Below are 72,089 nucleotides of genomic sequence, written 5' to 3'. Positions count from 1 at the left end.
AAGGGACCATTGTAATTATGTATTCTGACCTCCTGCATAACACAGGCCATAGGACTTCCCTGAATTAATTCCTGTTTCAAGACCAATAGCTCTGCTTGAACTAGAGCATATCTTTTAGAAAAACTTCCTTTCTTAATCTAAAAATGTCCAGTGATGGAGAATCCACCACAACCCTTGGTAAATTGTTCCAGTGGTTAATTACTCTCATTTTTAAAAAAATGCACCTTGTTTCTAGTCTAAATTTGCCTTGCTTCAACTTCCAGCCATTGGATCTTGTTATCTTTGTCTGCTAGATTGAAGTGCCCTCTATTATCAAATTTTTGTTCCTTATGTAGGCAGTGGTGAGCTGGAGCCGGTTCGCACCGGTTTGCTAGAACCGGTTGTTAAATTTAGAAGTCCTTTTAGAACCAGTTGTTCCGCGAGGTGGGGAGTCCCGGAGGTGCTTACCTGGGGCAGCTCTGTGGTTAAAAACTGCCACTTTAACTCCCCAATGCACATGCTAACCCCCCTCGCCCCCCCCCCCCCCCCGGCTTCTCCTAGTCCCACCTTCCAGGCCTGAGTGGAGTCCCTGTGCTTGAGGCTTGTGTGTATGAAAATTATGATAATGCCCCCTATCTAAGCCTAGGAAGGAGTGAAGATCCTGGTGCTCTCCACCCCTTCACTGCACCACTTGGTCTCTCTCCAGTAGAATTTTCTTTTGAAACATACAAGAAAAGGAAGCATTTTTCTGGTGAAAATGCCAGAAGATCAGCTGTTCACACTCTATTCTCAATCATATATTAAGGAAACATCTTGTTCCCACAATATTTTACATGCTGGCCAGCCAAGGGGATAAATTAATGTAGGAACAAGCAAGGAGTGAAGAGAACAAAGCTGGAAGGAAAATGAGGAGCTAGAGGAGCAAAGGAAGGGGAGATAGGACACATAAAATGGCAGGTGAGAAAAAGGACATTGAACAGAAACCCACCATTCCAACTAGCGAAAAAATAATGCCTGGGGAAAATATAAAATAAGCAAAGTGAATGCACAACACACAGTCCTCGGTCCCCATACAGGGGGCAGTTTGGACACACTCTTTCCAGCTTTGAGATGCAAAGCATAAATGTGATTATTAGTACTTATCTTAGGTGTGTTATATTTTCTACCTTATCATGAACACTCCCATCTCCTCATCCTGAAACTGTATTAGAGTCAATGGAATGCTGTACAATCAGCAGACGGGAATACTTGTTGAAATTCCAACTAGCTGTTCAGTCTCCAGTGCGAATCTAGAAACCCTTAGCCTTTTTCATATTCTAAGCACTTTACAAAGCAGCCAATTAATCTTCACAACATCCTTATCACGTAAGCATTCATTCCCCATTTTACAGCTGGGAAATGAAAGGAGATTAAATTTCTTGCTGAAAGCCATATAGGAAGTCACTGGAAGAGCTGGATTAGATACCAGGTCTCCAATCTGCCTAGTCTTTTGGTTTATCCATCAGACTATCCTGCCTGTTTATTTTTAGCAATTTTCCAATTGCTGGTTTAATGCCAGTGCTGCTCCACATGTCCAAGCAGTGATGGGAGCACTAGTGTACATGAGGCATAGACATGTTTACCCGTCATCTGACACTGCTCATGACCAGATGACACAGATAAAAAACATCCATGCCCAAACTGCACTAGCCATTCCATCATTGCTAGCACAAGTGCAGCTGCATTGACTTCAGGCCAACAGTAGGAGAATTGCTTAAACTTCAAGACCTAAAAGAAAGGCACATATCCAGTGCATCTGCTACATACTCAGTCCAAGGTACAGTAAAGTCTGAATCAGATTTAAGAATGTCTTCATAACTATCTGGTTAAGCTTTAAAAAAAGCTTTAAAGCAACATTACTAAAACTTCCCTCCCCACTCGTCAGACGCACACACGCTTGCAAGGAGAAAGTTTGAAAGTATGTCTGCTGGCCAAACAGAGCCTTCAGATGGAATGTGGGTGGTAAGCAGAAGCAACCAAAATAGAGGTAGATAAATGATCTGCCAAACTTGTGTCTAACAGAGCTTCTGGAATCTGTGCTGTTTATTTGGCTTGGCTGTGCTGCTTTACGATGGACCCAAATACAATTCTAGGTAACTAAACATGAAAGAGACATTGCACTGCACTGCATGCTCATAAATGATAAATTCCTTGCAGGTACAAGAATGGGAAAGATAATATGCAGATGTGAACAAAGTGTGTGGGGTGAACTTTCTTTTGGGTGACATTTTGTGAAAATTTCAGGTTTTTTTTTTCATTTTTCCTTGTTTTGCTGTTTTTGTTTATCCAAATTTTACTTGCCCAGTTTCAGGTATCTCCAGATTGTAGAGTATATCTAAACTATGGGTCTCTACAGTACAGTTCCATTATACAAATGGATTTTGTAAAAACTTTATTGATGGTTCCCATTTGGTTTCATGGGCTTGTACATCTATATACAGAGTAAAATTCAGGGGAGAGGAGATTCAGATCCTGTGTTCAATTTTGTCACATGTCTAGTTATTTAAGGTGCATTTAATTACAGTACCTTAAGAATAGCAACAAATATGATTAAATATGAAGAATAAACAGATGTATTGATCCTGGCTGAAGGTAGCATACATTTTTCAAAATCTGATTCCACTGGTATAACATGGAAGTGTGACAATCTTGCTGTTCTGACATAATGAATCTGCAATGAATCTTTATTGTCCTCTCACTGTATCCGCTGAAACCTGGAAGGCAAAGAAGGTTCATTCAAGTCCTTTAATAACATATTTAGGTTGAGAAAATTAAACCAATAGTTCTTACCTGGAATTTAGCTGAACTTGAAGAAGTGTTCAATAAATATTTCTGTTCTGTATTTTGGAAGAAGCCAGATGCAGTCATATGATGATGAAGAAACACTTCCCATTCTAACAGAAGCTACTGAAGCTAGATAATTTGTACATCTGTGGATCTGGATAATGTGCACCCAACAGTTTTAAAAGAGCTGTCTGAGGAACTCTCTGTACTGGTAATGTTGATTTTCAGTCTCTCAGAACACTGGGAAAATTTCTGAAGACTGGAAGAAAGTTGTGCCAATATTTTAAAAGGGCAAACAATGTGAACAGGGAAATTATAGGCCTGTCAGCCTGACATAGATCCTGGACAAAATAATAGAATGGATGATACGGGACTTGATTAATACAAAAATAAAGGAGGGTAAAGTGACACTGCGCTCCATATTGTTCATGATGGTATGAGTATGACATCATTATGATGCAATTTGTACCAGATAGGACATGTAAGGTGTCATTGGAAAAGTTATGATTTGCTGAATATGATTATCCTATTTGCATGCATGTATCATTTTTGTATCTGAAGGTATGAATATTGACTACATATCTGTATTTCAATTGTGCTTATTCTGGAAAACACCCAGAGTTAGCCTTTCAGGTACAACAATGAAGAATCTAGACAGTGCTGATGGCCTATCAGCAAAGACAATGGACTATGGAAGACCTTAGTCTTCCTGTAAATGTTTCAGCCAACCTGTAAGTAATGGCTGCTATTACTCAACAAGGGCATGTGACCAGACCACATGATACTGAACTCCATTTTGGGTACCTGTATTTTTGCACAAACTGGGACTGGGAGCTGAGTTTGGAACAAAGGGTTCCTGCCATATGGGAAAGGTATATAAGGCAGGGAGTGACATCACCTAGGGGCCTCACTCTTCACAAAAGGACACTCCTGGAAACACCTGAGGAACAAAGACTGAACTGATGGAAGTGCTGGTCCCAGGTTAAAGGCATTTCTAGCCTGTTATGGAAACTTGGTATATGAGGGTAGTTTGTGGTTTTGTTTATCTACCAGGCAATCTGTTTTGATCTGTTTGCTATCACTTACAATCACTTAAAATCTATCTTTTGTAGTTAATAAATTTATTTTTCCTCTATCTAAGCCAGTGTGCCTTTGAGTGAAGTGCCTGGGGAAAAATCTTTAGCTTGGTTAACACAGGCTTGTTGCATATCCTTCCTACATAGAGGGGAAGGTGAACTTTATTAATGTGCTTACCTTGTACAGATCTCTGTGCAGTGTAAGACTGCATAATATGGGGTTTATAGCCCCAGAGGGGTGCAAGATGGGGGGAACTGGGAAGTCGTCTGTATGTCCTTGAGTGGCTTAGCTACAACACTCAGGTAGCTCAGTTTGGGTGTGTGGCACCATGGGCTGCCGTGTTGGGTCATATCAGGGCCTGGTAAGGCTGTCTGTGTCTCCAACCAAGCAGTCTGAGAAAAGGGCCAGCCCAGTTGTGTGTCTTAGAGGTAAGCAGCGGTTCCCACAAGTCCAGACTGCGCCCCAGCGGTGACAGCCCATCACAGGTAATATAGTTAATGAAAATCAACATGGTCTTATGGAAAATAAATCCCATCAGACTAACTTGATTATCTTATTTTTTTGAGATTACAGATTTAGTGGATAAAGGTAATAGTGTTGATGTAATTGGATTTGGTATCGCGCAATATTTTGATTAAGAAACTAGAACAGTCCAAAATTAGCATGGTGCACATTAAACAGATTAAAAACTGGCTAATAGGCCTCAAAATATAACTGTAAACAGGGAATCTTATTCTAGAGAGTGTGTTTCTAGTGGGGTTTCTTCAGGCACCGGTTTTTGGGATTTTTTAAACACTTTTATCAAGGATCTAGAACAAAAATAAAATCATCACTGATAAAGTTTGCAGACCATACAAAGATTGAGTGAGTGGTTAATGAGGAGGGCAGATAACTGATACTGGGTGACCTGGATCTCTTGGTAATCTGAATGTAAGCAAATAATGTGCTTTAATAGGGCCAAATATAAAGTCATACATTCAGGAACAAAGAATGTAAGGAGTACTTGTGGCACCTTAGAGACTAACCAATTTATTTGAGCATAAGCTTTCGTGAGCTACAGCTCACTTCATCGGATGAAGCATGAAAAAATACCTCCCCACACCCCACTCTCCTGCTTTGTGTGTATAAAAAGATCTTCTACACTTTCCACAGAATGCATCCAATGAAGTGAGCTGTAGCTCACGAAAGCTTATGCTCAAATAAATTGGTTAGTCTCTAAGGTGCCACAAGTACTCCTTTTCTTTTTGCGAATACAGACTAACACGGCTGTTACTCTGAAAGAATGTATGATATACTTATAGGATGAGGGCCTCTGTCGTGGGAAGCAATAACTCTGAAAAGGACTTGGGACTCATAGATGTGTGGATTATAAAACCAAAAAGAGCCATTGTGATCAACCAGTCTGACCTCCTATATTACACAGGCCATAGGACTTCCCTGAATTAATTCCTGTTTGAACTAAAGTAGATCTTTTAGATACAGTGGCTAATCAGCTGTAGATCAGCTCCTAGTGTGAAACTGTGCCCAAAAGGGCTAATGTGATCCTTGAACGAATAAACGGGAATCTTGAGTAGGAGTAGAGATGTCATTTTACCTCTGTATTTGGTACTGGTGCAACCACCGCTGAAACACTGTGTCCAGTTCTGGTGTCCACAATTCAAAAAGGATGTTGCTAAATTGGAGGGGGCTCAGAGAAGAGCCAGGAGAATGATTAAAGAATTAGAAAACATGCCTTATAGTGATAGACACAAGGAGCTCAATGTGTTTAGTTTATCAAAGAGAAGGTTAAGAGTTGACTATAAATACCTACGTGGAGAGCAACTATTTGATAATGGGATCTTTGATCCAGAAGATAAAAGGTATAACAAGACCTTATAGCTAGAAGTTGAAGCTAGACAAAGTTAGATTAGAAACAAGGTTCAAATTTTTAACATTAAGAGTAATTAACCATTGGACCAATTTACCAAGGAGTTGTGGTGGATTCTCCATCACTGGAAATTTTAAAATGAAGATTGGATGTTTTTCTAAAAGATATGTTCTAGTTAAAGCAGAGTTACTGGACTGGAAACAGGAATTAATTCAGAGAAGTCCTGTGGCCTGTATTATGCAGAAGATTAGACTAGATGGTTACAGTGATCTCTTCTGGCATTATAATCTATGAATCTATAAAAACATACGATACCTTTGAAAATACAGGTAAAGTTATCTGTCTACTTAGATCTATGCACCAACCTTATCACCATAATACATAAGTGCTTATTTCTGGACAATAGGAGTGAGTTTTTCAGAGTAGGACAGAAATTCTGATAGCTTCAGTGCATTCAAAGTGTTGTTAAAAATAAACAGTAACATAGGTGGTGCTTAATGGAGGCTAAGGGAGGCTAAGCGTCCCCAAACCTCACACCATGGGGGGGCGGGGCAGTGGTAGATTTGGGGCCCCTGGAAAAATCTTCCCCCTGCCACAGCGGCCCTGGGGCCACGGCAAGGGCACAGAGCTTTTCTGGTCTTGAGGCCGCCGCGGGGGGAGGGGGCAGTGAAGAAATGAGCAGGCGGAGAGGCTGCAGGGGAAGGGGTGGGACAGGGCCATGGGTGAAATGGGGGTGGGGCCTTGGGAAAAATGTGGGCAGGGCCGTGGGGGAAGGGGTGGAATGGGGGAGGGGCTCCAGGGTCGGTGCTCTAGCCAGGACCGAGAGCTCTGCCTTGGTCCTGGCTGAGGCTGAGAGCTTGACCCTGGCCAAGGATGAGCTCTCAGACTCCCCACCCCAGTGGTCCCATCTGAGCTCTCAGGCACTCCCGCCCCCCCACCCCACCTGGGGCCATAGGGGGAGAGACCAAGATCTCGGCCCCACCCTATCTCAGCCGGGGCCATGGGGGGGCTGTTAGCAGTGAGTGGGGGTGTGGCCTCAGCCAAAAGAGGTAGGGCTTTGACCAAAAAAGGCGGGGCAGGGGGCTAGACTCCCCCAAAGGGGAGCTTCACCCACTGCCCATGGACACTAATTACTTAAGGGTCATAAAACTTCTTTAATCCCAGAGCAATCTGCAATAAGGGCACGGTTTAATTTGAAAAAAAAAAATCCCTCCCCCACTACCCTGAGCATAATATGCAGCCTTGTGCTCTAACTTGTTTTATACTGATAAAAAGGCACTCCAAAAGAGAACTAAAAACTCTTCAGACAGTTGAATAGTCAAGAAATTATCAGCCTAAATATTCTATCGCATTACTACACTTTCCCAATAGCATGATCTAGGTAAAGGGCCATGGTTCAGTGATTATAGTATTACCTTGTACTTACATAGCGCTTTACTTGTTCAACACATGGGTGGTGGATGAACCACAGGCTTGGGGAGGCTAGCCCCTGGCCCAGCCCTCCTCTTCCACCTGAGCCCCACCTCTCTCACCCCCCTTCCCTTGTGAAAGCCCAGAACTGCCAGCACCCCGCAGAGCACCTCTAGCCCCAGAGCGCCTGGCAGGCAGCACGTGGCCCCTCCCCCCAGCCCTGGAGTGCTGGATGGTGTGGCCCTAGCTACCCCAAGTCCCAGTCCCAGCCCCAGAAGGCTTCCTGGAAGAGGAGCAGCCTCCCTAGGCTGGAGCCAGCTAGCAGAGGGGTCCTTGGGGCGGAGCGTGGGCAGGGCCATATGGGGGTGTTTGGGGAGGCACAGCCTTCCCCCGCCTATGATACCTGCCACCCGTGGTTCAAAGCATTTCTAAAAATGTTAATTAAGTAATCCTCATCACAACCCTGTGAGTTAATATTATCACCATTTTATACATGGGGAAACTGAGTTTGAGAAATGAAGTAACTGAAAATTAGGGCTGGGATAAGAATTTAGAATTTTCCTGCCTCCTGCCCCTCATGGTCATTCCTCCAGATCATGCTAAAATTATTGACGAATTGGGAGGAATTAATTGCCTGAGGAACAGCCAAGACCAAGTCACCAACCCTCACAAGTGCTTTGTCCCATGGACTTTACTGCTATTAGATGAATATGAAAGACAGCATTACTGAGGTATCTACATGACCTATCACTCCTAGTCTGAAAGAAAACAAGTAAAAATGAGGTTTTGCTAGCTCAAAAGAACTGAAGGATCTGAGGTAAAGAAAAACAGTGCTTTATTTTGTATAGTAGTTTCTGAAAAATATATACAGTAATGTCTGCTGAGTTCTCTATTTTATTTCTATATCTAGTCTATATCTATGGAAGGAGGTAAAGGAAATTGTTGCCATGACTAATATAATATCTAGTTTACCTTTTCTTACTAAATATCCTTTGTCCAGTGACAGCGTGTTGGAATTTATGATGAATAATACAGAACAATTCCATTGTATAAAAGGCTGTATTTTGTTGTCAAGGAGACTAGCTTTAACCTCAGCAGAGGCATTCAAAGCAAAGGATATAATATCAGAAAAAACTACATATTTTTGATGTTCAAAATATCCCTCCTTGAATCCTTTAGGAAAATTGTATTTCCACCCCTGCTCACTTGTATTCAATCAGTCATGTTAGGATTTTAGTAATTTTCAATAAATCTGCACCAGGCCTACATTCTAACTACAGTCAAAAGGGAAATTCTATCAGGTGGGTCCTTTGCTGGTGTAGATAATTAAACATTCATTAGAACAGAGGGACTGGAGCCTGGGTCTCTTACTTCACAGGTGAGCATTATAATGCTGCCTGCAGAGACTTAAGAGCGTGAGTACCAACCTCAGGGCAGATTGTCAGGAAATAAAGCACAAACCCCAAATTGGTTGTAAGTTCTATATTTAGATTTCACCAACCAATTATCAAGTGTAAACTCCTCAGGCACTGTGGTCTCACAGACATCCCCTTGGGTACGTGGATCTATCTTGCCACGCAGGTGAGCATACCTTTGTAATAGATTGTCCCTTACAGCAAGACACAGCAATATTAAGGCTATTCCCACTCCAAAAGGACCAGTCACTTACTCCAGGTCAATTGCACCTCAGATCTCACACCAAGGATAATGCTTCTAGCCAATCCTATAATAAACTATATAAAGATTTATTAAACAGGAAAAGGAAATTATAGAATTATTACAAGGTTAAATCAGGTAAGCATATACACAAATGAGTTATAATCTTAAATTTCAAAAGGTTAATAGAAGCTTCTACACTAAAAAAAGCTCTGTATGTCCTTTGGGGCTGACCCAGGCTAAGCAGCTGGGGATCTCTTGCTGATGCCTAGAAACCTTGCCATCTAGAGTCCAAGCAGCATAGAGATAATATGTTCCTTTTGTATGGGGTTTTTATCCTCCTCCTGCCACTTGCTCTGAGCTGTAAACTCATCTGAAGAGAGTAATTCACTTGCATGACTCATCTGCCCGAGATGATGGGAGCAGATCAATGGCTTTTGTCTTCATTAGCATCTCACAATCGTCCGACCGGTGTCGATGTACTTTTCCTGTTGGGTAGGATGTAACACCTTCTGTTGTAGATCAGCACTTCCCATGAATTAGTGTATCTCTCCGTATAATTATGTGTGTCTCTCTGTGGTCGTAAAGCACGTTGTTGGGGCTTGGAATAAATAATGCCAGCACTACTGAAGTCTGCAAAAAGCTGGCGCAGCCTTTGCTTGTACTGCAGTCCAGCACCCCCTTTTTTTCGGTATTAACTAATTGGAATGTTTACACGGGATAGTCCAGGAACATGGTATGCTTGGCTCATGTGTATTGAATATTTTGTATCAGCTGCCGTCTTTTGTCACGTCAGGGAGGATAGAAGTGCATCACTGCCTGCTTTTTTGGCCTCTGATTCAACTAGATTGTGGTACAACATGGCTAAATGTGGCACAGCACAGTATAAATGTCATGCTGACTCCAAAAAGCAACAGTGCAAAATGCTTTTCACTTAATGATGCCCGCATCAACCATTCGGGCTGTGTTACAAATGTGTGACAACAGTGCTGCCCTCCAAAGGTTTCTTGGGTCATTTTAATGTTCTATAAACTTAGCTTGTGTAACCACACTGCCAGAATCAGGCTGGACTGCTTCCTCACTGTTGTCTAAGCAATTGCCATTCCATCCCATTAGTTGGGGATGGGTCCTGCTTTGAGCAGGGGGTTGGACTAGATGACCTCCTGAGGTCCCTTCCAACCCTGATATTCTATGATTCTAGGATTCTATGTCCAGGCTGATAGAATCATTCCTACATGGTGTTCTACAGTGGTATATGACAGCTGTGCTCATCTTGCTCATTCCAAAAATCTGAAATTCCTAAATAAAGATGTCTGACCTTTTCATGTTGAAAGGAACTTTGAATTTTTTTGAAATGTGGAAAACACATACCATTTTCATTTAAACATGAAATATATTGGAATCAGATTTTCCATTTCAGATAACAATACTTATATTCATCTCTCACTTTCAATCCATTCATTGGTTTTTAAAGACCCAAAATCTTCTGGCAAGTGTCAAAATCCTCATACCCTGAGTGCTGCATTTACTACTTTGCATTTAGATCTCTGAGTTAGGTGAAAGATGTCTAAAAGCTAGACAGCTTCCTAATGACTAAAGAGTGTTGAGTGAATCCCATTGAATGCAACTGACAGCTTTCCACATCTGAAGAGGCTCAAGACTCATGTTATTCTAGCTAAAGCTGTCAGTAACTTAAGCTCAACATTTCCTTCTAGACCTTGCTTTTTCTGATGTTATATTATGTCTTAGGGAAAGATTACTCCTGGCCCTGCATGGGCACCCAAGAAGAGCTGGGCACAATGGCAGCTATACCACTCCCTTGGGCTTAATGGTTGTGCAGTGTGGGGAAATGGTGAGACCATGACCTGGTACCCCTCACCCTGGCTAAGAGCCTGCATTGGAAGGTGGGTGAATGGAAGTTTCCTGACAGGGTCCAGATCCTACCTCTCAGTCTGAATCCAGAGGGTGACAATGGGAAAACGTTCCTTCACCTCCAATGCACTCCCCTCTGGAGTCGCATGAGGCTCACTCCCTTCCCCTGTCTTATTCAACAGCTATATAAAGCCTTTAGCAGAACTGCTGAGACAAATGGGCTGAAGTACCGGCAGTGCACATGTGACTGTAGCTCTGCCTAGCTGGATATGACATTGCCGAATAATTACCTTCAGAATGGCTTTGTCAAAGTAACATTAAGTACAGTGTTGAAAAATGTACTAGATGACCCATTCTTCTTTTCATAGGGCCCAACACGTGCTAGGCATTTCGCAGGAAGACACAAAGACTGCCATCCGAGTTCAGACATAACATAATAACAAATGGGTTAGGACAAGCAATGTACAAGAGAAAAGGTGCCAAAAGGGAAGGAAGAGAGAAGAGCAGGGTGGTTGTTAGGAGCCAGAAGAATGGTAAAGGAAACATGGTGAGGACTGGGTGATGGTGAGGAAGAAGCTGAAGTGAGTGAGAATTCTGTATGTGGAGAACATATAGGACAGGGCCCATAGTGGCCCACTATTTCTATCTGCCACCTCAGTGTATCCCAAAGGAGAATAGTTTAACAGCCCAAGTATCAGGTTAGGAAAAGGGAGACTCCTGAACACCCACGTTTGAATTGCAGTAGGGTCAAACTCAGCCCTTTGCCCTTCCAAGGGATGTAAACAGAGTCCCATGCAGTTTACTTTGTACTGCAGGTCTTTACATGACATCCTGTCAACTCTCAGCGCACACCGACATTTCCACAGCACTTTTTGCAAGAGCAAGAATTTGCACCAGTATCCTTGGCCAAATGTCTTCTTTTCCCCAATGTTGTATGGTGTGAGGTGTGTGCCAGTTGGTTGTCACCTTCCACCCCAAAGAGGGCTACATTTCAGTGGTGATTTAGGTGTATAACTTGTGAAGCAGTTTAGAATCCCGTGGCTTGAAGTTGCTGCATGAATGTTACAGTAGCATCAGAAGAATGTTTCTGTATCATTTTAACTAATTCTGATCATCCGCAAATTCTGAAATTTGCGGATGATACTAAACTGGGAGGAGTGGTAGATACACTGGAGGGGAGGGATAGGATACAGAAGGACCTAGACAAATTGGAGGATTGGGCCAAAAGAAATCTGATGAGGTTCAATAAGGATAAGTGCAGGGTCCTACACTTAGGATGGAAGAATCCAATGCACCGCTACAGACTAGGGACCGAATGGCTAGGCAGCAGTTCTGCGGAAAAGGACCTAGGGGTTACAGTGGACGAGAAGCTGGATATGAGTCAGCAGTGTGCCCTTGTTGCCAAGAAGGCCAATGGCATTTTGGGATGTATAAGTAGGGGCATAGCGAGCAGATCAAGGGACGTGATCATTCCCCTCTATTCGACATTGGTGAGGCCTCATCTGGAGTACTGTGTCCAGTTTTGGGCCCCACACTACAAGAAGGATGTGGATAAACTGGAGAGAGTCCAGCGAAGGGCAACAAAAATGATTAGGGGTCTAGAGCACATGACTTATGCGGAGAGGCTGAGGGAGCTGGGATTGTTTAGTCTGCAGAAGAGAAGAATGAGGGGGGATTTGATAGCTGCTTTCAACTACCTGAAAGGGGGTTCCAAAGAGGATGGCTCTAGACTGTCCTCAATGGTAGCAGATGACAGAACGAGGAGTAATGGTCTCAAGTTGCAATGGGGGAGGTTTAGATTGGATATTAGGAAAAACTTTTTCACTAAGAGGGTGGTGAAACACTGGAATGCGTTACCTAGGGAGGTGGTAGAATCTCCTTCCTTAGAGGTTTTTAAGGTCAGGCTTGACAAAGCCCTGGCTGGGATGATTTAACTGGGAATTGGTCCTGCTTCGAGCAGGGGGTTGGACTAGATGACCTTCTGGGGTCCCTTCCAACCCTGATATTCTATGATTCTATGATTCTATGATCATTTCTAGTTATAACTACTATGCACTTAATATGATGCTCCTCCCTTTGATAAAAGCAGGCTCTGAAATGCACCTTACACTCAAGATGGAACTTACAGCATGAATAGCCTAATAAATATACTGTAGATATATGAAAATTGAATTGGCATCTGTTTTTAAACCCAAAACTCCGAGGATAAAAACAAGGAGACACTTTTCTGTTAGCTTTATTACAGCACAATGTATGATCAAAATTCTTTCCACTTATATAGTGCCTTCTACCTGAGGATTTCAAAGCACTCATGAATATTAATTAAAGTAACTCAAGCCAATCTTGTGATGCAGGTAGATGTTATCCCCACTCTTTGAGCTGGTCAAATGATTTTTTACAATAATTATATGACAAACATAACCCTTTTTTTCAGTTCTCAGATTGTTCATGACCCTATCCTGATTTTTGTGACTGATCTATGACTTGTTCACATAGATACAATGAATAGTTAGGATAAATAATTCTCAGCCTGTGGGCTGTCTGCAAACTGCTCACCCAAGATTTACTTTGAGTATTCACCATTTGTTTGTTGTGTAGGAAGAGTCAACAAAGTCATGTGGTGTTTTCTGTATCCCTGTCTGGATAACTGAAATTTTATAAACATGAAAACAACAAGTAACAAATAGTGAATAACACATATAAAATACCTTTGTTTGTACACAAACATCTTTGTTTGCCTGAGAGTACAGCCGTTTCCTATGCACTAGTACAGACTAAAACCTGTTGGAAGGAATAGTGAATAAAAAGAAGTACGAGCTTGGGTGAACTGAAAACAGCTCACGACTTGACTGCCTGTTCACAAACACTCTTTTCTGTACTGTTCAAACAGCTCTTCCCATTACACAAGTGGAAAAACTGAGGCCCAGCAGTCAAGCGACTTACCCAAAGTCAGACACTGCAAGGTAACAGCAAGACCAGGCTTTCCCCCCTTTAGTTAATCTAAAATACCAAAGGGCTTGCAGCGTGAAAGCATTTTGCTGCAGATACTGGGGCAAGTTTGTGTTCGTGCCCTGGTATGCCTTTCACTTTACTACCACGGAAGCTGCAGATGCTACTACTTTCTTTTGTAATTTAGCAGTTGGTGACATTAAACAGAATCTGAGAGATGGCTCTCGCCGTAACAGCCATAGTAGATTTAATCCATTTGGGACAGGACATTTTTGGTAACAACTGTATAGGATAATCCATCAGCGAATAATCATTTAGAGATGGACTCTGATTTTTCAGCAGAAATACAGATGTATTCAATTTATGTCATTCCCAGCTAAGAAGGTGATATTATCGTTTCAAGTAACACTTTGACTAAAATACCTTACTTGGACTCAGTTGCCTCCTTTGTTTCTGTGCGTGGAGTGCACAGATAGCATGGTGACGAGAGTGGTATAAGAACCTATACAGAAGAGAAGAGAACCAAAGTTGGCCTGAGAGGTGCTGAGGGGAGGGGGACTCTCTATTTCCAAAGCATTGTCCCCTCTGGGCCCCAATCCTGTGGAGATACTTAGGTGTGCCTTAGAGATTATGCTTCCTGGATCAGATGTGTCTGGGGATGACCACTGTCAATCCCATGGGGTTTATGGGCCAGATTTTTAATGGTATTTCATGTCTAAACATGCATTTAGGCTTTGAAAACCCCATTAGGCACCTAACTCCCTTTGTAAACATTTTGTCAGAATATTTTCAACCAGCTCTAGCACCAATCTACATCTTTAGGTGACTGCTATAGACCACCGGGCCAGGGGGATGAGGTGGACGAGGCTTTCTTCCGGCAACTCACAGAAGTTACTAGATCACAGGCCCTGGTTCTCATGGGAGACTTCAATCACCCTGATATCTGCTGGGAGAGCAATACAGCGGTGCACAGACAATCCAGGAAGTTTTTGGAAAGTGTAGGGGACAATTTCCTGGTGCAAGTGCTGGAGGAACCAACTAGGGGCAGAGCTCTTCTTGACCTGCTGCTCACAAACCGGGAAGAATTAGTAGGGGAAGCAAAAGTGGATGGGAACCTGGGAGGCAGTGACCATGAGATGGTCGAGTTCAGGATCCTGACACAGGGAAGAAAGGAGAGCAGCAGAATACAGACCCTGGACTTCAGAAAAGCAGACTTTGTCTCCCTCAGGGAACTGTTGGGCAGGATCCCCTGGGAGAATAACATGAGGGGGAAAGGAGTCTAGGAGAGCTGGCTGTATTTTAAAGAATCCTTATTGAGGTTACAGGGACAAACCATCCCGATGTGTAGAAAGAATTGTAAATATGGCAGGCGACCAGCTTGGCTTAACAGTGAAATCCTTGCTGATCTTAAACACAAAAAAGAAGCTTACAAGAAGTGGAAGACTGGACAAATGATCAGAGAACAGTATAAAAATATTGCTTGGGCATGCAGGAGTGAAATCAGGAAGGCCAAATCACACCTGGAGTTGCAGCTAGCAAGAGATGTTAAGAGTAACCTGAAGGATTTCTTCAGGTATGTTAGCAACAAGAAGTAAGTCAAGGAAAGTGTGGGCCCCTTACTGAATGAGGGAGGCAACCTAGTGACAGAGGATGTGGAAAAAGCTAATGTACTCAATGCTTTTTTTGCCTCTGTCTTCACGAACAAGGTCAGCTCCCAGACTACTGCACTGGGCAGCACAGCATGGGGAGTAGATGGCCAGCCTTCTGTGGAGAAAGAAGTGGTTCGGGACTATTTAGAAAAGCTGGACGAGCACAAGTCCATGGGGCCGGATGCGCTGCATCCGAGAGTGCTAAAGGAGTTGGCGGATGTGATTGCAGAGCCATTGGCCATTATCTTTGAAAACTCATGGTGATCGGGGGAAGTCCCGGACGACTGGAAAAAGGCTAATGTAGTGCCCATCTTTAAAAAGGGAAGAAGGAGGATCCTGGGAACTATAGGCCAGTCAGCCTCACCTCAGTCCCTGGAAAAATCATGGAGCAGGTCCTCAAGGAATCAATTCTGAAGCACTTAGAGGAGAGGAAAGTGATCAGGAACAGTCAGCATGGATTCACCAAGGGCAAGTCATGCCTGACTAATCTAATTGCCTTCTATGATGAGATAACTGGCTCTGTGGATGAGGGGAAAGCGGTGGATGTGTTGTTCCTTGACTTTAGCAAAACTTTTGACACGGTCTCCCACAGTATTCTTGCTAGCAAGTTAAAGAAGTATGGGCTGGATGAATGGACTATAAGGTGGATAGAAAGTTGGCTAGATTGTCAGGCTCAATGGGTAGTGATCAATGGCTCCATGTCTCTTTGGTAGCCGGTATAAGTGGAGTGCCCCAAGGGTCGGTCCTGGGGCCGGTTTTGTTCAATATCTTCATAAATGATCTGGAGGATGGTGTGGATTGCACCCTCAGCAAGTTTGCAGATGACACTAAACTGGGAGGAGTGGTAGATACGCTGGAGAGTAGGGATAGGATACAGAGGGCCCTAGACAAATTAAAGGATTGGGCCAAAAGAAATCTGATGAGGGTCAACAAGGACAAGTGCAGAGTCCTGCACTTAGGACGGAAGAATCCCATGCACCGCTACAGACTAGGGACTGAATGGCTCAGCAGCAGTTCTGCAGAAAAGGACCTAGGGGTTACAGTGGACGAGAAGCTGGATATGAGTCAACAGTGTGCCCCTGTTGCCAAGGCCAATGGCATTTTGGGATGTATAGGTAAGGGCATTGCCAGCAGATCGAGGGACGTGATCGTTCCCCTCTATTCGACATTGGTGAGGCCTCATCTGGAGTACTGTGTCCAGTTTTGGGCCCCACACTACAAGAAGGATGTGGAAAAATTGGAAAGAGTCCAGCGGAGGGCAACAAAAATGATTAGGGGACTGGAACACATGACTTATGAGGAGAGGCTGAGGGAACTGGGATTGTTTAGTCTGCGGAAGAGAAGAATGAGGTGGGATTTGATAGCTGCTTTCAACTACCTGAAAGGGGGTTCCAAAGAGGATGGAGCTAGACTGTTCTCAGTGGTAGCTGATGACAGAATGAGGAGTAATGGTCTCAAGTTGCAGTGGGGGAGGTTTAGGTTGGATATTAGGAAAAACTTTTTCACTAGGAGGGTGGTGAAACACTGGAATGCGTTACCTAGGGAGGTGGTGGAATCTCCTTCCTTAAATATTTTTAAGGTCAGGCTTGACAAAGCCCTGGCTGGGATGATTTAGTTGGGGATTGGTCCTGCTTTGAGCAGGGGGTTGGACTAGATGACCTCCTGAGGTCCCTTCCAACCCTGATATTCTATGATTCTGTGATTCTATGACTGAATAGCTTTAAAAATCTGTCCCTTGGTGCCTGCTCAAGTGGGCCCAATCTTTAAAGTAGATTGAAACAGGAGGAGGAGCTTTGACTGCATTAGCCACAAAGGGGGAGCTCTCTCTCTCTCTCTTTCTGTTTTTAGCGGGGGAGGGGAAGCTGCACTCCTTCCAGCCCCTTTGCTCTAGCCTCTGATTAGCCCCCATCAGTATTTTCTCAGCGTCCTTTTCCATTGCATTAAACTCCCTGAGAGATAGTGGCCAAAAAGGAGGCCATGGTAACATGGATGCTGCAGGAGCTGTGCTGTCATGAGTGCCAGCAAAGCAGGGAAGTATTGTAGTGCCCTGAACTATAGGTGTCACAAGAGCTGGGAGCATCTCATCAGGACAGCTGTGAATTTAGGTTGCTGATCTTGCAAAAAGAGAGAGTTGGAAATTCACAGTATTTCATGTCCCTTATGCAAGTTTGTCCTATGTACAGTGCCTAGCGCAGTGTGACACAAACTTGGCTGGGGCCTCTAGGTGCTACTGTAATACAGGTAATAATTATTCATAATTAATGGAGAAAATATCACTCTATGTCTGGAAGCTAAAGTTTCATAAAGAATTTAAAATGCTCAGGTGTGTCTCTAGCTGGAAGCTACTTACCATATATTTATTTTGTGCGAGTCCGAAAGCCCTGTATGCAACCAGAGATGCCCCTTGGAAATACTTGTTTGTCAGAGAGCAGATGTTTGTCAGAGAGCAGATGTTTGACAAGATTAGGCCGCTCTGAGTATGTGCAGAGAGCTACTAAAAATCTAGATTTATGTAAAATAGTCTTTCACAGTACAAATTTTCACTATTTTCAGAGAGCACTGTTATCTTCTGTATTCATATACACTGAATTAATCCCCTTGCTGCGGTTTTGACCAGTAATCTGAACACTGCATCCATTTCTGAGATAGTTGTACATGTTTTTTTTTTAAAAAAATTAACAATTATTTAATTAATTCATTTGTTCTCCCTTCTTTCTCTACACTAAGGCCTTTGAATTAAAGAATGTATTGAATGAGAACATAAGGTCAACTGACAATTCTACGGCACACAATTACAGCTTCTTTAATTCCCTCTGGAGTCAGAAGAGGTTCTGGTTGACCTGTTGATCTTTCAGATTATACTAGCTGGCTATAGACTTCATCAGTGGCAGGGTTTTGCTAATATTCTTTCCTCATGAAAGTTTATCTGATGTAGGCAGTATTTTTAATACAGATTTTCACAAATGGTTGAAGTCTGGTTGTGCTCCTAACATGACATGGATTACTACTGAGCATGAAAAAATGCCATTAGTAAAATTGAGTTCAGAGAAAGATGATATAGTTTCATATAATCAGGCAGAGATGAGTAAAAAAATAATATCAGTACAATTTTACAGATATACAGTTTCAAATGTTTATACTAACATTTGAATATCATTAAAGTTATGAGATACAATTATGGCAAGGAAAGGCAGAAATGTAACATGCTTACAATACCCTGGTGTAATGAATTGCATAAGCATAACTTTCAGGGAACATTGTCAAGATAAAAGGCAGATTTTTTTTTAATCTCTCCCCACACAGTACATAACATCTTAGGGTCTGTCTACACTAGAAACGCTATAGCAGCACTGCTGCAGCTGCGACTCTGTGGCATAGACACTGACTACAGCCACAGAAGGAGTTCTTCTGTCCTTGTAGAAAATCCACCTCTCTGAGAGGCAGTGCCTAGGTTGACAGAAAAATTCTCTCCTCAACCTGGCAGTGTCAATACTGGGATTTAGGCAGGTTTAATTACATTGCACTGGGTGTGAAAATTTTCACAGCCCTCAGGGATGTAGTTAAAGCTATCAAACTTGTAGTGTAGACCAGTCCTTAGATTATTAAAGCAGACAGAATTTTAGAATCTGGGCCCAGTTGGATCCATATGGGTGGCACCCTGTCTCTCGGCAGCCAATTATGGCACCAGGGTCTCATTTTAGTGAGGACCCCAGCTGTCTGGAATCTGAGAAACTTCCCTTTGTTACATTGCTCTATATAGCTACAGCACTACTTGGTTGTTAGTATTTTGGTGACCATCAGAGCTCTTCCTGACAGTAGTCCTCACTTTCTCTCTCTCTTAGACCCAGTCATCCGCCATCTCACAGTAAAAACAAGAGCTCCTACAGGAAAGGCGCTATGGTAATAAAAAAAATAATAATAGAAGGTGGTGGCAGTAGAATTGGAGTGGCGCATAGGCACTGCAGTGACTGTGCAATGGGCTTTATTTCTTCTAGCTTAATCACTGGATTAACATTTTGTTTTTAAGTGAGTTTAAGGCTTGTGAAAGGTGCTAGTTTGACAGCTCTGGAGACCGGAATCCTCTCTTTTTCCAAACAGCGGTGCTGGGTGGTCAGCAGTACAAACTTCTGTTCCACACGCCTGCATGAGTGTACTTCAGGCCTGACCTTGAGAAACCACCTTTAAACATGAGAGGGTTTCCAGTCCAGTGATTTGTTGGCCTCAACAATCTATATCTACAAGGTGTCATGTAAGGTACCGTTAGAAAACAAATAACACTCTGATCATTAATATTGTTGCATGTTGTATGTACAGTAAATGCCCAACGGAGTGTAAAAATGTGAAGGAAATATGCACTAAAATGTGTTTGAACCAGACAAGTCTGGGGAGTGGGAAAACAGGCTTTTCCAGACAAAGGAAAGACTGACGCCTCCATCCAGGTACAATTACAATCAATTGGCAATCACAGTAAAGTGGCCATTCATTGGCATATCAGAGGCTGTAGGGATAGAACAATTTGCATTGTAGAAAGCACCAGAGGGGAGAAACCAGCATAGAACCTTCTCCATCAGACTCCCTGGCACCTTTCCCCACAACAGGAGCACTAAACTTAGAGAAGGATACATTTAAAGTTCACTGGACTATAAAAGAGAGGGACAAAGAACCCAAAGTTATCTTTCACCCAAGAAGACAAAGGAACAGAGCACATTGTACTTTGTGGGAAATCCTGACCACAAGGGCGGACAGCCATCTTGCTGGAAGGAGGAGTGGTAAGAATCGTAACAAAAGGACAGCACTGGTTCAAGGAAAGTCTTAGTCACTAGAAAGCATTCTTCATCTTTCTTTGTAACCATTTCTGACTTTATCTCTTATAATTGAACTCACTGAAAACCTCTCCCTTTTTGATTAAATAAACTTGAAATCAACCCAGTGCTGTGTTTGATCATGAGTGATTATTAACTCCAGTTAAAGCTGTGCTTTTGTCTCTTTCAAGGAGCAATGGACCGTATTACTCCTCTGAATGTTCCAGGAAAGCATTGGACATCTCAGGGCAGACACTTTGGGGAAATTCGGGAGTGGGGCTGTGTTGGGGTCACTTGGCTAGCAGTAACCAAGGCTGTTGGAGAGCAGAGTGTGACTATGGTGTGACAAGCAGGCTGGTAGAGTCAGAGTTGCTGAACCAGGGCTGTTCAATACACAGACACTCTGTGCATGTTTGTATGCTGTCTCAGAGTCTCCACATGGAGCTGCAGCAACACAGCATTTCAAGACACTCAAGGTTTCAGGACAAACAGTGACACAAACTCTCACTGGTCTGGTTTGAATCCCAAAACGTGTTGTTACTAACTACCCACTAGGAACTGGACTGAGATCACCAACCAACAGACCTCCAAGAAATGGCAACTTTAGTTATTAAATGTTGTGTGTGAATCAAATAGTAAACTTGTCCTCGTTAGTAAGCAGTAGTGCTGTTTGGTCATCTGAGACTCCCAGGTTTCAGTGAGGTAAAAGTAGAAGGGTTATCAGGAACCTTTCTTGAACTGTTGCTGTGGTAGGAAGGTTGGGGTTCCACAGGCCTGAAGACATTTTATGTGTTGAGGAGAAAGCAGTGGGCTTCTTTGCCAGATACCTTAAGACTGAAAACATGGGAAGAGGCCCAGATGTCTGTCTTCTGCAACTAAGAGAACAAGGGCCTCCTCATCCCCGCTCTCCCGGAGAAGGCTCAAAGTGGTAGGGGCAGGGAGTTCATGACATGTGGGAAGATACTGAGAAGGTCCCAGGGAAGTCCCTGATGGATATTTGGGTTTGACATTTGGATGAAGGAATCCAAATATAATCAGAATATTTAGACCTTGGAATCTGATTATCAGTTTATTTGCCCTTCTCTAATCACTACCAGTCTGAGTTGGAATGGACTGCTTACCTATGAGTTGAAAAGTATTACCAGTCCGTTGGACCATCCAGTCTCCCAAAACCATTTTCTTAATCAAGAAATTGATCTGAACTTAAAAGAATTTGAGAAAATTTGTAGCAATCATTAAGTAACTTCATAGCAAGAAATATTAGCAAATTATGGGCTACATCCTGAGGCCTCTAGCAGTTCGTACTCCATTTTTATTCAGTACTTACTTTGGTAAGCTACCTAAATGTATACTTCTTCCTATGCTTTACTTGCACAAGTAGGTGCTGGTGAAGTAATTCATAGTCTACTAGAGATTAATAATTAATGTCACAAATGATTTTTCCAGCAGATGGATTCTTGTAAGTCTTTTTCACGACATGGTATGTGTTCAGTTAAGTCAGATGCTTCCAGTATTCTGAGAATCTCTTTAAATAATGGATATGATGTTGACATGGCTATAAAGCTTCAATCAATTACTAGTAATGCACTATTTAGAAAATGATAATGGAAGTACGTAATAGCAGTTAAATAAGTATTGATGTTTTTCTTAATGAGAGAAAGAGGCGGTAAGGAGTACAATGTACCGCAGGAGGGCTATACAATATGTGATATAAGACAGATTTTATAAGTGTTGTACTCTCAAGAAATACTTTCTGAAACACAATGTAATGGATGAATAATTGTTAGGTAACCCAAGAGAAAAACAGTAAGTACTGAGCACTGCATTCCCAAGAGAACTCCAATTATTGTATTCCAGCGTTTACTATTTGTTTGTGATAATACCCATGACATGTTAGACACTTTCTGATCATTAAAGAAGAGATGGTCCCTGCCCCAAGATGCTCACAGTGTAAGAATGGACAGATAGAGGTTAGGAGAACAGGAACAATAAGTAAGCATATAGGTAATACAAGTCAACTAGAACAAGTCCTCTGTAGGCAGCCCTGTAGAAGTGGGATTTTAAGGGTGGACAGGGTAGATGTCTTGTGGATGAACTGTGTTTTGTTTTCTTTCTAGTGAGTACATTACTGACACCAAAGATAATGTTTACATATGCATGTATTACAGATATGACCTATGAGGAAAGATTTTAAAAATTGGGTTTGTTTAGTTTGGAGAAGAGAAGACTGAGAGAGGACATAACAGTTTTCAAGTATATAAAAGGTTGTTACAATGTGGAGGGAGAAAAATTGTTCTCCTTAACCTCTGAGGAGAGGACAAGAAGCAATGGGCTTAAATTGCAGTAAGGGTGGCTTAGGATGGACATTAGGAAACACTTCCTATCAGGGTAGTTAAGCACTGGAATGAATTGCCTAGGGAGTTGGTGGAATCTCCATAATTGGAGATTTTTAAGGGCAGGTTAGACAAACACATTTCAGGGATGGTCTAGATAATACTTAGTCCTGCCACGAGTGCAGGGGACTGGACTAGATGAACTTTCAAGGTCCCTTCCAGTCCTACGATTCTATGATTTGATGTTACACACTAATATTTTGCACATGTGATAAACTCAACTGTATATTCCCTTTAGGGGTATTAACTTTTGAATAATAATTTTGGACCCAACTCTACCCTGCTTAGTTATGTGAGTAGTCTCATGGACTTCTGTGGGAGTATTTACGAGTGAAGTTAAATTCACATAAATATGGATGGCAGAATCAGGGCCTGCATAAACACAAAGAAATTCTGATCAGCTAAATATCCCCTGTTGAATTATTATTTATTATTTATTTGTATTATCAAATAATTTCTTGACTCTTCCTTGCTAAGTTTTCAGACTTTGCAGTGAGCTTTTGTCTGGGAAATCCTTTATATTTATAGTGTCAGAAATTTCTATGGCACTTAATTGACACAAAACAGGCTGAAATCCTGTCCCTCTTGAAGTCAATGATTGTGCTGACTTCCATTTCACACACAGTTCCTGCCCTGAACTGCTTACAATTAAGCCATGGCTTATGTGAGTGTGCAAAGTGTGTAGGAGGGACAAAGGAGCCTCTCCCTGATGCAGGATCCACCCAAAATTGTTATTTACTGAAGTATCATTACTGAGTGTGTGACTGTATACATACAAAATATAGACAGTAGGCATTTTACACTCTAATAAGGTACAAAGGTCCCACTGGTGAGTCCTGAGATGGGAATGACCAGAATGATTGCAGGTTTTTTGTTGTTAATAGAATTATGAATAACACACTTGAAGGTATCAGACCAGAAATGAGTGTACAGGGGGATTTGAATGAAGAGAGATGGCAAATCAGAACAGAGAAGGAAATCCACATAAATTATGTTTATAATGGGAGCGAAAAGCCTGGGTAGAAGAGATCAATGAAGCATTGAGGATGGATCATTATTTATCCTCCTTTACATCTTATAACACAAAGCAGTGTGACAAAGTCCAAAATCATCATCATTGTGATGTCTCTTTGAATGGGTTTTTGTAGGTAACTAGAAATGGATAAAAGAAAAGGCATACCTGTGGCACCTTAGAGACTAACCAATTTATTTGAGCATAAGCTTTAGTGAGCTACAGCTCACTTCATCGGAATGCATCCGATGAAGTGAGCTGTAGCTCACTAAAGCTTATGCTCAAATAAATTGGTTAGTCTCTAAGGTGCCACAAGTACTCCTTTTCTTTTTGCGAATACAGACTAACACGGCTGCTACTCTGAAACTAGAAATGGATAAGACATGCAAATGTAGAGGAAATGTAGTGATGCTTGTTCCTGTGCACAGCACCTTTAAATATGAGACGCCATGCCTGTTTCAATGGAGGGCAGTGCTGTGAGTCAGTCCAAGACGGTTACCAGACTAACATGCGGTTCCCTCCCAGGAAGGCCTTGTTTTGTTTGTTTCATTTACCTCCAATTTGAGCAATTTATTATAGGTTATATGGTTCCTTTTTGGGTATGGAAAATATTAATGGCTTAACAAAATAAACACAAATAAAAAGGGAGCAAGGAACTCTTCTTTATGCAAAGCAACCACTACACATTTATTTATTGCACTTCCTGTAACTGCAGTTTCACCGGCTCAGCTTCGCCATACCTGACAGTAATACAGTCTCCAACGATGAACCCAAATTTGTGGCCCCTGAATGTCACTATTTAAAAAACAAACAACCCTCCAGGAGTTCAGGGGATAGTTAGACCCCTGCAAAATCTTGGATTGAGAGTTTAAAAAAAGTAAAATTTGGCTACTGTCAGTATTTTGCGGTGATTTAAAATGTATTTAAAGGATGAAGACTCTCCCTCCTGATGCTGTTCTACTGCTTAACATTTGAAAACTTTGTACATATTTTGGCCTGACAATAATTTGGGCCCCTGTAATTTTGTTTGCAGGGAAGGACAAATGTCTGCTATTGTTATTTGACCTTTCTAGGTCAAAGGTAACTCAGGTATGTCTACATATGCTGCATTCACACCTTTGTTGACAGTGCTTTGATGACAGTGTAGACAGACCCTTTGACAAGAGCGGGTGCTGAGAGACATCAGAAATACTTTCTATCTCAAGTGCATTGTTCATATCAATGTTACATAACTCATGCACACCTCCTTAATCAACAGTTTAGAATAACAGTCTTGGATTCAATTATCTTTTAAAAACCTTTTAAATTATTTGGGATCATCAATTCATCCACAAATGCTGTGGTAACAGGGTTGTTGTTTATAGTGCTCCCTCATGGCAAAAGGTGCCTCTGCCATACCCTATCTCTCTCTCTCCCCCTCTTTGGGGCCCCATAGGAACTCCCCACAGTGTTTCTTGGGATCATCACCAACCACTGCCAATCATGGGTTTAGTAGCTGAAAGCAGTTCAAATTAGTCCTCAACGTCCCAAACACAAAGTCCATCATAGCAACACAATAGTTCATACTCATCTCCAGTTCTTCTGTCACAGTGGAGTTCTTATTCTGCACCAGACTGGTCTTCCCAGTGTCGTCAATCCTGTCCTTCCCAGCAGATGCTCACCATCTAACTCTGGCTTCCTTCTCTCTGTTTTGAGTGAGAAGACAGCACATATACTGCCCTCCTTTGGAGAGCTCCCCCCAGTTGATTGGGAGAGAGGGGGGAACTCTGCCTCACCTTATATGACAAAGATCCTGGGCCAGTGTCCTTAAAGAGACAGTATTCTGGTTTTCCTGTCCAACTAATTCCCCAAGATGGCTTCCCCTCTTCCTGCTACGAGGCCATTTCTGGGTCTTTATTTATTTCAACATCCCTGGAACAGGGTCTTCTGAACCCCTTTAATGTTAAAGGGCCGGTATACTCCATTATTTTCTCTGTAACTAAGTGTTCTTATTACTGTTAACTTTGACCTCCCTGCTTTCCTCCCCCATATAGTTTGTTACACTGACTTGTTGCATCTTGTCTTAAATTAGGTTGTTAGCTCTTCAGGACAGGAACTGGGTCTTCCTGTGATTTGGAAACGTTTATGGTGGAAGCTTGGTCAGTAGTTACTGAGATTACGAAGATCATGACTTCTTATGAGAAACCCCAGAAATCCTTTTTTTGTGATGAAAATAATAATGAAGCATAACTCTTCAAATCAGGTTGCTGATGTGAATCTTCGCCATTATAGATTCAGAATTTGCTTTCTGCATCTATTCTGTACCTTTTAGTTAGAACTCCCTGTTGTGGCAACCGTTCCTGCCAGTACTCAAATGCCCTAGACTTTTCCCAAAATGGCATGAGAGCACTACTGAAGTGAAGAAAGAAAAAACTCACACAGCTAGTTAGGACAAGCTATTTGCTTCCAGATCTAGTCATGCAGACTGTGAGAATCCTCTCTGAATACATCCTAGAGAGTGTCAAGTGACATAAGGGAAAGCACACCCTTAGGTGCCTGGACTTGGCTGGTGCTGAAGTGGCAACAGGCAATAAACTGAATCACAACAGCGTGAATCAGAGCTAAGGACATAAACTGGGTGGCGTCTCCTGCATGGGCATGTCAGGAGGCGTGATATTGCCAGAAGGCTGTCTGAATTCTATGGGAACCGTGCCAGCAAGTTTTGGCTCTGCAATCCCAATCAGGCTTTTCGGGAGTAAGTGTGGAAATCTTTAGCAAGACTTCAGTGCCAAAACTGCAGAAATGGTGCATCCAAGAATTAGAAGGAACAGCTGGCAAATGGATATTCCAAAGCCACGGTCATGAGATTTGAACAGAACATGAAACAACATTTTAGTTGCTGGCAAATAAACGGTAGCAGGTTGTGTGTGGACAGTGGTTCTGCCTCTCTGAATGACACGGCTGTCACTACAGCATCTGTAGCGGGAGCCCAAGGTTATTAGTTACACTGAAAAAGTAAAGCTGAGGGACAAAAATTCCAGTTTAATGCCACAGCAAAGGGCACAGCTGTAACAGGCTGATCAGGATGAACCCTGCTGCAGCACAGGCTGGCTATGCTGGCTACTCATGGGAGCATGTGCGCACACACACAGACAGGCAAGCAGGCTAGCCACTCTCCTTTAGCGGCTTGTGTTATATAGGCTAATGGGATGCTGTGCCCAACCCTGTGGTACACACCAGCATTTGGGGTTGAATTCTCAACTGCTAACAGTAAGCACTGGGTGCAGCTGGGGGCAGCCACAAAGGAGCTGTTTACAGCTCTCTGATCCTGAGCCTGAATTTCTGCTGGTCCTATTGCCTGTGTAGTTTAGAGCAGTCTTAGAGCTGCTGCCTTGTAATGGTTCCCAACAGGCCATGCTCTATCTGATGCTAGGGTGGGTATGCCCCAGCTGCACACTAGCTGTGTATGGTAACACCCATTGTTTCATGTTCTCTGTGTATATAAACCTCCCCACTGTATTTTCCACAGCATGCATCCGATGAAGTGAGCTGTAGCTCACGAAAGCTTCTGCTCAAATAAATTGGTTAGTCTCTAAGGTGCCACAAGTCCTCCTTTCCTTTTTATGGATACAGACTAGTACGGCTGCTACTCTGAAACAATAAGTAAATACCTGCCCGATAGTATCTTGGGCAGTGTCCCTTGCCTCACTTTCCACTTTGCGATGTGAAAGTCCAGTGGATGAATGTCCTTTTAACACACCACTCCCCCTTTCCCTCCACTGCAGCCCAGTCACGGTGGGTTGTCCCAGCAATGTCCCAGAGTCCAGGGGTGCATTTAGGCGCGGTCACTTCCAGCCGGGAGGGTGGGGGGGGGGAGGGAAGGGAGGCAATTGATGCATCTGGGGCTGCTGTTGGTACTATGTTGTCACTGCCATTGCTACCTCGACTTGCTGCTCGCCTCTGCCTGTTGCTGATGCCTCTGCTGCTCAGATGTGTCACTGGTCTGATCCGGCCCTACAACACCATGACCACCTTAAGTAATCACAGCTATAGGATTTGCTGATTGTTTTTTAAACCACAGAGTAAATTAGTTTGTGTTCTATCTTGTGAAGCATATTGGTTTCTGTTTCAATTACAGTAATTGTAGTACTTCACAGTATCAAATGAGAACATACACACAAAAGGCATTTGGAGGCTTATCTTATACACTTCGTAAGAGCTGCGTGGAAGTTTATGGAAACTGCAGAACGACTATAGAACTGAACAAGAGACATAGACAATATGTTTCCTGTTATTGGTTGTTTCTAATACCGTGCTGCAATCTGGTACTTCAGAAGAAAATTCAAGCAGCAATCGCTCTTTCAAATGCTGGGTTTTGCAGCTAGCTAGGCAATGGAAGAAAATATTCAGCCAAATTTCTCTTATAATATCTCATCCCTCAAAAGAGAAAAACAAAACCAAGCTGGCCCGGTAATTCTAATGCAGTCTCATGTTTTTTCTCAAGCCGGATCGAAACGAAATTTTTCTTCTCACATCACTTTCTGAATGTAAATAGTTTTAAAAGAGGATGAATGAATCGTGAGCAATATTAACCCCATACTCTGACAATCTTTCATTGTCCAACCCGAACAATGCAAATGCTGCGCTGGGCATCACATCATGGGGAGTAGATGGCCAGCCCTCTGTGGAGAAAGAGATGGTTAGGGACTATTTAGAAAAGCTGGACGTGCACAAGTCCATGGGGCCGGACGAGTTGCATCCGAGAGTGCTAAAGGAATTGGCGGATGTGATTGCAGAGCCATTGGCCATTATCTTTGAAAACTCGTGGCGAACGGGGGAAGTCCCAGATGACTGGAAAAAGGCTAATGTAGTGCCAATCTTTAAAAAAGGGAAGAAGGAGGATCCTGGGAACTACAGGCCAGTCAGCCTCACCTCAGTTCCCGGAAAAATCATGGAGCAGGTCCTCAAGGAATCAATCCTGAAGCACTTACATGAGAGGAAAGTGATCAGGAACAGTCAGCATGGATTCACCAAGGGTAGGTCATGCCTGACTAATCTAATCGCCTTCTATGATGAGATTACTGGTTCTGTGGATGAAGGGAAAGCAGTGGATGTATTGTTTCTTGACTTTAGCAAAGCTTTTGACACGGTCTCCCACAGTATTCTTGTCAGCAAGTTAAAGAAGTATGGGCTGGATGAATGCACTATAAGGTGGGTAGAAAGTTGGCTAGATTGTCGGGCTCAACGGGTAGTGATCAATGGCTCCATGTCTAGTTGGCAGCCGGTGTCAAGTGGAGTGCCCCAGGGGTCGGTCCTGGGGCTGGTTTTGTTCAATATCTTCATAAATGATCTGGAGGATGGTGTGGATTGCACCCTCAGCAAATTTGCGGATGATACTAAACTGGGAGGAGTGGTAGATACGCTGGAGGGAGGGATAGGATACAGAGGGACCTAGACAAATTGGAGGATTGGGCCAAAAGAAATCTGATGAGATTCAATAAGGATAAGTGCAGGGTCCTGCACTTAGGACGGAAGAACCCAATGCACAGCTACAGACTAGGGATCGAATGGCTAGGCAGCAGTTCTGCGGAAAAGGACCTAGGGGTTACAGTGGACGAGAAGCTGGATATGAGTCAGCAGTGTGCCCTTGTTGCCAAGAAGGCCAATGGCATTTTGGGATGTATAAGTAGGGGCATAGCGAGCAGATCGAGGGACGTGATCATTCCCCTCTATTCGACATTGGTGAGGCCTCATCTGGAGTACTGTGTCCAGTTTTGGGCCCCACACTACAAGAAGGATGTGGATAAATTGGAGAGAGTCCAGCGAAGGGCAATAAAAATGATTAGGGGTCTGGAACACATGACTTATGAGGAGAGGCTGAGGGAATTGGGATTGTTTAGTCTGCAGAAGAGAAGAATGAGGGGGGATTTGATAGCTGCTTTCAACTACCTGAGAGGTGGTTCCAGAGAGGATGGTTCTAGACTATTCTCAGTGGTAGAGGAGGACAGGACAAGGAGTAATGGTCTCAAGTTGCAGTGGGGGAGGTTTAGATTGGATATTAAGAAAAACATTTCACTAGGAGGGTGGTGAAACACTGGAATGCGTTACCTAGGGAGGTGGTGGAATCTCCTTCCTTAGAAGTTTTTAAGGTCAGGCTTGACAAAGCCCTGGCTCGGATGATTTGATGGGGATAGGTCCTGCTTTGAGGAGGGGATTGGACTAGATGACCTCCTGAGGTCCCTTCCAACCCTGATATTCTATGATTCTATGAAATTTTGCCTGATTTCATGTTTGCCAACCATGCTTCACTTTAGCCTTATTTCATATCTGCAAATTTTTAAGGTGAAACATTTTGCTCTACCTAGAGAGTCATTAAGCTTTAAGAGACTGGGTTTTGATAGCTCTTTTCTGCCTTGATTTTAGGTTTATTGAGTATCATTTAAATTTTGGTTTATTGGTGTAGGTCACATGATAGGTCTTCGGGGTGGCTTATTGGCTAAGCCTATCCCTTCTGATTGGGCAGGCCAGTGATACTCCATTAACAGTTGCATATTGCTGGAGAGAAGAAGTGTTCACCTGAGCTCTGTAATTCCAGTTTCCAAGCATACCCTAAGGAATTTCAGATACAAATTGTGTCTGAGGATGGGTATATATTGTTTATAATATCTGTTTCATAAAATCCCCCTCACCTCCAAAACAAGAAATTCAGCATGAGAAATAGACCCTTCATGCACAAAAGCACCCAAAACAAACACATTACACATGTGAGTAATTTTACTTGTTTAGGACTGAAATTCAGGAATACTTTAATTAGAACCAGGAAACTTTCTGCAAGGGACTAGAGCCTAATCCTAAGGAATAGGTGCAGCAAAATAGTGGCAAACAGAAGGTTGTAATTTTCTTTTGCCCACTGAGAAAGAGGCAGTGTGTAGCCATGAGATAACAGGTGGAGACCAAGGAAGGAATTGCCACCGTCAGGCCATGTGTCCTCTACAAACTTTGACCGATGCAAGTTATGTTGGCATAAAACCACTGCAGTTAGTATATCACTTATGCAAGTGCACACTTGGATCCTTGTGTTGGCGCTGCGTGTACTCACCAGGAGTGCTTGTGTCAATGCATGTTGCGGTAGGTATCTCAGTGTGCAACTCCCTACTGTCCAGAGACCTGTCTTCTGGGGAGTTTTGGCAATGCATCATGAGGCAGAAACAAGTTGCAAAGGGTCAAGTTCCCAGCAAGAAATTTTCTCTCTCCCATAATGTTAGCCATCGTTCATAAATTTTGTGCCTTTTTGAAAAATCCCATGGACCTGTGCAGCCCTCCTGGCTGTCCACCATCTTTGACAGAACCATGGATCCTGCACAGCTCTGCACTATTGTCATGAGCATTGCACAGTCCTCTGGTATTTGCAGAGCCACAAGAAGACCCACATCGGGGGGAACATGACAGTTTTGTGGAAGACAGATTGTTGTGGAATGTAGTGAAAACCAAATGAAAGTTGTTCTTGGCATTCATGGTGCAGCTGCAGACGTTGGAGCGCTGCTTCTAGGCCCAAGAAATGAGCACTGACTGATGGGATTGCATCGTAATGCAGGTTTGCAACAACGAGCAGTGGCTGCAGAACATTTGCACGTGAAAGCCTATATTCCTGGACCTCTAGGCTGAGCTTGCCCAGCCCTCCACTGCATGGACACTTGAGTGAGAGCTGCGCTGACAGTGGAGAAGCGAGTGGCGATTGCACTGTGGAAACTTGCAATGCCGGATTGCTATCAGTCAGTGGGAAATCATTTTGGAGATGGAAAATCCACTGTGGGAACTGTTGTCTTGCAAGTGTGCAGGGCCATTAATTGTCTGCTGCTATGCAGGACAGTGACTCTGGGGAATGTGCAGGACATAGATGGATTTGCAGCAATGGGGTTCCTGAACTCTGGTGGAACAATAGATGGAATACCTATCCCTATTTTAACACTAGCTCTTCTTGCTCCAAGTATATCAACAGAGAGGGCTACTTTTCTATGGTTATGCAAGTGTTGATGGATCATCAGGGATGCTTCACCAACATCAATGTGGGTTGGACAGAGAAGGTGCATGATGCCCACATCTTTAACACAGCAGGACTGCTCAGAAAGCTGCAAGTGAGGACTTTCATTCCTGACCAGCGGATTACCACTGGAGATCTTGAAATGCCAGTAGTGATCCTGGGGGACCCTTCCCCTTGCTCCCCTGGCTCATGAAGCCAAACATCAGCCACCTCGACAGCACCAAGGAAAGATACAACTGCCATTCTGCTTTTGGTAGATTGAAGGGACAATGGCATTGTTCACTCACAAGAGTGGATCTCTGTGAGAAAAATATCCCAACGTTTATAGCTTCCTGCCGTGTCCTGCATAATATCTGTGAGCCAAAGGAGGAACAGCTGTCACTGGGGTGGATGGCATAGGTGGAGCAGCTGTCTGCTGATTTTGAACAGCCAGACACTAGGGCTATAAGAAGAGTCAAAGCAGAGCTATACAGCTGAGGGAGGCTCTGAAAGAGCACTTTAACAGCAAGTTGCAGTAATGTGTTGTGGCATACTGTGCCCTACCTGGCTCTGCAGTTTAGGGCCTGTTAGGAATTGTGCGGTACTTGGTTTGCATCTATTAATTTTGTGGTGTGCACTGTGCATTTATTATTATTAGACTGTGTTTGTCACTGACACTATGAGTTGCGTCACACTGTACAATAACAAGTAAGTGGGTGCTTTCAGTACCACTAGGCACTCTGCAGCAAATGTTATGAACTAATAAAGATGAATTATTGTCCAAAGAATAGACTTTTTTTGAGTAAAAAAAACTAGCGCAAAGAAAAACCTGTGCAATTTAAAAGCAAATACATTGAAAACTTAATAAATTAATGGAACAGAATTTAACAAGGGGAAGGAATATTCATGTCCATTTTGGCTACACATAGAACAACTCTGACTCTCACAGGTCAGTGTATATGAAGCTGTAGTTGTTCAGACTGTGTCTTGGTATGGAGTAGTAGGGGTTGGGATGTGACCCTGTGATGGGGTGTACAAACCCCACACTGAGGAACAAAGGCTTAAAGGCTCATTTTGGGCTCAAGCAGCCCCACCCCACCACTCCTGCAGCAAATGCTCCATCTCCTGGAGGAATTAAAAGGCACGAAATTAGCTCAGGGAGCAGTGCTGAAGGTGAGCAGACCAGCAATCCACAGCTCAAGCTGAGCAGAGCAGAGCAAAACCAAACCAAACCAAACCAAACCAAACCAAACCTAAAGGCTCTGATGCAGCTGCCCAAAAGGGGCCTTCTGTGAGGAAAGGGAGGACCCTCTGCAGAGACAAGTGGAGAGGGAAGTATCCTGTGGCCCTGGACAGTGGCGACTTCCTCTTGCTTCTGTGTGATTTGAATTTTCCCACCAGATGAAGGCCTTGGACTGAGGTGACCCCGGGGGGAGAGATCAGAGGAAGAGGCCCAGGGATGGCAGCCTTAAGTAGTCTCGGTTGCCAGGTTACTGGTAGCCCAAAAGGCCTTGGGTCAGAGCCTGATGGAGTGGGAGGGCCCGGGCTCCCCTCCCCGCAACCCCCTTGGCAGGCTGGGGTTGTGGCCGTGACCACTAGGCCACACTTCCCAACCAGACCCTGAGTGGAGACTATTACAGACCCTTAATGCCAGGTGGAATGTTGAGAGGATAGGGTGTAGGGAGATGCTAAAATTAAGTTCTCCATGGGATGCAAAGGGAGGCGAGCTTGTGATTGTTGAACTTGTAGGTCCACAAGAGTCAGCAGCATCTGTGTTTGCTGCTGGAGAAGCCCCATTGTGTCCTGGTGCATCTCCCTCTCCTTTTCTTGTACCTTTTTCCTGTCTGTTCTTTCCTTCTCCAGATGGTCTGCAATATACACCCCCAGGCCCTTGCTCACGGTCTGATGCAGCACTGGCTTGCAGGATCTCATTGAACATGTCACTCTGAGTTGTGTTCTTTCTCCTCCTTATCTGGCTCAGGTGCACTGTGGGTGTGGAGAGGGAACCCCTCAAGACCAAAATGGCAGCAGCTACAGATAAAACACATGGGGTAACACTGTCAGTGTAGTCACAATGGAAAGGGAAGGTTAAGCTTCAGAACTCCCTTCCTTTGCTCCCCTGAAGTTTTAAACAAGACATGCTTATTGACACTTCTGCTTCAGAGTGCTTCCGCATGGCACCACTCACAGCACCCACCCTGGTGAGTGTGGCTGCCTGGGGCAAGGGAAATGAGGAGGGAATTGCTCCATTGCATGAAACTATGAGTATAGGGCAAAGGCACTGGATACTGGCACCATTTTCTACAGTTGCTGGTGATTTTAGCTGATATCTCAACTCCTAAGGATAAGAGAGGAACAGAAAGCACAACGGCTGCTGGTGTCCCAAAGCCTCTCTGCATGGGTGGCACGTATAAAAAGGCTGGCCATGCAGGGAACAAATGCCAGATGTGGGTCACCTCCCTTTGGAGGCGTGCTGGCCCACTGCCTTTGCACACTGGGCGCAGGAGTGTCAGAAGCTCCCTACAAGCTTCCCCCCACTCCACTTCTCCCCCCTGTCCCCGAGGCCCTGCCCATGCTGTGCCCTGAAGCCCTGCCCCTGCCCCTGCCCCTGCTTGGCCTATTCCCCTGGGACCTCCACCCTCACTCCACCTCTTCCTGCCCCCGCTCCACCTCTTCCCCCAAGGCCCCGCCCACCGCTCACTCCTCTCAGTCTCCTTCCCCCATCGCTCAGCCTTCAGGCAGGAAAAAAGTGGGAGGCATGGTAGCACACTTTCCCACACCAGACAGCAATAACTTTGGTAGTCATCACTGCAATAAGCAGGTTAGCAATATACAGGCCTGGGAAGCATAGGCAGTGTGTGAGGTTTTTTTGTTTGGGGAGGCTACTTCTAGGAGCGCACTGTCTATGCTTCCCAGGCCTGTATATTGCAATGTGGTAAGGGGCAGCAGGTGGGGCCTCGGGGGAAGAGGCAGAGCATGTGCAGGGCTATGGGGGGAGGGGCAGAGCACTGGCAGGGCTTTGGAGAGCGGGGGTGGGGCCCTGGTCTGTTCCTTATGCTCCCCCCTGCCTAACTCTACAGGGGAATGAAAAGCAGATAACAACGTTGCCTGTCTTTGTTGTACCGCTACCTCTTCTAGTACGAGTAAATCAATGAAAGTCAATAGCTGTGTGCATCATTGTAATGGGAAATACATTTACATATGTACCTGGGGTTCCTTCCCCAGCATCATGCTTGTCCGGGCTTGATTGCTGGGACTGACTGGACTATGGTGGACTCTCAAACAAGTCCTGGCTTGCAGCATGGCTAGACCTCCTGATTGGATGTCCCCCAGCCTCCTCCTCTTCCTCCTCCTTGTCCTCACTATTTACACCAAGGGCCTGCAACTCAGACTCCTCTGAGGTGTTCACAGTGGTGTGTAGGGTGGTATCTCCACAAAGTTTGGCATGCAGCTCTTTGTAAAAGCAGCAGGTCTGCAGCTCGGCACCAGATTGACTGTTGGCCTCCCTGACCTTCTGGTATGCCTTCTGCTGTTAGTTTGCTTCCACGTGACACTGCTGCTGATCCTTCGTGTACCCCTTCTCCTACATCCCCCATGCAATCTGCTCGTAGACGTCCACATTTCTTCAGCTGGTCCGTAGCTATGCTTGCACAGCCCCTTCTCCCCACAGGCTCAGGAGATCCAATATCTCGTGTCTGCTCCAGGCTGGAGCATGTCTGGAACATGTAGCTGACATGGTTGGCTGGGCAGTTACACATAACAGCTGCTAGGTGTGCTCACCAAGCTGGACAATCAGAAAAAGGCATTTCAAAAATTTGTGGAGTTTTAAAGAGTTTTAAAGAGGGTTCTGGTCTCTGTGATCCCTGGGCAGTGGAGTTCACAAATGTGACCAGAGCAGTCAGTGCTGGCCATTGTGAGAGAGGTCCTGGAGGATTGTTAGTGTTGACGTAGGTAATACTGTGTCTACAGTTGCACTGCGTCCACCTTAGTACATCAACCATGGCTCAGTGCTGTTTCAGAAGATGGTGTTACAGCATCCCCATAATGGAGCACTTACAGTGGTGGCAGACAAAGTGTAGACACATGCACGACTTACGTCAACCTAACTTTGCAGTGTAGACCAGATCGTAAAGCACCAGTTCCCACCCTGGTTCCCTCTTGCTCCATGGAAGGGATATAATTTATACTGGATGGGGCTTGGCGGTGGAGGGAAAGGTAAAATGACTAGAGAAGAGGCCAAATAGAAGCAGTGATTACCTATGCTTCATAGATGTGCCTATGATGTGCTTACCTTAGATTAAAGTCTGAACAATGATTTTCTTTAAATGGGGAGAAGATAGAACAATTGTTTCGTCACTGTAAATAATAATGCTTTAACAGAGACTTTATTAGCATAGGTAGGCAGCTAAACTGAAATATAAATGGGAACAAAAGACTAAATAAAAAAACCTCTTGGGCTACAAAGTAATTGATAAACCATTCTATAATTCACTGTTGTCATGTGTAGTGGCACTATTGTTTGTGGAGAAACCCTGCCTGCTACTACTGTACAATGAAAAGAAAAAGCGCATTTACTTAAAAATGCATTGCAAAAGAATGCATGGGACAAATTCATCTTGGGAGAAAGCTTCTTTGAAGTCATTGGAGTTGCACCTGGAATTCATTTGTCCTGAGGGGCCTGAATCTTACAGACTGTAAAAGTCTGGTTTTCTTGGCTGCCATTCTGAAGATTAAAAAGCTGATTACAAAGTCAGTGTTGACAGCAGTGGACATTTAGTTCTCATTTGTGAATGTCAGTTAATCACGTCTCACCAGAATTTGACTTTACGGAAAGTGTGAATTGATGAAGGGTTTCAAATAGAAATTGAGCCTACAGTTCTGATTGAAACTGCCCAAGAATTTCTCACGCAGATGTGATGATGGAAAATTTTTTCCCCTGTAATTAGAATGAAAATAGGTTAACACAAGAAATGAAAGAGGAACACTTTGTTAGAAGAACACACAGGGAGTATTTCAAATATCCTCGCAGCCTTTCTTCAATAATATTGCAATGTTTAAATAACTACCTTAAGAGATTGATTGTACATCAAAGGATAGCCATTAAATAAGAATGTTAACTGCTGCATATTGGCAAATTCTGTTTTTCCTGGTAAACAGTCCTCCCAAAAGAGCTCATGAAAAATATGTTCTTCTATTCTGTCCAGCAATAGACTTCCACATAGATTTCCACTCTTTTTTAGAAGTTTACTTGTCTTTGGTTCAAAGTGCAGATAATGTTAGCAACATCTGGTTGGACTAAAATTTGACATTGCAGTCAAAATATCCCTTGTAGTTTCTCCATTTCAGTGTGTTTGTTTTTACTGTCATTTATTTGATACCAACATTGTTGATTGTCCTGCTTTACTTATTTTTATTTAACTAAATCACAAAGGTGTCATTCTCTGATAAACTTCCAGACAGCTACTGACTGATGATCCATCACTTGTTGGGATGGGAAGGAAACTAGCAGTTTTTATTTTCTTACACCACCAAGGTTTAGGGTAAGTGTCACCAGGTGGGGGCATGAGTCCTTTTATGCAGGTAGAAAGTATCCTTTGGGTGTGACCAAGGGAATATTGTTTTCACTTGACCCCATCTTTTTCTACTGTTCAAAACACCTAACAGAAGATTTATCTGAAGAAAGGAGATTATCCAATGGCTTCAGGAGTACAATGCTTTCCTCACAGCCCCCAGGATTAGAACTCATGAACTCCAAGCTTGTGGTGAAACCACTTCACTACAGCTATGTCTACACTGCCCCACAGTTTGGGTTATAGGGGTGTGAATAGCAATGAGCACCAAAGTGCTGAACTGCAACTCACATGTGTGGATGCTGCAGATGTGAACTAAAAGGTTCCTAGTTCTCATTAATGTAGCCCTCTCAGAAGAGGACAATGTTAAAGTGAACTAGGAACTTTTTAGTTCACAGCCGACAGCATCCACACAAGGGAGTTACCGCACCACACTTTGGAGTGCACTGCTATTCACGCCCTGTAGTCTGGACTGTGGGGCAGTGGAGACAAGCCTTAAGCCTCCCTATCCTTTGTAATATTTTAAAACTATTTTTATTTTTCCATGTGTAGTTTCACATGGTCAGAACAAAACTCGTTACGTGACCAGAGCTCATTCTCAGATGCAAAGGTGTGTTCCTGAAAAAGACCAATAGTACACACATGCATGCATTTACAGTAGCTGATTGAACAAGTTGAATCATGAAAGTCACTGTTCACCTCTATCAAGAACAGAATCTCACCATCAAACACTATCCTGTTCCCACTGAGTTCAGTGGAAGAAGACGTGTAAACTACTTTTGCTTTAAGGCATCCAAAAATAGCCTGCTTTAGAAATCAACATAACCAGTGTATGTAACATATAAGAAACAATGGATATATTGGGGAGTTTGTTACACAGTGTGTTTTTCCTATCAGAAGAAAATAAGAAACCACCTCCACTCTCCTAGAGAAATGTTAACTATGGAATCTGAGGGAGATCCCTCCACATTTTAAAATTCCCCACTCATTTGCACTGCTTTTTAGTTGCTTCTCACCTTCTTCCTTTTTCCTTTGTTTTTTAAATTCTATTTATGTTATATTGATTGGAAGGTCTTTGGGCACAGGCTTTCTCTTTGTACCTGTTGGCACTAGTCAAAGGAATGCTAATAATGCTAATAATTTGCCCACGCAGAAGGATTCTTCCTCTAGAAATGTGTGTGCCCGTGCAAGTTTAATAGATACAGACAACTACAACTGACTGTGCTGTCAGACATCTAGAGGATTGGTGGGTTGTGTGTGTGTGCGTGTGTGGCAAATGTATCTGGAAATGAAGGAATTCAGGGAACCTATTAGGGGACAATTGCACTAGAAAAATCTCCAGGGCTTTGAGGATGATATTGGTTTTTAAAACAAGGTTGGGTGATACAAAACATCATTTTCATTAAGGGTACAAATAGAGGGACAAATAATGGCCCCACTAGTGCGATGCATCATAGAGAGCAGAGTAGGAGAAGAAATGGGCTGGCCAGAGCCACACCCCCTCCTTGTGCAGGTGGTCAGAAGAACAGTGGGTGGAGTCTTGGCTCCACCTCCCCCACCACCACGATGCTCAGAGGCGCAGCTACACCAGTGTTGTGCTGTGTTGCGTGTACAGGCTCATCATGGTTTACTTCCTCCTTGGACCATGGGGAGACCCTGAGTCACAACCTTGTTCTTGGGCTGCTCCTGGGGCAGTGCATCAACACCCTGCCCCTTACACTGCGCAGACTGTAATGTCACCATCTAGCCCAGAGTTTTCTTATGTATTTTCAGTGCATTTGATTATGTTCCCTGCAGATTTACCAACAATTTCTATGGAATCAGAGTAAGGAGCCAAGATGCTTTTGAAAATCCCATGAGGCACCTACCAGTATCTTTAGGTGCCTGAATACCTTTAAAAAATTGGCCCTTAGCTACTGCACATACAACATGACTCTTGATTCTGTCAATGAATATTAGTGATTCTGCAGCTGTTCAGAAGTTGCTTGTGCTATTTCCCTACCACTTTATGATTTACAGAACCTCTCTTATGAATTATACAATTGGGAGCCATATAATGCTATAAATAATGAACCATCACCATCATTAATTTTAATGAAATTTATATTGCTTATTAAGTTAGCCTTCAAACCTTATGATCCCATTAAAAGGTAGGAAGGTTTATCTTGTGTGCACAGAATAAAACGGAACACTTTTTGGATTGTGTGTGTGTGTCTCTGTTTCAAAAAATGTCAGTTGCCTTTCAGGCAGATTCCTTAGCTAGTTAAGGATGTTGTCCACCGAAAAGAGTTAAACATTTACCATTTCAACATTTTCTTCTGCTGACATGAGAACTTGCTACAATTTCTTGTGGGGTATAGTGGTATCTTAATAGATGCACTGGCAGAAGGTGGAGTGACTCCTTTAACGGAGTTAAATGTAGCCCTACCTACCTCTCTCACCACTTGGGAAACAGATAATTAGTCAAAGGTGGGGCTATGCACAACTTCCTTCCCATCCTGTGACTTGCACTCTTTAAGGAGCAATTATCCCTCTAATATGCAAAAATCTAGAGAAAATATAGTTTTCAACACATAAAATACTTAACCACCCTCCCTCCCCAAAATGTTTATAGCTATTGCAGTATTCTGTTGACAGCCATTTATTAAGTGTTTACTCATTGCTTGCATTAGCTAGTTTAAAACACTGACTTAATTTAATTCCTAATCTGTATTTTTTAAAATAGATTTTGGAAGGATCTTCAGTCGCGCTGGTTGAAAATTTTCTGATGAAACATTATGTGGTTGGAAAATGCCATTTTGTCAAAATTGAAACTTTCTGTGGGAATGTGTCAATTTCAACAAAATTTCATTTGGGAAAGAAATCAGAACAAAGCATTTGGATAAGGGGGAATCATTGCATTTTGAACTTCTCTGAATAGAAAATTTAATTTTTTTTCTTTCAAAATGTATTTTATTTTATATTATAAATCATAACAAGATTTTAAAATGTCAGAATTAGAATGAAACATGTTGATTGACCCAAAATGATTTTTTCCCTAAAATTCCATTTCATTGGAAATTTTGAAATTCTTTTTTTGGTTCAGATTTAGGAGGTTTCATTTTTTTTCCTTTCAAAATAATGGAATTTCTCACCAGCTCTACTGCTAAGGTGTTCCACAGTGTCTGTTATTCGTAGTATTTAAAGAATAAAGGGCAGGGGAAAGAAACAGTAATGAAACGAAGAAGCAATACATCTTTCTCCTGAAGCATTCAGGTGGCAAATCACAAAACAGAGAACAGAAAAGTCACTGGGAACTCCTTTAAGTGCTGTAATCCACCTTTAATAAAATCCCCAAAACAATGCCCCTGCCCCTCCCCCCCCAAAATAGAAAAAGAAAAAAAAAGATCAATTGAAAAATAGAAAGATCATCCAAAGGCCAACCTAACCTTCAAAAATGATATTTTTTTTATCTTAAATGACTGAAAACAATAGAATGATTGAAATATCTGCCCATGTACATGGACACATAGTAGGAAATGAACTTTCTTCAAGGGTTGAATGTAAAGGTCGCAGATGTACATTCTGTTGTCAATACCACATGCGTGTATTCTTGATAGGTAAATGCTTAAAGATTATTCTTTGCCATTTTTGGAGATGGATTATTGTGTGGGTTTGAGCCCAAAGTGATTTGTGTCTCTGTAGTGTTGTTACTATGGCTATCTGTAGAAGCTTGTTAATTTGTTGAAGTTCAAAGCTACAGTATGTGACAAACGCATCATTTAATTTTTGGCTACTTAACTGGTGCTTTCTTTTTGTTTTACTCTTTCCTTTATTAAAACAGCATATTTAAACGCTTGGCATTTTGGAGCATTTTTAGGACAGGTTTTCATGAGGAGGATTGCAATTTACAAAAGCGTTGTTAATCAGAGGTCAAAATGAAACTAATGAGTAGTAATGGGACACTGCCACACTCTGTGTACCCACTGGGGGTCACCAGTATGAGGTGCTGTTTGTAGTAAATTGTGCAGATCTTCATAAAATAATCATCTCTCTTCTTTCTTGTGATCTTTGGTCAGCCGTGAAATAGTGTTATAGGCTAACCCATAAATTTTCATTAGGCTTCATTGTCAATGCCCCATTGAGATTAAAAGGAGCATGCCAGAGCTATTGTTTCGGGATGTCTGCAGTCTACGGCAATTTACACTTGATTCAGGGGGTTTTCTTCAGGAACATAAGGGATAGAGAGTTAATTTATATGTGTGTATATATGTGAAAGAGAGAGCGAGAGCAAGAGCGTAGATTTTAGAATACTAGCCGTAGAGAAAAAATGCACACTGGTTCTCTGAACTGCTACTCGACAGTCCAGTCCAATCTCTGGCTGTAATACGGAGCCATAAAAGAGGGATAAGTAAGCAGCTTTTTGTGTTTGTTTGTATTTTTAAACAGATGGTTTCATAATGGAGAGGCAGTGTTTCTGTGTCTGGATCTTCTTCTTTTATATAATCTGACAAGTTATAAATGCCTTTAATTAAGATATTATTTTTTGACAATAAATATGCTGCAAATTGTTCACTTAGTATGTGAGGAAAGACTTAATTTGCTCATTTTTATGCTTGCACTATGTGGGGTGGCATTTAAGAAACCTGCATAAAGAAAGAGTAAACAGGCTATTTGCAGGTGTCCTGGTTGGGATGGAAATCCATTGTCACCTGACTCATGGGCAAGCTGTAAGGCTGCAGAGCTGTCACCCCCGACTTACATTCTAGCCTATGAGATGGATGAAGCCTGGTAGGCCCCAAACCTACAAAATTTACAATGCATGGGCAGATCGCTGCACCTGCACAGAGCCACACTGTCACTGGGCCTGCATAGGGGTACACGGTTTGCCCATGTGTTATACATTGCAGGCTCAGGCCCTCTGTGTACAAGATTTTTAAAGCTCCTCAGTAGAATCCCTAAGTAGATTTTTTTTAATATATATATTTAGCTTCATAGTTATGCATGGCACTGCACAGAATAAAGAAAGACAGGCTCCCTAAGCAGAAGAGCTTACAATCTGGGGCCCTGATCCTGCAAGCTGGTCTATGTGGATAGAGCCTCAATGACTTCAATACATTGGCTACAATCACCCAAGTAACCTTACTTGTATGGCTAGTTCCACTGGATTGAACTGAACTAGTCATGTGTAAAGCTGATCACATGTGTAGAAGTTTGCAGGTTCAGGGTCTAAGAAAAGACCAGGACAACAAGAGGAGATAATAAAGGGCTGGAATGGGAAAGCATCAGTCAAAGACAAGAAAAACATTACACCCACAAGTAGGAGGGCAGCATACCCATGTTGGTAATTACTAGGGTATTATGAGTTATTAACTGTTTGGTTTTGAGCAATAGTTTACAGACAAGTTTGAAATAGTAAGTCTGAGAAGGGACCTCTGAGAAGGAAGAGCTAGTTATTCTTTACGGCTCGCTTTAACCTGGGGTCAAGGTTGGATCATCTATCTGACCAGTTAGCTGGATTTTGTTATGGGGATGAAGTTGAATGTGGTTTGGGCTCTATAGTCTGTATTTTTGAATAAACCATGTATGAAAGTACACAAGAGCCTGGGCCTGTTAGGTCGGGGTGTCCTATGACAAATAAAACTAAATAAAATTAATGAATATATATCTAAGGAATGTAATGAAATAAAATAAGTACAATAAAGTGGACAGTTAAAGAAAGTGATTGAAACCCCCATCATGTGACTTATTTTCAACTGGATTGAGGTGGTGTTCCGAAATATACTATTATGAAGATATTTTTAGAGGTAAGAAAGACCTAATGGGTCTCTTCAATTTTTAACATATTGATTCTATGCGATAGTACCCTAGAGCTCAATTCAGGGTCATAGGGGTTTTTAGCAATGATTTGTCTCAGTCGACAGCCCTGAGCATGTCGTAGAATTATGCACAGATGTCATATATATTACATCTATTTTGAGTTCAATTATATTTCTTTTAACTTGGTGCCATAATTGCTATATAGATGAAACCCTTCTAAATCAAGTTTATATCATGACATCTTATTTGAATCACTTGAGCTGAATCTGGAAATATTATATGCCTTACAAAGCATAGTTTAGAAATTAAAGCTTCTTTATATTTCAAATCCATCAACATTAATTCTGAAAGGTAGACACAGAAGATATCCACAAAGGAAGCATATTTTCAGGTGCTCCTCACAAAGCTCTACATAAACCTTCACTCAGCTTTATTAATATTCTGAATTTACTCATCTTTTCCTAGGCTTACAACCAGAACTTATTTTACACATTTTCAATTCACAAGGTCTGCTTTTTCCATAAAACTGAAAGCTCCAGCAAAAGTGAGTTCATACTTCTCATAATAATCTGCAGTGCTTATATAAGAGTTAAATGTTAGCTCTTTATGTAGCACTTATGCTCTTTTGGTTTAAAGCATTGGGCGAATTCTCACCACATTTGGAGACTTGGGTCAGACATGCACCCATAGGTATGTGTACCACAAAGCTTATCCAAATTATTTTGACTGCCCCAGTCTACAAAATAGGGCTGCAAATCTCAGAGAAACAGACTCTGTATTTTGGCATTTCTGCTCCCACTTCTGAAAATAAATTAAAAATGATAGGCATGGGGTATGGGTGGGGGGGCAAGAGGAAAAAATTAATTACATTTTTTTAAACTTCGAAAATGATTTGGACAACGACTCAGTGCTCAGTAGGCTTCTTGTTTTATCTCAACTAGCTTATCTAGCTCTCATTTGCAAACTGTTCTTTTGTCTGCAAGAGATGTAATATTTTCCTCCAGGTGACTAATTTTATGCAAGCTGTTGGAAGCACTGAGCAGGACTTGAACAGAAAAACAAAAGTAGTGGTTCTCTACAATGCTGTGTCCACAAGCAATGCCAAAATGAGCAGGCATTCACTGTAGAGCACACAGATCTTCAAATGGTCATCATGCAGGCATTTCACATCTGCATAGCACAGGTATAAATGACTACACAAGGGCCGAGGCAGTGGAGAGTCAGGCCCTCATGATTCAGGAAAATACCTATGCAGGTCCTTAAGTCCATTCCTTTCCAGGACAGTTCTTAAGCATGTGCTTGGCTTTAAGAATGACCTTCAGAATGTGTACACCTGTCCTGCATATGGATGCTTTCCTGGTCAGGGCCTAAAAGAGCTAACAACAAAAAATAGACTTTCAGAGCAATGCCTCCTACTGGACCAGAAATCCACACAAATCTGAATTAGTGTAATTGGGCTTGTTGTTGTGGTCAGATACTTTGGGGCAGATTCTGTCCCTTGCTAAGGCCACTTATTGCTGGCGGAGGAAACAGCACCAGAGAATTTCCCCCAGTGCAGGAAGGGCATAGGGTGTAGACAGCCATCTGCAACTGCCTCATGGCCCCTGGCATAGGGGTTTGCCTGGGGAAGGGCTGGGGGTAGGAGGTAGTATGTTGAGGGTGCAACTCCTCCACTTCCCACTCCTGACACAACACCTCCTTAGCCTTCTCGTATGCCATGGGCTGCAAAGGGGCAACCTAGGGGACCCTACATGATAGACTGAGGCCATAGACGTTCCCTTGGGGCTGCTTTAATTTACATCAGGGACCACATCAGTCCCCTGAGCAAGTCAGAATCTGGTAGGTGCTAAATTGGCTTAAAGTCTACTTTGCAGGCCCAGCCTCACCCCTCCTGGGCTATACCTTCTGTGCCATGCATCCTGAACAGTGCATCACAGGAACAAGTCCTGTCTACCGGAATGACTCAGTTCTTAGAATACTTAGCTTTCCTCAGAAAATGTTATGAATCCACAAAAACTTTTTAAAAATCCCTATATTTTAATGCTGTAATTTTAAAAACTAGTTTGTGTGCTCCCTGCGGTGACTCTATGTGGTGGCTTTCAGAAGAATGGATACTGACAAGCAGTTGGCTGACAATTTTATGTAAAGGCTTTTGTAAGGCAGGAACTACTTTAATAACCAACTACTCTTCCCAGCATTGCTGTTATGAAGTATTTCTTTGTGGAGGCCATCAGGAGACAATGGACGTGACGCAAATATTAGAAAAAGTTCTATCAATGATAGCACACAGTCAAACTGGTGTGAGCCAGGGCATTGTACTTTCATGTTTTAGGTTGTGCTGTTATTATTAAACATTGCACTGGTTAATGAAGGCAAAGCCAATGCTTTCTTCAACCTCTTCTAGGAGACTGTGACCTCACCACAGTTCTCCATGCTTTTTTGCCCTCTAGACCTGCTGTATATAGGGCTATATCTGGTTACCTCTTCGAAACTTTACTGAGTGCAGCACAGAACAGCCAGTTCACGTGATGGGCTTGATCACATATTATCCCTGTGTTCCAGAGGGTAGAGTGACTTCCAATTAGATTCTGGGTGCCATGAAATAAAGCCATTTTATATGCTGTGTTTTGGGTATTTTAGGCCTCATTTCTACAGACACTAACTTTATACACGTGAGTAGCCCCACCGAAATCAGTGGAATTACCCACATGCACAAAGTTGCGTTTGTGGATTGGGGCCACAGAAATGGCTTCTTTTTCCAGGCTATAATACAGCAGTTGAGATTACCTGGAACACTTGGGCTAATTGTCTAATTTGTCCCTGTGATAGCTAGATTTGTATCACTGGGGAATGGGGATAGGGCATTCTCAGTGGAGGGCCCTTCACCCTGAAATTCTCCTACCCGCATCGCCCGACCCATCCCAAATCTGTTTCAGGGCATGCTGCAAGACTTTGGCCTAACTCCTCAGAAAGACACTTGCTAGATAATGAGGGGTGGTTTGCTTTTCATGCATGCTTGTGTTTTAAATCTCATGGCAAATACAGCACATTGTGTAAAAACAAACCCACCATGTAAGCTGTGAAAAGCTACTTGTTAAAAGGATGGGGAGGCAGGCGATTTGTCCTTGATAAGTTCCATTGACACAAATAGGATTTCTGTGCATGGAGGTGAATTCCATCCCAGTGACTCTTCGGGGTCAGTCCCCGGGGCCTTAAAGGAACTACTATTACCACAGGGAAGAACCAGGCTTCAAGGGATTTCCCCCACCTGCAGCCTCTGACTGGGCTTTGAAGAAAGAGAGAAGCAGCTGAAGCTATTGAAGGAAAGTAAAGGGCCAACAGGAAAGGGATTACATTGCCAAATTCCTGCTCTCCTGAGAGATAATGCTTCTGTCCTACTCATCTATGACCTCTCCCACATGTAGGAAGGCAGCCACTTATACAGGGCTGTAGCAGGGACGGGCACATCCACACAGGACAGGTCTACACTTAACTTGCTGCGGCGGTGCAGCTGCGCCGCTGTGGCACTTCGGTGAAAATGCTGCTACGCCAATGGCAGAGCCTCTCCTGTCGGAGTAGTTAATCCACCTCTGTGAGGTGGTGGCTATCTCAACAGGAGAAGCCCTTCTACCAGCATAGCGCTGTCTACACTGGGGAGTTAGGTCAGTATAACTGCATTGCTTTGGGGTGTAGATTTTTCACACCCCTCAGCGATGTAGTGTAGCAGTGCAAGTTTGTAGGGAAGACCTGGCCACAGTGTAAGAACTGATAGCAGGGGTGGAGAGAGTGAGAGGCTCCAAGATTGGGTGGGAGAGGAGAACGTGAATAGAAAGGCAGAAACACTGGGGACTTAGAACATAGGAATGTTCATACTGGGTCAGACCAAGGATCCATCTAGCCCAACAGTGGCCCGTGCCAGGAGCCCCAGAGGGAATGAACAGAACAGATAATCATCAAGTGATCCATCCTATGTCACCCATTCCCAGCTTCTGACATCATCCCTGCCCATCCCGGCTAATAGCCATTGATGGACCTATCCTACAAGAACTTATCTAGTTCTTTTTTGAACCTTAAACTTAGTGAGATAGTGGGAAGGTGAGAAGGGCAGAGCCAGCAGGGACGTGGTACAGTGGGTGACATCAAGGTAGTGTGGGGTATTTGGGGAATTTTGGGTAATAGGCAAAGGATCAGGGCATAGGAAGGGTGGGGTTGATTCAAAGACTAGAGCACCCTCCCTGCCCTTTGAATTGATGCTTTGCACCCCCTCAGACTGAATCATGGTTTGATTAGAATCCTGAGGGAGGAACTAAGTTGTTGGGCCTGCTTTTGGAAGAGATCGAGGGGTCTGGAAACAGTGCTATAATAACACATGCTGAACTTTTCAAGCACTTTGCTACTGCATTGGGACAGTGCTGATTTATATTAAGGGCAGTAAAACAGCTACTATACTAGGAGATAAGGGGTGGGAGGCAGTTGTTATAACTAAGAACATACATAGTATTAACATTTCATAAAGATATGAAGTTTAATTGCATAATGTGATGTATCACCATAACTGTGCTGCTTGATGTGCTGTCTTGCTGACAGGATAAATCTAAGAAATGGAAAACAAGGCATCACCACAAGGGCTGGTTGATATAATAATGTTTTTCACTTAAACACAACTCCCACTTCAAAAATCTTTTAAAAACAACCAGTGCAAACTTGGAAAAGTTTGACTTCAGATGTCAACAGCTTTTTCCAATGTAGCCAGATCACTAAGGCAGTGTAAAATAATAGTAAAAAATAAGAGTAATCACTGGGAACTTGTCTTTGTGGAGAATAATTCATTAGACAAATAGCAAATGTAGAGCACTATACTTCCCTTGGTTAACACACCTTCCCCCCCCCCCCCCCGCCAAGCAAACAAACAAAAAAGAAAAAATATCTCCTATTGATGCCAATGGGAGAGCTGCATGTGAACCAGAAATATTTTAGCCCTTAATGAGCGAATTAAAATACGTTTCAGAGTAACAGACGTGTTAGTCTGTATTCGCAAAAAGAAAAGGAGTACTTGTGGCAACTTAGAGACTAACCAATTTATTTGAGCATAAGCTATGAGGATGCATCCGATGAAGTGAGCTGTAGCTCACGAAAGCTTATGCTCAAATAAATTGGTTAGTCTCTAAGGTGCCACAAGTCCTCCTTTTCTTTTTTTAAAATACGTTGAGAGTCTGCTTCCTTTCCATTCGGGTAGATTAATCTCATTAAGATCTTATGGAAAAAAGGAGAGAATTACAGGGACATCAGTATAGAGTTCATGGGCACATAAAAGCAGTCTATATTCATGCCTTAAACGGAATATTTCTCTCTTAAAGTGTTTGCACTATCTTCTTAAAAATTTAACTCCCTTATGACAACTATGCAGCACCAAGAGACAGTATGGAAGAGAGAGATGTGCTGAATACATAGGTGCCAAGGAAATGGTTTCACAGCAACAGCAACTGTGTGAAGACTGTGACAACTTGAAATGTGCCAAAAACCCTCCCTAGGAATGTCATAGTCCTTTGTAATATGCCAAGTATTTGTCTGGCCTGCTAGTTCAACACTATACATATCTTTTAAGTGGCTTCACTTGCAAAACCCCTCTTCTTAATGTCAGTATGGACCATTGTTTCCATTTCTTTTCTCTTTGATATTTTGCATTTACATGAAGAAAGGAGATGAGGAATGAAGGGAAAAAGAAAGGAGAGATGCAGGAGCAGAGAATGAAAGGAAAGTAGTACATAAGAATGGCCGTCCTGAGTCAGACCAGCAGTCAATCTAGCCCAGTATCCTGTCTTCAGACAGTGGCCAATGCCTGATGCTTCAGGGGGAATGAACAGAACAGAACAATTATCGAGTGATCCATCCCGTCTTCCAGTTCCAGCTTCTTGCAGTCAGAGGTTTAGGGATACCTAGAGCATGGGGTTGCGTCCTTGACTAATAGCCATTGATGAACCTATCCTCCAAGAACTTACCTAATTCTTTTTTGAACCCAATTATACTTTTGGCCTTCACAACATCCCCTGGCAATAAGTTCCACAGGTTGACTGTGTGTTGTGTGACAAAGTAATTCCTTACGTTAGTTTTAAATCTGCTGCCTATTAATTTAATTGGGTGACCCCCTGGTTCTTTTGTTTTGTGAAGGGATAAATAACACTTCCTTATTCACTTTCTCCACACCATTCATGATTTTATAAACCTGTCATATACACTCCCTTAGTCTCTCTTTTTCAAGTTGAGCAGTCCCAGTCTTTTTAATCTCTCTGCATATGGAAGTTGTTCCATACCCCTAATTATTTTTGTTGCCCTTCGCTGTACCTTTTCCAATTCTAATATATCTTTTTTTGAGATGGGGCGACCAGAACTGCATGCAGTTTTCAAGGTGTGGGTGTGCCATGGGTTTCTGTAGTATCCTTATGATATTTTCCTAATGGTTCCTAACATTCTGTTAGCTTTTTTGACTGCTGATGCACAGTTTGCAGATGTTTTTGGAGAACTATCCATAATGACCCCAAAGTCTCTTTCTTGAATGGTAGCAGCTAATTTAGACTCCTTCATTTTGTGTGTATAGTTGGGATTATATTTTCCAATGTGCATTAATTTGCGGTGACCTACACTAAATTTTATTCACCATTTTGTTACTCAGCCACCCAGTTTTGTAAGACCCCTTTGTAACTCTTCGCAGTCTGCTTTGGATTTAATTATCTTGAGTAATTTTTGTAACGTCTGCAAATTTTGCCACTTCACAGTTCACCCCCTTTTTCTGATCATTTATGAACATGTTGAAGAACACTGATCCTGGTACAGATCCTTGGGGGACCCTACTATTTGTCACTTAGAAATTTTCTCTCTGCATCCCATCCTGAGGTGACATATATACCCAGGCAATATGGAGAGAATTGAAATACTCCATTATTAGTGGGTTTTCTGTTTTTTGCAGCCTCTCTAATCTTCCTTAGCATTTCATAATCACCATCACCATCCTGGTCAGGTGGTTGGTAGTATATTCCTACTACTTTTCTCTTATTATTCAAGCATTGAATAGGTAAAAATAAAACTAGGACAGAAAAGAATAGAATAGAAGGGTAAAATCAAAAGAACAAGCACAAGAGCAGAGACGAAGCAACAAGAGAGAGAGTAAAAGATAGGATGGCCAAACTCCAGAGTTGAGAGTTATGGATCAGTTGGATAAGCACCCAGATAAATCTTCAGATGCTGAAAGTTCTCTGAACTTTTTGGGTCTGTAAAGTTGTCTGGAATTCTCACACTAACAGGCTCTCTTTCAGTGCTTCTGGAAATTTCTGCTTTAAGCCAGGGCAAAATTACCATGCCAGCCTGTCTTTATGGTGGTATTTCAGCATATTCTTTTCTAGTATTGGAAAGTAGAAGGGATTACAGAGATGCAAGAAAATGGGGAAGATTTAACAGAACAATTTCAAACCTCAAAATCAACAAAGTTAGTTATTGGATGGAGGTTATGTATTGGTTCATTATTTTATCTGAATTTGTTCACCTAACCGAATTGAATTTGGCAATTGGAAGAGAAGGGCAAGGAAGGAGTGGCAAGAGAAAGTGCATGTGAGGTGCGAAGGAAGTGGAAAGGGATCAGAAGTTAACTATGTGGCTATGGTTGAATTCCTTTTGGGCCTTGAGAAGCGGAGAAAGAGTGTTGTGCTGAGAGACTGAGGGTCTTAAATAGTCTTTGCTATGATTTTCTAAGAGATATGAGTACAGCAGAACCTCAGAGTTACGAACATCAGCGTTATGAACTGACCACTCAAGCACACACCTCATTTGGAACTGGAAGTACACAATCAGGCAGCAGCAGAGACCAAAAAAAAAAAAGAGAGAAAAGCAAATACAGTAAAATCTAGTGTTAAACATAAATTACTAAAAAAATAAAGCCGCATTTTTCTTCTGCATAATAAAGTTTCAAAGCTGTATGAAGTCAATGTTCACTTGTAAACTTTTGAAGGAACAACCATAACATTTTGTTCAGCGTTAGGAACATTTTAGAATTGAGAACAACCTCCAGTCCCAAGGTGTTCATAACGCTGAGGTTCCACTGTAATCCTGTGACTCCGGAGCATGAAAGACCACTTGGTGCCAGTGGCCAGGTGATATTCAGTTTTCCAGTCCTTTGTAACTATCTATCCAGTCTTGAGAAGTGAGTGAAAGGGGGCAGGGTGACTGAACAATAGAGATGGTTTGAAAATGCCCATTATCTTTGGTAAGAAACAAAATTGTAATATTATTTTCATTTTCCTTGAAATTTACCATTCATTTTTTCAATATTTCAATTAAATACCACACAGTTTTTGATTTTTAAAAACCATTTTTTCATTAAAACTTTCAGTTTTAAAAAAACAAAAGTGTTTATGAAAAAACTAATGTCCCATCCGATTTTTCACTGAAAATTTTCAGTTTTCAGATTGATCTTTCATTGACAAGCAAGGAGCTACAGTATGCTCCATTGGTGACCTGGAAAATTGGTTCTCCCATACCAAAACAAAACCAAACTAGATATAAATACAATAAAAAAACCTAACATTGTGTTTATACGGGTTTTGCAGATGCCTGCAACACTAAGATAAACATAAAAGTCATATCTGTAACTATAATATGCTCCCTACAGCCAACCTTCTATAAAAAGTCAGCTCATTGCATTGTGCACAAGCTATAACTTTCAAGTGGGCTTCAAGGATAGTTCCATGAGAAGTGCAATATAGTAATACACTCTGGAGATCAAAAGGCATGGAAAATGGTCTTGCAATTTTTCTTCTCTTTTGAGAGCAAAAATACTGGCAGGTTTATGATTTGGTTCTAATGAACTAACTGTGGTGAGATCCATCTAGGAAAGAAATCATCACAATAGCTTAGCGAAGCACAGATGGATGGAGGAGCTTCTGGCCATCTCAACATCCAGAAGCAGAAGAGTGCAGATGTGGTCGCCCCATCTCAAAAAAGATATATCGGAATTGGAAAAGGTTCAGAAAAGGGCAACAAAAATTATTAGGGGTATGGAACAGCTGCCATATGAGGAGAGATTAATAATATTGGGACTTTTCAGCTTGGAAAAGAGACGACTAAGGGGGATATGATAGAGGTCTATAAAATCATGACTGGTGTGGAGAAAGTAAATAAGGAAGTGTTATTTACTTCTCATAACACAAGAGCTAGGGGGCACCAAATGAAATTTATAGGCAGCAGGTTTTAAACATACAAAAGGAAGTATTTTTTCACACAACACACAGTCAAACTGTGGAACTCCTTGCCAGAGGATGTTGTGAAGCCCAAAACTATAACAGGGTTCAAAAAAGAACTAGATAAATTCATGGAGGATAGGTCCATCATTGGCTATTAGCCAGGATGGGCAGGGATGGTGTCCTTAGTCTCTGTTTGCCAGAAGCTGGGAATGGGCAACAGGGGGATGGATCACTTGATGATTACCTGTTCGGTTCATTCCCTCTGAGGCACCTGGCATTGGCCACTGTCGGAAGACAGGATACTGGGCTAAATGGACCTTTGGTCTGCCCTAGTGTGGCTGTTCTTATGTGATACACAAGAATTCCATGATTGTGAACCTCCTTGATAAAGGGTGAACAAATCCTCTTAATAATGAGGCGGGCTCCACCGCCACACCAGGCCTCCTAGACTTATAGTTCCAGCTTCCCAGTATCATTTTTGCCTTGCAGGGATTGAGCATGAGTTAGTTCATTCTCACCCATGTTCGTATCTCAGGCATCTCCTGAGGTCCCTTTCAACCCTGATATTCTATGATTCTATGATTCTATGATTTGATTGCATAAATAGGCAAAATCTGAGTAGGACTAGAGAGGTTATTTTATCTCTGTATTTGGCGCTGGTGCAACTGCTGCTGGAATACTATGTTCAGTTTTGGTATCCACAGTTCAAGAAAGAGCCATGAGAATTATTAAATGACTAGAAAACATGCCTTAAAGTGATAGATTCAAGGAGCTCAATCTATTTAACGTGACAAAAAGAAGTTTAAGGGTTGACATGATCACAATCTGTAAGTACCTACATGGGGAACAAATATTTAATAATAGAGAGCTCTTCAATCTGGCAGCAAAGGTATAACACGATCAAATGATTGGAGTTGTAGCTAGTCAAATTGAGACTGGACATAAGGTGTACATTTTTAACAGTGAGGATAGTTAACTATTGAACAATTTATCAATGGTCGTGCTAGATTCTCCATTGCTGGCAATTTTAAAATCAAAAGGAATTATTTTGGGGAAGTTCTATTATACAGTTCTCTTATGCAGAAGGTCAGACCACAATGGTCCCTTCTGATCTTGGAATCTATAAATTCATGTGTAATAATGGTTCCTTTCCTTAAAGTGATCATGTACATTCAGTTCCCAGTAGTATCAATTGCATGTAAATATACATTGTGCACTCACTGGTTTAATCAAGTTTTCTTCTATTCTACTTGTCTTTGCGAGTATTTTCTCTGAGGTTTACAATAAAACACTTTCTTTGGGAATTTAAAGTGTATTCATAAGCATTACTTAACGCCTAATTAGAAACCTGACCCATTTCTGGCTGTAATATAGCCATCTTAGCTTCTGCCAATGGAACCAGATCTACTTCAAGACCCTACTCAGCTGCTGGCAGGCTGGCTGCTTGCAGCCGATCCAGCTCCTCCCCTGAGGGCTTATCTAGGATTTAAGTGGTACAGTGGCCTTATACAGCCCCACTGCACTGAGATGAATTTCACCCATTTTTGGGGGGAAGAGATTGGGAATTAATTCCAATGAGTACTGAGGTAATGTGAAAAAGGTGACAGAAACACATGTAACTCAAATTACAGGTACTTAATCACTGACAGACTAATTAATAGTTACAGATGAACTGTCTCTCATGCAATTCCAGTTTGCCTGAGGAAGATCTGCATGCAGTAACAACCGTTTACATTCGAGACTCCGAGGCATAAAGTCCAGGTTTTAATTTCTCTTCTCAAAGTTGGATGATCATTTTGCACAGAGGGAGATTGCTATTCATCAGCAGTTCAGATAAGCTGGTTTTATTTTTCTATGATCAGCAGGACTGTGCTAAATAAGTAATAAATGCACATCATGTATGCCACTAATAAAACACAAATGAAGCACTACCGGTTTTTGATTCATCACAGGAAGGAATCATCTCCAATTAAATTTCCCAAGCGGTCTCCAAAAGTTGCCAGAAAGATTTATCAGAGCCAAGTAAATTTCATCATGCATTTATTGGGTCTGTTGTCCATCCCTCCTCCCCCCCCACCAGTATATTTCCCTCATAGACCCTTTTGTTTCTCAACTACTATTACTGAACACATCTTCCAGCTCTCCGACTCTATCATTCATATTTCTGCATTTGTTCCCAATCAGGAATAATCAAAATTCAGGCAGAACCTTTCCATTGAAAGCAAGAGCATCATCTTTGCAAGCCTCCTATTCTCCCACTGGCTCAGGCTAGGAACGAGAGCCCTAGAGCTGCTTTCGAAACATTCTTTCCCAAATGACATCTGCGCCTCAGAGCCATTCATATTATTTGTCTGAAGTAATAATTCACATCAGATGCCTTGCATTCCATTTTAGATCATTTATCATTATCCAGTGTGGTTTGCTTCGAGTGTTGATAATGTCTTGAACAAAGATGCACGGAGATAAAAATATCCACGTTCAGGAACATACAGTACTTTACCTCCTCTTGTAATGTGTTCTATATAAATAATAGAGCTTGACTTGATTGTCACATTATGATTATATGTGGCGGAGATAGACTAGGATTTTTCTGTTATTTTAAAAATGTGTTATTTTTAATAATAGCTTGTGAATTTTAGGAACTTGCATTTGAAAAAGAGAAAGCCTTAAGCCACGTCTTTCAAATTACTGCAGTTACTGCATTGCAAGCAGCCCTATGATCATTTTTGTTGCTCTTCAATGAATTTTCACATTGTCAGTATCTTTCTGGGATAGAGGGGCCCAAATCCAGCAAAGCATGTGACATGTCCCATTGATTTCCTGAGCCAGGGTGGGCCTCAGGGTGGGGCCACACTCCGGGCATGCACAGCCTCCCCAAATGGAGGAGTCCCGTGCCGTGTGTAACTGGAGTCCCATGTGTGTAACTGTGTACAGTCGCAAGTGTAGACACAGCTCTAGAGAGGTATTATTTCACTCCACTTGACATGGTAATACTTTGGTAATACTTCAGTTACTAATCTTATTGTTCTAAGTGCAACATTCTGCTGCTCTACCAACATGGCAGGCTATTGGTTTGCAAATACTTTTCAGGAAATACCAACAGTGGATTCCAGAACAGCTTAAGCTATGGTTTGGGAAAGAAGGGGTTAATATTTTCACCAATATTACTACATTTTTCTCTCTCAGTACACTACGAAATAAAAATGGAAATATGAAACAGAGAGAAGAACTTCATAATGTATGCTAGGGGTGCCCAACCGACAGCCCACCAGAGCATTTCATAAGGCCCACAGCCTTCTTCAACACAATATACTAATGGCCAATTCAGTAGCAGTGTGTCATGTTTACATCATTTTAGTTTGCACAAGTGTGTAAACAGACAATACTATACATAGGTTGTTTCTATCTAAATGCATATGAAACAAGCTAAACTTAAAATTAATGTCACCTGTATTGATTTATAATCTTATTAAATTATGTAGAATCTGTTTGGCCCACAAAAGTTTGTGCTTAGGTTTTTGTGGTCTTCCTCGGTAATAAGGCTGGGCACCACTGATGTGTGCAATTTCTTCAGTGGAATTACAGGACTATAACACCCCTGTGGTTTTAGTTTGGGGAATTTGTTCTTACTAATGTGAGTGATGTGCCCAATTCCCAACAATTGCAAAGCAACTGCAAATGTACCTCTTTTGCACTGTGCTTTGTTACTAATAGAGCATGTGTCACTTCTCTTTGTTGTATGCAGTGTTGTTGTAGCTGTGAAGGTCCCAGAGACAAGGTGGGTGAAGTAATATCTTTCATTGGATCAACTTCTGTTGGTAAAAGAGACAAGCTTTTGAGTTACACAAGCTGGAAGAAGAGCTCTGTGTAAATTTGAAGTTTGTGTCCCTCACCAACAGAAACTGGTCCAATAAAAGATATTACCTCACCCACCTTGTCTCTTAATGCCTTTGTATATGACAACCAAGAGGATTGTCAGCCTTTTAAAAACATTTATAGCTAGGAACATGACAAAGGTACATCCCTGGGTCATGAATAAACTAATGCTGGAGTACCATAATTTTAACTTCAGTGATAACCCAGTGGAGTTCAAAGTTCGCAGTCTGAGACATTGTTTTCTAACCTGATTCATAGGCGTATGTACTTCAAATACAGAGTATTGCCTAGTGTCCTGCAGGTCACTGTAGATCATTGTGACTATTATAAGAGGACATATAGGCCTGCATCCAGTTCAGAACAAATGCTTTTGCTTTCTTAAACTCAGCACATCACATAGTACAGAGAAGTGGTGGCTCCTCTCCCTGACCTCTTTGGATACCCATTTATTAATTTCATTTTAAACTTGCTTGTAAGCCAAAAATAAAAATGCTCAAGCTTTTTACCTTAATGGAGTCTCTTAATGTAAAAAAAGTCAGATACTCGGTATAGGTCACAACAACATAGTTGGGGCAAAAATTGACTTTTGTTTTTAAAATGCAGATTTGGGTAAGTTGAAACATTTTGTGATTTTTTGTTGATTTCACTGAATTTTGTGGTCAAACCCCCACTCCCCCAAAATACCTAACAATTGAAATGTTTCTTTTTGGCATTTACAAAATGAAACTTCTCAATTTTTTTGATTCAAAACAACTTTCCATTTTGAAATTTCCTTTAAATTTTAGTTTAAAAATTTTTAAACAAAAAAGCTCAAAATTGAAATGAAATGTTTTGTTCGATTTAAAACAAAACTTAGACATATCGATTCACCACTATTTCATTTTCAGGTTGATCCAAAATATTTTTTTAATTGCCAGTAAACCAAAAAAATCCTTTATTCACACACTGCTACTCAATAAAATTATATCCCCATACCTGCAAACACGGCATCACAGGCGGTGATGATAAATTGTATTTCCCAGAGGATAAAGTTCTACTTTTGTAATTGTACCACTGGACAGAGGTTCTTTTTCTCTAATTAAGTGTAGTTGGAGATATTTCCCAGACATTATTGCATGAAATCACTCAAGATCATCAGACTGAAGCTTTAGAAGTAGTACCACAAAGCTATATTCATTGGCATGACCTCAGCCTTTTATTCTCAATCCCTACGTTAACCAGGGTTAACTAGCCAGGCAAACTTGGAACTCACAACCACCCAGCTGTTCCAGGGAGATGACTTAAAGGACCGGAAAGTAACAGAATCAAGGGACTGATTGGCACAAATAATTCTGAGCAAACGATTTTAAATATCCTGGTGCAGTTTACAATAGATGTTTCAAATCCTCTTTCACCAGAGTCCTGTACCGAAAGAGGAAGATGAATTTTGGTGCATGTGTTTCCCTGAGGGCATTTAGTGTGATAACAAAATTAGCAGTTCAGCGTCCAGGATCCCCAGTGCGTGAGATCTCATCTCAACAGGAATAGAGTCAGAAAAGCTGCTATCACTCTATGTGGCCTCCTCAATGCATTTATTGAACTCTTTGGGCTTCCTGTAAAAATGAAAAAAAAAATCATTCCTCCATACTTACTCTGCACAATTTAAATGATTTACAAGTTATAAATTGTAATTATTTTTAAAATTCAAATTTCACTCCTATAAGCTCAGTTTCTGGGCTGCATGGTAGATACTACTAGCATTCTGACTGTATATATTGCCTACATGCATAGATCTAGATACGTGGGTAAAAGGGAATCAGTTATCTATAAAGTCCTAAATGGTTTGAGACCTTCCTACTTAAGAAACCATGTCTGTTCTCTTGCGTTACTAGCACAGGTGTGATGAGCTTGAGCTTGATCACTTTTGATCTAGGAAAGTGCTGGTAGAGAGTTTTCTATATGGGGTTCTCAGCTCTGGAACAATCTCCCCTGGTCTGAAATAGCCCTGGTCTATAGGTTTATAGTTCCTCTGTAGCCCTAGCCTGCGCTGAGGGCCATGCAGTTTTTCAGAGGACTGGAAAGATGCTTCCTATTAGCAAAGAAAGAGAGCCTCCAGTTGGAATCAAGCCACTGATGGTGATGAGCAGCCTGTCTGGACTGGACGTGCTGGGGAGGAAATCCCTGCCTGCTGGAACCCCACTCCTTTCTGGAACTGGTTCTAAGTAAGCCTGATTCTCCCTTATATTACTGTGATGCAAGTCAGGAGTAAGTTCAATGAAGTCAGTGGAATTATAATGGTGTCATACCGATTTAGCTCAGAGGAGAATAAGGGCCAGTCGGCCTAAATTGTGTATTAAAAAATGGTGGCCCAGTATTTCTCTCTCATGTGTTGACTATTTTTATGAATTGTTTTCTTTGTTTCCTATCTTACTTTTCCTGTACTAGGGAAAGCATCTGCTACGGAAGGAATAGATAACACCATGCATACTTAAGTATGTGACACATTTAATGTTTTGTTTATAAATCAATATAAAATAAACAAGACTCCAAACTATACGTCTAGAAGAGCAACCCTTCTTCACTACTTGAATCAGTTACGCACTGGAACAGCACAGAATATTTTGGGGATACAGATAATGGTAACTGGATCAGAGAAAAAAGTCAAATTATACTAAAAACATTAAAAATATTGGTTGAACACATTCTTTAACAGTGTGTTTATACAAAAACTGCAAAATTCATGGTCAGTAAGAGGAGTATCTTTTGTTTTGATGTTCAGGTGATTATGGATGAATACGAATAAGAAATTGTACTTGTTAGTAGGTTAAATATATTTCTCATCACTAACTAGAATGTTAATTTAGTTTCCTGCTTGGAAGAAAATGGGAAAAACAAGAGATTTATTTTAATGACGGACTACAGAATGAAATGAAGATTTGAGTTTGGGAGAAGAGCCCTACGTTTGGAAAATGTAAAAATAAAATTCACCTGTAGAATGTTATTTTTAAAATGACCATTGCTGGGTTTTTTTTAAATGAACACATATACTTATGTTACATCTGCTGCCAATATATCTTAGTTGTATTTATTTCCCACATTTTTCGATATGTCCAGTTCTTCTAAATTTTTCAGCAACTGAAATTCATTAGGTTTCAGAGTAGCAGCCGTGTTAGCCTGTATCTGCAAAAAGAAAAGGAGGACTTGCGATGAAGTGAGCTGTAGCTCACGAAAGCTTACGCTCAGATAAATTGGTTAGTCTCTAAGGTGCCACAAGTCCTCCTGTTCTTTTTGAAATTCATTAGTAATTCATCCTTTGAATTGACTATTCAGACTAATCTCTGCATACAGTATTTGTATATATTTTAGCTCATCAGCAAAAACAGTTCTGTTGTCTGAGGAAGCTCCACATCTCCTGTCATTAAATAAAAACCAGTATCACTTTCTTGAAAAAGGAAAATCTTTGAGTCCTTCAGATGTACATTTGGATACTGCTTGGTATGCAAAAGGAACTCATTTGAGGTTGCTTTTTTAGCAAGACTTCACATCTGTGTACAAGACAAGGTCTTCTATATTAGTCCAATTCAGAAAGAACTGTTTTCTGAATTGATCAGCCCAGTGAATTGCATTTATCTCATTTCGATGAACTTATTTCCTATTCTGAACATTTCGAGAAAATAGTCTAGCCTAATGATTATTTTAGAAAAAAAAAAGGTGTTTAATGGTAGCAATTGCCTAGTGGATTTCTGTCTCCACTTGGCCACTGCAGCAAGTCCAGAATCATGCCAAGGAGGTAGAAAAAGTATACCAGAAAAGACACCTAAGGAGGACCTCAGTGCACTCTGAAAGCAGAACTACCAAAGTCGAGGGCCAGTATGGTCTAGGACTTTCCAAGCATATGCTGAAGTGTCCTAGTCTTGTATGACGCTAGGCATAGATGTCATTAAAAAGGTAGCTCTGTTCTTCAATTCAGTTACATTATGAAAGTCCCAGCACATATCAGTGATCTTTAAACATTCCTGGTTCCTGCAACTTGGATTTATTTATTTATTTATTGCCCCTTCAGCTTCTGAGTACTTTTTATCATGGTAGTCTTTGAACTCTATTGATATTCATACCAAATGCTAGTCTTTTACTGTTCAGTTATGATGAGAAAAAATGACCCCCAAAAGGTATTTCTGTGGCAAAAGAACCTCTCCTTGCATTTATTCCTAGTCAAATCTCCCTTCAGTGACATAAAATATGAGTTCAACTACTTTTTACTCCTGGTAGCACCCCAGAGCCCAGCCAGCACTGTGAGCATCAGTTGGATTCTATTCTGGCTTGCACGTCGTCTGAAATACTCATGAAATTTCCATCTGCTGAATCTCACTCAAGGTGTTTACCTGAAAATAATGGGTGACGGTTGTCCTAGAAATACCTTCAGTAGAGTTCAGTTAGTTTAGGGGTTCTGGAGATGCATGAGAAGGCAGAAAGAAAACAGCTGGCCTCTAAAAATACAGGATGTGTTTTCAGGACCGACAGTGAGAAAAAATAAATAATAACAATATATTAGTACTTGTAAACTCAGCAGGTCAGATTCTGTGCCCTCAGAATCTAGAGGGCCACCTTTGTGTCCTCTCAATCCAGAGTCACTTTTAAGAGTAGAATCATACTTTGAGACTTTTTTCAAAACCTTTTCATATCAAGTGAACTTCCAGGAAAAACTGTTTTTTGAGAATAGTGAATATAATAATCTTGACAATATTGTTTCAGGCAGCTATTTATTTTTTCATTCAACATATTTCAGAGGAAGGTTCTGGCAGATTTGTCCCTTCCCATGCTATCAAACAAGAGGACATAAATCCTGTCGCATACAGATAATTGTGAGGATGTAAAAAGTTTTCTGCAAACATATTGTTTTGATTTATGTGTATGTTAATTATGTAGCAGATGTCCTGTCTCAGTTTCCTGAGACAGGATAATGCCAAACAGGAATCAAAGTGAAGACTGCAAGGTAATGAATTTGTGAAGGATCTTTGTTAACAGTTAAATGATATCTGGCAAGAACCAGACAGTGTCTGATGGTACTTCGCATTTCAGTTATGTTTTTTGTCTGAGCATCTCAAATCAATTTTACCAACGTTAACTAATTTAACCTCACAAAATTACTGGCCTTGTGAAGTAGGACATGTTTGATAAAATTTTCCAGCGTTGCTACCAGCTTATAGCTCCGCCGGTGGTGATCACAATGAGATTGTAAGTACATACATGACACTGCTGGCTGACAGCATTTTAAGCACCATGACCTGCTTAGGATCTTTACTTCTACACACCACTGCCCAGAGTAGATCTTCATGACACTCTGCTTACAACATCAGCAGCTGCCAGGAATCCTGTCCCCACTGTTTCTACCATCAGTGGAGCAGAAAAGATGGTAACAGAAACTCCATAGTATGGATACAGACAGTGAGAGCTAAGTGAATAAGACATACACAGGACAAACCTGAGCAACATCTGAAAACTTCAGGTAACAGGGGGACCAATCCTTCTAGCTTTGAAGTCAGTACTCAGGGTCAGAGAGCTCATCCAGTTATAAACATTCATCTACTTTCTCCGTTAGTAGCTCCTCAAAACTGAATTACATAAGCGTGCTAGCCATGCATTGTTCCGAAGCTATGGAGGAGCCAGTCCTGCAGAGCACCTAAGCTAAACAGGGCTGGAAATCTTTGTAGTTCATTCTGTGGAATTTAGGAACTTCATAGGATGAAAGATGCAATCAAATGTGTAGGAACAAATCTGACTTTCAAATAATCAAGATATCCAGTGAACCAGGGTTCAGCTAATGTAGGATTAACCATCACGAAAATGCAACCAACCTCTTAGATGAAATGCAGCAGCTGTTCTCAGTGCACAGCAATTCTACACAACACTTTCACACAAATGAAGAAGAATATCATATCCAAATGAAATTGCTGGGGGAATTCAGGTAGATAGAATTAAATTACCAAAATTGGAATTTGGCTTGAACACCAGGGTTAAAATTCCTACCTTCATGACCAGAAGCCAGGCAATCAGTTTTATAACTCCCTAAAAGATAGTCGTTTCCACAGCACAATATCCCTATTATGACACTAGAGTGTTTGTTCAGTACTGATTCAGGGGGAAGAGTGCCACCCTCTGATTCAGGAGCACCACTTCCATATTCCTTATAGGTGTCCCATCTATATACAGATGTAGCCCAGTACTGCTGAGCTGGTAAGAGTTGACAGGATCATACCACAAGGTGATACAGTACAGATGCAGGACATCTGTTTGAAAAGTAATGTGGCAAAACACAAAATGTCCAGGAAGTTCTTGGAATGTATTAGGGACAACTTTTTGTTTCAGAAAAGAAGGAAGTAATGGGGGGAGGAAGCCATTTTAAGTTTGATTCTGACCAACAAGGAGGAATAGGTTGTGAATCTGAAGGTGAAATTCAGGTGAAAGTGATCATAGAACAACAGATTTAATCTCTCTGAGGAAAGGAAGGAGTGAGAGCAGCAGAATAAGGACAATGGAATTTAATAAAGCAGATTTTAACAAACTCAGAGAACTGGTAGCTAGGGAACACAAACCAATATAGGGAAAGAACAGGTTAAAGAATATTTAGATAGTTAGATGTATTCAAGCTGGCAGGAACTGATGAAGTTCATCCTAGGGTACTTATGGAACTAGCTGAAGCAAGCTCGGAACCTTTAGCAGTTATCTAAGAACTCATGGAGGACAGGTGAGGACTAAAGAAGGACAAACACAGCACCTGTCTTTAAAAAGGGGAACAAAGAGGATGCAGGGAATTATAGACCAGTTAGCCTAACTTCAATACCTGGAAAGTTAGTGGACCAAATTATTAAACAATCTGTAAATGCCTAGAGAATAACAGGGTTATAAGGAATAGCCAGCCCAGATTTATCAAGAACAAATCATGCCAAACCAATCTAATATTCTTCTTTGACAGGGTTACTGGCTTAGTGGATGAAGGAGAAGCAGTAGACGTGACATATCTGGACTTTAGAAAGGCTTTTGACACAGTCCCACATGACATTCTCATAAGCAAACTAGGGAAATGTGGTGAAGACGAAAATACCATCAGGTGGGTGCATAAGTGGTTGAGAAACCACACTCAGAGTACTTATCAGTGGTTCACTGGGTTCAAACTGGGAGGACATATATAGTGGGGTGCTGCAGGGGTCTACCCAAGGTCAGGTACTATTCAATATTTGTATTAATGACTTGGATAATGGAGTGGACAGTTATGCTTATACAATCTGCAGATGACACCAAGCTGGGAGGGGTTACAAGCACTTTGGAGGGCAGGATTAGAATTCAGGACCACCCTGACGAATTAGAAAATTAATCTGAAATCAGCAAGATTTCCTGCATCCTCTTTGTTCCCCTTTTTAAAGATATGTGCTGTGTTTGCCCTTCTCTAGTGCAAAGTCTGACACTTAGGAAAGAAAATCCAATGCACACAATGGGGAATAACTGGGTAGGCAGCAATACTGCCTATCACGGATCTGGTATGTTCGTTAGGTTAGTTCATTCTTGGGATGCCCAGGACTGAGTGTCACCTAGTTAACCCCCTTGCCTCCAGAGAGAGAGAGGGAGAGAGAGAGAGAGACTTGTTTATGTTTAACTGGGTGTAAGCTCCCTGAACACCTCCAGTCTGTTAGCTGGAACAATCTCCTCTGGGCTCTGTCAGCCCTTACTTTGCCTTGCAGGTTAACAATAGGTGTAGTTGGTCCCGAGCCCCTTTGAAGTGTTCTGTAGTAGTGTGCAGCCCCTTCTCCACCGAACGCTCACGGCATGCCCAGGCCTGCTGTCCCCAAGGGGACAACGTACACACCAGCTTACTTGGTTCAGCTCAAGATCAGCACTTAGAACTATTTATCGTGAAAACAATCATACATTTTATTAAGAGATAGTGAGTAAAAATAAATGAAACAAACATGTTACATATAAAACGAAAGTATAACATCCTTTCTAGAGACTACACTTAAACATCTTTAGACAGAAAGCGAGCCTCTCTCACTCCAAATGTCTTCTGCAGCATTTGAACCGGGACTGGTTGTGATTTCATTTTCTCACAATTATTTTTATTTACACCAGGGGTTCTCAACCATTTTTCTTTCTGAGGTTTCCCCCCTCTCCCTCCTGCCAACATGCTATTAAAAACTCCAGGGCCCAGCTGGGATGTTTACTTCCTAGGTGAGGGTTAAAGGGGTGTCTTTTCCCCCTTCTCTTTATATTCCCAAAGTTCATAGTCTTTGTTCACGGCCAGGCAAAACCCTATGGCTTGCTTTTTCCTGTGTGCTCCTATCCTGTGGACTCTATATGTAAATGGGGCTGCCATAGTGTTGGCTTACAAAATGATTAATTTACATTTCAACAGACACACACATCTTAATCTCCTATCTGGAAGACAACCTGCTTTTCTCTTTGGTTGGTGACAGACTTTAAAACATATTTTCAGTACACGTACACAACTCCTTAAATATCACCCGTACATATAGCTCACAACAATTATGAGGATCAGACTGACATAAGCTTTTATTAGAGACCTCTCTTGAGCCTCTTTGGCAAATTAGAATATACATGCCACATTTGGGAGATACCTGTACCCTCTATGCAGCCCCTCTGTGCCCCTTTGCCAGCATGGGTCGCAGAGAGTTATAGTGGATCACAAATTGACCATGAGTTAACAATGCGGTGCAGCTGTGAAAAAGGCTATCATCATCCTGGGGTGTATTAACAGGCCTGTTATAAGATACAGGAGATAATTGTCCTGCTCTAGTTGGCAGTGGAGCGGCCTCAGCAGGAGTACTGTGTCCAATTCTTGATGTCACACTTTTGCAAAGATGTGGACAAATTGGAGAGTTGAGAGGAGAGCAATAAAAAATGATAAAAGGTTTAGAAAACCTGACTAATGAGGTTAAAAAAAAGTGGGCATATTTAGTCTTGAGAAAAGCTGACTTAGAGGTTACCTGATAAACCTTCAAATATGTTAAGGGCTGTTATAAAGGGGACTGTGATCAATTGTTCTGCATGTCCACTGAAGGTAGGAGAAGTAGTAATGGGCTTAATCTGCAGCAAGGGAAATTTAGATTAGACATTCGGAAAAACTTGCAAACTATAAGGATAGTTAAGTACTGGAATAGGCTTCCAAGAGTAGTTGTGACATCCCCATTAATGAGGGTTTTTAAGAACAGGTTGGACAAACACCTGTCAGGGATGGTCTAGGTTTACTAGGTGCTGCCTTGGCACAGGGGCTGGCTCAAGGTCCCCTCCAGCCCTACATTTCTGTGACTGTATGATTCTATATAAAGTCAGCTAGGTGGCTGTCATAGAAACCAGCTAGATTTGTACTCCTGTTCTTGTTGCTAGATTTGTTGCTTAGAGGAACACTTGAAGAGAAAATCAAATAGAACTGAATCATAGTGACAGGTAGAAATTGGTTTGTCAGTCTGAATGAGTGAATCTAAACTGAACTGGTGTTAAATTAATATTTATGTATCTACTTTGTTCCTACAGGGAAATGGAAACCAGTAGTAAAACTCTTCGCCGGGGGGGGGGGCGCGAAACTCTCTTGTTATGTGTTTGTAGAATAGGACTGTTGCCTCTAGGGCAGGTCTTAAATTCAGCCAGAGCTGTCCAGAGTGGAGCTCTGGTAAATATTTTTCAAACCTTGACTCCAGTCTGATGCTGTTATGTGGTATAAACCAACAGTTCTCAACTGGAGGGGTCAATGGCCCTCGGGGGGGGGGCACGAGACGGTTTCTGGGGGTCCACAGCATGCCCCGTGGGCCTGAATCCCAGAGCCCCTCCCCATCCCAGCTGGGCCCTGGAGTTTTTAATAGCATGTTGGCAGCAGGGAGAGGGGGGAACCTCAGGAAGAAAAATGGTTGAGAACCCCTGGTGTAAATAATAATAATTGTGAGACAATTTATTTTTGTGAGTACTGTGCAATTTATTTTTGTGGTAATTATGACAAATTAACATATTTACATATTGTATATGGAGAGCAGCTGGAGCCCTTGTAGGCTGGCAGACCATGGATATGGGTGGCTAACACAGAATATAAACAAGCACGTCTTTCTGATGTAATAAACAAGGGCGAAGGTCACTGGGTGATCACACCTGATTTGTGTGTGGTTGATTTCTGTGTACAGTTCTCAGTTTCCCAACAAGTCAAAAAAATAAAATCACTAATTTTTTTTTTCAAGAAAGAAGAAACTGATTCAGAGGACAGTGGGGAAGTTAGTGGCACTGTTATGGATCAGCATGAAGAAGCAGTGCAGAGCACCCCTGAGGAGCAAGAAGAACACAACGACAAACTGGAATGTGGTGGGAGTGACTTACCGCTGTGTTGGTCACACAGCCAACAAACAACGATTTTTGTGAAAAAAAACCCATGGCTAAAGGTTAGAAAAGGGAAGCTGGGTTGCAGCAGCTGCGCAAAAGTACAGTCTCTCGGCGTTATGAGCAGAGGTTGTGGTTTGAAGATTGTTAAAGCATGGGCTAATTCTGATATTTCAAACTAGGGGGACAGCAAATTAAAACAAAGACGTCTCTGAGGAAAAAGATCTATGAGCACAAGGTCTCAGAGAGTCACAAAGCCACAAAAAGTATTCAGGGTGAGGCAGAGAAAGATAAATTGATAGCATGTGAAGTGCAAGGGCAGTCACAGCATACTGAAACTACGTGCAGAGCATTCCATACTATGTACAAACTGGTGAAACAAAATCATCCCTCCTATGATTTTGAAACAGAATTTGATCTGCAGAAGATAAATGGACTAAATATGGGGCGAATTTTGCACTCAGACGTCACCTGTGCTAGCATACAGCACCACATTGTGGAGGACATGAAGAAATTATATGTGTAAATACTCTGTTTTGTAAGTGCAAAGTCGCAGTAGTGGTTGATGAGTCAACTACTTTGAGCCAGGCTTCCACTCTTATCGTCTACATACAGTTTGCAACAGAGGAGATGGAGCAGCCTATGAACATGTTTGTTGACCTAATCCAGCTTCCAGTCACTGATGCCTCAACCAGTATCAGAAGTTGCTGCAAAAGTTGGATGCAGAGGCTTACTTAAAGGAGCACTTGGTGGCTTTTGCTTGTGGTGGAGCTGTAGTCCTGCTAGGTCAGAAGAGCAGAGTGGCTACTCTGATAGAGCTGCCTATTCCAAAGGTAACTGTTTGGCACTGCTCTGCCCACCTCTTGGAACTCCAGTCACACTGTCATGCAGGACATTTATGGAGTCAACCACTTTAAAGTGCTTATGGACAAACTCTGCTCCCTGTACCATGCCTTCCCTAAAAGTGCAAGGGAACTTCAATAAAATGCAGCAACTTTGCATGTAGAAATCTTGAAAATTGGGTGTGGTCTGGGAACAAGATGGGTTGCATCGAGTAGCCATGCAGTGACAGCGGTCTGGAAGAATTACCGTGCTCTCTTTCTTCACTTCCAGCAGTCAGTGGAAGCACAAGGTAAAGAAAAAGACATGTTCAGTGGACTCCAGAAACACCTGACATCTGCATCATTTGTACTCAACCTGGCCATATTTTCTAACGCTCAAGAAGAGTTGGTGGAACTGTCACTTGAGCTCCAGTCCAGAAGGCAATGCCAGACCCCGTCAAATCTCTTGTAAAGTGCGTCAATATCATACCGATGGCATCAAGCGAATGTGAACAGAGTTTCTTGCACATGAACATAATCATGATCCTTTTGCGATCATCTTTAAAAATGCAGACCATATCAACACTACTTTTCATGAGCTTGGTAGGACTACTTCTCATGATGTTCAATGCTGAGCCATATGTGAGACCTTGGATTGGGAAAGGAAGACACGTTGGAGGAGCAACGTCAGGGAAGGGAAAAAAAAGTATGAAAACATCATGATACCACTGTGGAGCCTCCTCGAGTAGCTTTTTGTTTGTCTGGTAGCTGGAGAATGGGGGCGGGGCACGTGTGGGGCTCCAGGAAATGTTCTATGAGAATTTAAGCCCTGCTTTAGGGACTACTGCAGTTCCAATAAAGAAGAAGAAGAATTAGGGCAATGGATAGGGATAAGGATCAGAAGAATCCACTCAACCTTGGGCCAAACCCCATAAGTCCTTACTGATGCGAAACTCCCACTGAAATCCTGTGGGCTGCGATGAGGGCTCCAGGATTTGGCCCCTTTTGTGAAAAAGATAGTGATATATCTTATCTATTCATGCATCCATCCTAGATACTTAAATTTCTGAATTTACAGAACCTCTTATTTTGTTTTCCTGGAAAATAGAGATCAGTTCAGATTCTTAAACCAAGTTCAGGTGTCTTTCAACAAGCAGAAGGATGCAAATAGCACATGAGTACTATCTGTAATATTTTATGAATATTATGTGCTCCATAGTTATTGTGGTATTTGCTGTAGGATTACATGGGGTTAATTCAAGCAGAAGTTTGTTGCACATATGCAAGAAATTGCTTCAGATAGCCCCCTGATACTTAAAGGACAATGCAGAGAACCAACAGCTTTAAAGTTTAGCCCCCATCTCTATCAACCTGGCATTAGGTATGCATATGGCATGGGGATGGCACTGCTCTTATTTTTTGATCTCCTCCTGGTGACTGGACAAACAGTCAGGTGGCCTTGCTGATGCTTTTAGGTCGGTCATCAGACATTGATACCGCCGACCACCAGCTTGCAGTCTGTAGCTGGAGCAGACCTAATCAGGTTCCAGAGACACAGGGCAGACAGAGGACTTTGGTTGTACATATAAAGAGTTACGTTTGCTAGTGGGGGGAGCAAGGTTTTGGAGCTAGGGGGAACCCCAGTCACCAGAGGCTGGGCTTACTGAGTAATCACAGGTAGTGCATAAGGGACTGTAGCCTGGGCCCAGTCTAAGAGTGGAAGAATCATGGGATTCCACCCCAGGGCCAGTGAAGGCACAAAGCCTCACACCTCCAGGAGTGCACTCAGAGACCAAAGAAAAGGGTTACAGGTGCAGCTGGCCCTGAGCCATGACACCTTACACACCCAAAACTCCCACTGGCTTTGGATGGGCTACAAAAACAGGATTAAGATCACAGTTGTTTTCTTAGGAAGCTTCTTTTTTATTTGATAGAAGATGATGCAAGGTTTACTTTGGATTTTTGGCAGAACAGTAAGAGCTGTGCTGTCTCCTTGCCATATACAGACCTAAAGCGGGGTTGAAAGGAAATCTGAAGACTTCAAATGACATCAGATTTGCCTCTCCAGAAACATCTCAATAATCTTCCCCAAAATATAGGAAGAGAGATTATCAACATTAAGCAATAGTTTCTTCCATACGGGCTTGTTCGAGGCAAACTGGCAAGCCACTCCCTGTAAGGATGTGTTAAGAATCTTAGCTGTCAGTGGAATAAATATTTCCTCACTTGCTTGTATAGGCCATGTAAGACAAAGCCCCTACCTCAGGGAAAATATCCTCTGTTTTTTTCCTTCTGGTTAATTTATTCAATATATAAGGATCCAATGACTGGATTTACATGACAGTTTGAGGTTGCTTACATACACTACAGTACCAAAGAGTTATTATGACGAACTACAGTAACATAATGCTAAGAACTTCAACAGCAGCCCAGGACACTAAAGGTAGTTGCTAAGTTACAAAGGAACTAGCCACAATTCAGCAAACAAATTCAGGACAACTAATGGCAATACACACTCCATCTTCCACCTTCCACTTCATATTCTCTTGTGTGATAGCTTAGTAGTCTTAGTGGATACCTATTCTCCTTGGAAGCACTGGCCTACATTGTGGCAGGGTGATTTAGTGATTCATCCTCTGAGGTAGAAAACTTTAGCACACATAGTTTACTGGGTCATGGGTTTTTCAGCTAAGCCTTTTAAAATGGAAATTCTCACTGCTCTGCATGGACATTAAATATTTTATGGCACCTTTGAAAAGAGTAGAGGTTTTCCCTGTTGTGCAATATACTCCATGCCAGATGGCAGCCGTTCTCCGTCCCATATGGTGCTGTATTTCAATGGCATTGTTTGACTGTACAGAACAGTAATTTGTGACAGAGTTTAGAATCATTCAGGATGAAAAATACTATATACACTTGAATTAATGGTATAGTCTGTCAGATGTCAGTTATACATTTCCTTTACCACTTTTAATATGCATATTGAAAAGATCTTGTACTTTGGGAATCATCCTGGCCAGATAAAGACAAAAGTTGATGCATTAGGAATGATAATATCTTCCTGGCCACATCTTGTGCTTTCCACTCTGCTTCATCCTCTGATAGCTCTGTATTCTTCAATACTTCTAATTTCCGACCCCCTCTCCTGCCTTGGCTTTCATAGTCATCCTTCTCACTCTCTGACTGCTGCTTTAACATCTCCTTAGGCAGTTTCTCCCCCTCATCTGCTTATCTCAGGGTCCTGTCTTTGGTACTCTCCTCTTCTCTACACCTTATTCTCCTCTGCTTGCACAGATTCAGCTACCATCTTTGTGCTGCTGGCTCACAAATTGACTTCTTCTCATGTGACCTGCCTTCCTCCTTCCCAGCTGGGGGGAGAGTTAGCTCAGTGGTTTGAGCATTGGTCTGCTAAACCCAGTGTTGTAAGTTCAATCCTTGAGGGGGCCATTAGGGATTTGGGGATTGGTCCCCAAAATTGGGGATTGGTCCTGCTTTGAGCAGGGGGTTGGACTAGATGACCTCCTGAGGTCCCTTCCAACCCTGATATTCTATGACACAGCCTTTCCCCTTGTTGAGGATACTAGTTCCCTTATTTTCAGCTGTGGGCTGAAAGAGAGAGAGAGGCCTGAAGTAGAATGCCCTTGGCCTTTGAAAGAAGTTTGGGTCTGGATCTGGATGTGAACTCCACAGACCTGTCCCAGCTCTGAATAAATGAAGTTCTTCAGTGAGCATACACTTGGCTGCTTGAAAATTCACTTTTGTTTCCCCTAGGCATGAATTCAGTGGGGACTTACATTTGCCTCTGAGAACATGAACAAAAACAGTATATTCTTCTTCACGGGTCTCTGCATATTCTCACTCTTGGGAATGGGGCCAGTGGCACCTGAACTTTTGAAACCACCAGGAAGCTGCATCATTTAGGTCCCTGTGAATGGCAAATTGTGGTATTGAATGTTCAAAGCCTGAGGTTACAAAAGGAAGTGCAGTCTTCAATGGCCTCAGGTCCTTCCCATTCTCTACAGAAGCCAGTAGAGGAACCTGGAGTCTGGCTATCCAAATTCTTACACTCGCACTTTTTTGTCCAAAATGTTTTTCTAATTACTTAGTTAGTTGTAGTGTTTTTACTACTGTTTTAGTGTAGTTTAGGGTGGCTTAGTGTGAATCAAGTGTTAAGAGCCTCATTAGACATATGTTTGTTCCAGAGGGCTTATAAAGGTGTGGCTCCAGGTGCCTTCTTAGGGTATGTCTACATTGCAGTTAGATACCTACGACTGGCCCATGCCAGATGACTTGGACTTGTGGGGCTCAGGCTGCGTGGCTGTTTAATTGCAGTGTAGAGATCAGGGCTCAGGCTGCAGCTCGAGCTCTAGGACCCTGTGAAGTGGGAAGGCCCCAGAGTTCGGGCTGCAGCCTGAGCCTGGAAGTCTACACTGGAATTAAACACCCCTGTGAGCCCAAGTCAGCTGGCATGGGCCAGCCATGGGTGTCTAATTGCAGTGTGGACATACTTTTAGAGGACAGTACAGAAGCTGAAGCTAGAACCATCAGCTCTTCATCCACTGGATGCTCATTGTTTTGGTGCTGATAAAAAACAATGTTCATCCTTCACAGTACCACAGTCTGCATCACCCTCAGAGCTCCTGGATTTAGCCTTAAGGTCCTTACCCATAAGAATGGCTTGAAGCAAATACACATCACACACTGGTGCAGTGAACGGGCCTCCTCAAGGCAAATCAGGAACCACACAGGGACATGACTCATTATGAAAATCAATCTTCTCTGTTCAGCTTTCCGCCAACTCCAGCTAGCTCTCCTTGGGTGTTGGGGCGGGAGGGGGGCGGGATGTCAGCTTGCCTCCAACAGTTAGGAAGGCTGGAAAGATTCACAGATTCTAAGGCCAGAAGAGACCATGGTGATCATCTAATCCAGCAGTTCTCAAACTGTGGATCAGG

Source organism: Chelonia mydas, chromosome 3 (assembly GCF_015237465.2).
Source record: "Chelonia mydas isolate rCheMyd1 chromosome 3, rCheMyd1.pri.v2, whole genome shotgun sequence".
Lineage (NCBI taxonomy): Eukaryota > Metazoa > Chordata > Testudines > Cheloniidae > Chelonia > Chelonia mydas.
This window is presented reverse-complemented; position numbering follows the sequence as displayed.